Source organism: Melozone crissalis, unplaced genomic scaffold (genome assembly GCF_028551555.1).
Source record: "Melozone crissalis strain CALT ecotype California unplaced genomic scaffold, PUWL_Pcris_2 ptg000068l_1, whole genome shotgun sequence".
Lineage (NCBI taxonomy): Eukaryota > Metazoa > Chordata > Aves > Passeriformes > Passerellidae > Melozone > Melozone crissalis.
Genome location: NW_026535846.1, coordinates 10,852,161 through 10,924,249, shown reverse-complemented (window position 1 = coordinate 10,924,249; position 72,089 = coordinate 10,852,161). Strand labels below are relative to the sequence as shown.

The window sequence follows — 72,089 nt, the reverse complement described above, 5'->3', positions numbered from 1 at the left end:
GCAAACAAACAGATGTGTTCAGCCAAAGACAGAACAAACCCCATGCCCTGTACTTCAGGACTACAAACAGAAAAACCCCCACTATATAAAAGGCTTACTTCTGTTTTTTTAGCAGAGGATTCTCCAGCACAATGTGCAGATGCAAAGTATGCAGCATTTCAACATGCAGGAATTAATATAAAGAAATAGAACATTATTGCCTATGCTCTCTTCCCACAGACTAAACCCCATCAGCTTTCATAAGACTGGGAGCAGGTCCTGCATCTGCAATAATTGTAAACAAAATGTGGCTCGTAGTCATTCAGGACATTCTGGTGTCCATGAATCACTGGCAGACACCCTGTGCAGTGGACAAATGCATAGGGGCTGTAGCTTTAGGACAGACATAAAACTCTTATGTAAGCCATAATCCTCTCACAGACTCCTTATTCAGTGATTTTAAGAACGGCGCCGTAGAAGCCTGCTGGCATTCCAGGGGCTTTTAAGCAATTTGAAAATGGGGAGACTCCTGTCCCACCCCCTCCCTGACCCCAGTGCTGCTGCTGGTACCCAGACCTACCTTGCAGGGTGTGGGGGCACAGAGCATTGCTGTTCACCAATGTTTGGGTCCGGCGCAGAGCTGCTGCTGCTGCTCTCTGTGCTGAGTGAATCACTGGGATTAATCTCCTGCAGAGTTCACTGAGGCTAATGATAATCAAGTTAAATTTACACTATATGATCAGAGTTTAATTAGGTACTGTTATACAAGTCCTATTAATTACAGTGGTAATACCCTTATGAAATGCAGATGAGAGGGTGGGGCTGTGGTCAGAGGGGGCTTGGCTTCAGATGAATTCAGGAAAAAGCCCATTAAAATGCTCTGTGTGTCCCTTCAGTTACCTGCTTGCCTCTGTCAGTTCTCAAGATAAAACAAAAAGCTTTAAAAAATTATAATCCTACAAAATATAACAAATCTAGAAGACTAAAGACCACCTACATGCTACACTATCACTTCCTATTTACACCAAGAAGCAAGAATTCCATTTTAAACCCCAACAAGACTCAGTCATTATTAGCTTGCTCTGCTCAAAATCCTACACAGAGAAGTCCCAGGTGATAGAAGTAATCTATTTTGCATGGATATAAAGATAGGCAGGTCTTCCTAATGTTAAAAAAGTAAGTTTCTCTTTTCCTTCCCTACTCTCCTCCTCTGGATGACCTGTTGGGTCAGAGCAGATGCCAGCTCATGCTTGGCATTTGCTGTGTACAATCACAGCCTCCCCTGGGACACAGACCCACATGCCCAGGTGCCTCCTCTCTGTGCCCCTGCAGGGCATCAGAAGGGTGTGGGGAGAGGCAGCTGATCTGAACCTCTCTGTGAGCTACATCACCTGGAAACTGGGATGCCTGTGCCAAGGTGCAGCCAGGGACACTCTGGATCTCAAGCGCAGGAGCAGACTCCAGGTTTCAGCAGGCAGTAGTAGCTCCATTAGGAGACATTGCACAGTGTGACATTCCAACCCCACAACACATCTTCACTTCTGCTAAATCTTCTCTGAGGTATTCCATAGAAAGAGCAAAGCTTGTGCCATATGGCTTCCATTGGCATTTGCTACAAATTCTGTTGGATAGCTTTAGTGAAACCTGCCAGAGACCCTGTGCTGATATTGCTACTCACTGGAAACACCAAATCCCTGCACCCACGTGGGCACAGACACAGGTGAAGGTCTTTTCTTCATTAACTAAATCAGCAACACAGAGTGAGGCTTGTTAGCCAGAACAGATGCTGTTCTTGAGCACAGACACCTGTGTGAGCCTCCCGTGCCCAGGTTCCCTCTCTGCAAAGTGCTTGCTCAGTCACAGGAGAAGCCCTGGCACCTTGCCATTTCTGCCACTGCAGTTAATTTAATTAAAACCCCAAAAGCTGGGAGGCACATTTCCTTCTTCCTGTAGGATTTGTCACCCTCTCCCTGTCAGACAGCAGCAAACGAGCGCACCTCAGCACTCCCAGTTTGCACAAAACACACAGCATGTTACAGTAGGCTGTACTAGACATTAATTACCAAGGCCTCCAGCTATAATTATCTCAATGAGTTTTGGCTATAGACACTATATTGGCCCTTTACAAAGAAGCCTGGAGGATACAGCCACACAGGATCCAAAAGGAGAGTCCTTTTCTGGAGTGTACTCTGGGTCCCACCCCACCACTGCAGACATCCAAACTGTACATGGAGTTATTCTGATGAAATGGCAATTTCAAAGCAGCCTGCATGGTCCTGGAGTTATTTAGATGAAATGAAAATTTCAAAGCAGCCTCTATGGTCCTGTATATGTATCCAAATCCCCCTCTGTGTCCCTTAAGTGTCCCTTAATGGACAGTTCTTCTGGGGACACACAGGAGCCGAGGCAGGAGAGGGAGATGATGGTTCCTGGACAGCTCCTTGCTCTGCAGGCAGATTGAGGTCCATACATTTCCCTCACAGTCCAGATGTCTGGACTCACAGTACAGTCTCCTCTGGAAGAGCCTTAGTCTCTCCCGCACCTGGCAGTTTGGCCAAGACTATGAAAGGACCTCTGGAAGGACAGGGCTGGCAGAACACCTCAGATCCCTTGCTGGGATTTTTGCTTGATTTAAGCACCAAGGACTCGCTACTCCCCCTCATTCCTCATGCATTCCTGGCTACAAGGTATAGCTGGGGCCAGGACATCCCCCAAAAGCCACACCTTGAGGACCTCCACATCCTCATTTCAGCACAGCAGCGCTCTGAGGACATGGGCACCAGGCTTTGGCCAAAGCCTTCAGCCTTTTTTCTGTAGTTGTGACACTTTTTGGTCCCTCACTGCTGAGAACAGCGTTTGTGACACACTAATGGGAGCACAGCAGTGCTCCTGCAGCAAGGCTTTGATTTAGGAAGCAGAGCTGCTCAGCCCACTCTGCTCTTGCTGATGTAGTGACCTGGTTTTGTCAAGACTGTTTTTCTCCTTTTGTCTTTGATGTCATTTTGGAAGGCAAGTCATGAGAATTTCATGGAAGCATTGACTCAAAAGTTGGGCTAAAACAAAGCCAATCACAATACCATTATAAATGAATGAGGTGCAATTTCCCCTTAGAGGATTATTACACTATTTAGGGTTCTAACACATTTATTTCCATAGTTTAGTAATCACTTTCATGCCTCTCATCGAAATATAATCCATTTATATTTTAATATAACAAGTTACAAGGATTATCAGCTCATAATAAATATCCTCATCCCCTAAAGCATTTAAACAGCCCCTACACTTTCTGAAGAAGATCTTACTTAATGAGCAGACACCTACAAATGAACAAGGAAACTAATACCGTGTTGTATGGAAACTATCAAACTGCAAAATACATGCTGCTTAAATTACTTTTCTGTGAAATTAAATATTTTTCAGCACACAGATTTTTACTTTGAAATTACTTTCATCATGAGAAGAATCTGGAAGTCTTTGAGACTGCCTTTTGCATTGGGAATTTGTTTACCTTGCAGCCAAATTTGGAATATTACATTCAGCTCATGCATAGGACTATGTCAAATCAACACATCACTCATGAAAATCAAATTAAGGAAATCTGTCAATAACAGCCAAGAGAAATCCACCCAAAAGAAAACCCTGCCTGACTTGAACATACGTCAGTCCTAGTGTTGAAGTGCCCATGAAACCACATCCATCAAAGCCAACAGAAATCCACTCTGTCAGAGAAATGTAACAATCTCTCTTGGCCTACTGGCCTGCAGTGAGTCACAGTAGGTTTCTCTTGCAGTTGTCTGGAGATGGGATGGGAGAAAGTAAATATTATCTGTCTAACTAAAGACATTCCTTGCCTATTCACAGAACTGCCCAACATCTTTCTGGCAGAATTCTCTTGTAAGCTTCTGGTTCTCACTGCACTTGCAGCCATAATTCTGACTGAGCTGTAAGGCAGGAGTATGAATTACCCTCTGGAGCCTTCAATCTCTGTGCTCCAACACATAGTCCAACTTCCCACTTCTGCCAGTGGTGGTGTTTTTCTTCTTTTTTTCACATGCTGGAAGCTGAAAGTGTTTTTCTCCATAAGAAAATGTGAAATTAATGGTCTAGGCTGCTTTCATCTTCCAGTTTTGCAGATGTATGTTTTCTTAACCCTTTGTTGTACAGGTCAGGGTCACTTGCAGTTCTGCAGGTTCACCTATCAAGAACTCCATTCACAGAAGCACGCTTGCTTTGGAGAGTTCCAGGAAAACAGAAGTGCTGCAAAATCTCAAAAATCCTTTTAATGGGAATCCATAGCTAGCCTGGCCTTAGGGTTATACAGAAAGAGGCTTTTAGCTCTGGCTAGCAAAGAGAATAGACAAGTCTATTGTGCAGCCTCTGCAAATACAGGCCATCCCTAGGGAAAGGTGAAGGGAGGAGATAATTATGTGTGAAGTTTTTATTGTTCCTAGAAAATCAATCTCATGAGTCTTTTCTTACTTAAGTATCAGTTATCCCAATATCTGCAAGGCAGTGTTTTGTGAGCTGTGTCCAAACAGGAACAAGCTGATGTACAGGATATAAATTCATTTTTTGAAAGCTTTTCTTGCAATCCTCTCCAGATTTCACCAAAATGAAGTACTTGGATATCCAGAAGACTTTGCTCAGTTAAAAAGCCCAATGCAAAATCCACAGCTTTGCAGAGAAATTAGTTATTTTTCATGCATGAACTGTACAGATCAGGGTCTATTTCCTCCCAGCTAAACCCCCATGGTCCATCCACACTGTGGAGTTGCAAGCCCATACCTCATTTTAGCTTCTCTGCATTAATGTGCAGCCAGCTCCAGCTCAGGGGCTCCAGCAGGCACACTGGCTACAAGTGCCTGCCATCATTCACACTCCCTTCTTGTTAGACCAGCACAACCATTGCAGGGCTGTGTCAGAATGAAAACAGAGGGTGTTTTTATCCTAGATCAGTGCAGAATCTTACATCCTGATGCTCTCCATCTGCAGGACTAACAGGCCCAAAGACAAAGCATTACAGATCTCTGCCTTCTGTAATCTCCTCATGTATCAGCACCACAAACCTTCTGGCATCCTGGTGAAGTGCACACCAGACCAGGGTCACTGTAAGTGTGAGCAATGAATTAAATCTGATGCTGTTTCTTCACTTCAGGAGTGAACTTTGCAAACCTCCTTAATGCCCAATGAAGCAGTTTTACTGTGGCAAGGAATTTTCCTCTTGTGAACTCCATGTTCAAACAAGCTCCCTGGCGAGGTATGCACAGGCTGGCTTTTAATTCAAACACAAAACTTACATTTAACTTATTAGTTGGGGGAGGAATACAGATGAGGGTTGGATGAATCTCATGAGTCATTGTTTCTGTAGGATAAAAGCAAGCTTGTCTCAAACAAAATAAATTCGTTTCTATTGTGTATTGCAGATAGAAGTGCTTAAATAATAGAAAGATTAATAGAAACACTTCAACCAATTGTTCTAGAAAAATAAAAAATAGCTTTTGCATTATGAAAGAATATTCTTTAAATACGGAGAAATAAAACATTTCAAATGAAACAATGTTTTGGGAGAGGGAGACAAATGCAGATTAGTCATGCTTGGATGTACTTTCCCAAACAATGCACTGCTTAGAGCTAACACTAAGACATGCACATACCCCAAGGCACACATGATAAAACAGGGAATGTATATTAGTGTAATTCCTTTATCATTTGCTCACTGCTGCATTTTCCTGTCTCATGCTAAGCCTTGCCCTGGATAGCACCATATGCATATTCTGCATCCTGACCACTGAACTCATTCCCAGCTGAACCTTGTACCACAATGAAGGGACATGCTCTTGAAGTGTGGAGCAGGGCAAAAGTCCAGCACTAACACCATGGAAAAGATAATGGAATGGCATTGTTCAAGTGCAGCACCATCCTCCAGCGGTGTGCAAATTTCAATGAGCCTTTTTAATTACTTTAATTTTTTAGATGTGGAAGGAAATGATGAGACGGGGAAAAGGTGTACCTGAAGGAAACCCAGAAAAGTCTAAAGCCAGCTGAACAAAGGCAAAACAATACTGAAACAGGGATTTAATGGAATATTCAGAACAACTGACAAGAGAGGAAAGCATGGCCTGCAATGTCTGTAGACCTCGATGACAGCATCAGGCTACACAAAATTAGGTAAAAGTCCAGGCATCCACTGATTCAAGTTCTCACCGGAAAAAATCTGTAATCCCTGTGGATGAGTGGTAGTAAATAGAATAGGATAGATAGGATATTGCTGGCAGTGGGTAAAAAATTCAAGTTCCAGTCTCTTCCCCCAGCTGCCCTCCAGTTCTGACCCTGTGATCTGCCACAGCCAGCAAAGTGAATCTCTTTACCTCTCCAAGGGTACCTGTGCCATAGCTCCAAGGCCAGGTCCAACAACTCCAGGAGCTATCCTGTGCTAACTGCACTGACACTTCCACCTGCACACATTTGCTGTGTTTGTTGGGAATCCCTTCAGCCAGACTGATCTTGCTGTGTGGTGACTTCTTTGGGACAGAGCTCTCCTGTATGCTCATACAGAGGAGTGCAGCTGGATCCTGCCTTGTTCTTTGGAAATAGCTGCAAGAAGAGCATGCACATGCAAGGCAAGTGGTACCTGGATACTGTACAACATGCCATATACAGTATTCTATAATATTCACCTTTGTTTTTAGCACAAAAGAAATATGCAGTCTATTCTGGAGAGGAAAACCCATCAACAACAGCAGTTTTATCCAAAAGCTCTTTTTTTTGGCTAAAGCAGCTTAAATTTGTAGCAAGTCTCAAAAGCCTAGTTTAAAGCACAATTTTTTTCCTGAGGAAATGTTACAGACAGATTGTGTTTTTCAAAGACTGTTAAGAGCAAATGATGGCTTTATACTGATTTCCCAGTGCTAGGAATGCAAATGAGAAAAAGAAGAGTCAGTTGACATTCTGTTACTGATGGATAAGTCTTATCCACCCAAACCACAGCAGTCCTGGCACAGTTACCTCCAGTACCTCATTTTCTGCATTTCTATTATAATCTGATTCAGGACCAGTCCTTGTCAATTCTCCAAAACCCAGGATTGCAGGCAAGGGGACTTCCCTTACAATGCAAAGCCTCACCTGCTTTTCACAGGAATCTGGAGCACACTGGCTTCTACAAACACACCAATTCCTCTCACTGGTCAATCAGCCTGTACATGAATCTCTGAGATGAGCAAACTGCTGAGTTTGAACTGAAGGAAAACTTGTCACAAATCAAGGAGACAACACAAAATAAATTACTCTGGTCTGCTTTACTCATCAACGAGTTCATGAATTATATCCACACACAGATATGATCAACTGAGTTCATGCTTATGTAATCAGACACATTACTCCATTGCTTCATCTGTAACTGAATAGAACTGCAGCAAATTAGTTCTGGTGCTCTGCAGAATTACCTGCTGAGATTAATTACTTGTTCACTTTTTGAACAAAGTCCATAAAGCACACAAAAATCATTTATCCCATCAAATAGCAATCTGGACCATGCAGTTAGAGCACAGCTGAGCTGAGGTAGAAAGTTCACAAGTCACTCAGCTCTTCCTCCAAATGAATCCCTTGCACAAGCTTGATGTAAAGCAAACACAGCATTTTGGCATGGGAAGGTATCCTGAAGAGCTGCATCCATCACATATTCCTGAGGGGATCTATAAGAATTCCTGACCTAAAGGCTCAATGTAGTTTTCTTTTAGGGCTGGAGAAATGAAAGCAGCCTGGATCCCACTGCCAGTGCTATTCAGTGTACTTAAATATTCTTGAGTCTTGTAATATTCTAAAATAAAACTACATTTGACCACAGAGTTTGAACCACTGTTTGAGCACTGTTCTGAACCTAGTAAGTATCTGACAACACAGAAAAATGCTGCTAGTTTGGTGTTGTTAATAACTCCTCCCAAAGGCCCATGACAAATAGATAACTGATACAGGAATTGTCTATAAAACTGGAAATTTTTTCCTCTGAAATCACTGTTTTCATGTGTTAAGTATCAGAGGTGATAGAAAAAACAATTCTAAAAATACATGGGTAGGTAAGCAAAATACCTACCAAGTGTTATAAAAGCCTCATCTTGCCCTACAAAGCTCAACCTTATCTTAACTGGGGATCACAAGAGATATCTCACTACAGGCCATATCTGCTTCCATGGAAAGCACTTAGTAAGGAAAGGTGAAGAGGGAGAAGTACTAAAAGGAGTGAGTGACTTGCGGCTGTTTGCAGAACTGTAAAAGGTTAAAAATAAATCCCAGATAGGAATAAAGGAACTGGCTTAATGATGAGTCAGTCATTACCATATAGAAAGAGGCCATCACAATTCAAATATAAAACCCAAGGCTCCATTTTCACTAAGTAAACCTGAGAGCTGGGTTGGAGCCCCTAAGCATTAAGGCCAGCAGAGGAATTTCTATGAAATACAGGATTTGGTGCCTACCCAAGTCTCAGGGATACTGGGCAAAACCTGCAGATGATGAGCTACAGCCACTCTACATTTGAACAGGCAGCTGCACCTCATACAGCCATCAAAATAGTTTCAACACCCAGAACATCATAATCACCTGTGGTTTGAATTTTTTGGTGAGGGCATACTTGACTCTGGAGAAAAAAGCATTGCATTGCAGATATAACACAAGCTTGTAAAGGAAACTCTATGCTCTATCATAGTGCTTCACATTAAGAATCACCCAACACTTGCTAATTCTGTAAAAATTATTCTAGGAATGGGCTCAAAGTGTGACATGGTTTGAGGGCAAAGTGGGTTTTTCTGTGTTCTCAGTCAGACACAAAACCAGCTACACATCAAAGACTCATTCCCTGAAATGAGCAGCATTCCAGTTGATCTCTAACATTAGCAGAGCCACATTAATGACTTAAGCATGGTAAGAAAAACTGCATCTTGAGGATGAAGAATGCAAAGGTATTAAACATCTCCTCCATGGTGCCTGCAGCATGGGCCCACACCCACAGAAGTGTTTGTTCTTAATCTCCGACTGCTGTTACTCTCACTCATAAATCCTTCTTCAATTACAAACAGTTTTAATTAATAACATACCCCCTGTGCCTATGCCCTGAGCTATTTCCACTTAAACTATTAAACCAGAGTGTCTCATGTGGCAACTAAAAGCAGCAACAGATTTTTTTGCAGGCCTGTGAGCAGTCTGTACTGTGTTCAGACCACAGCTGCAGGTAAGCACCTGATCACCCCTCCAAACAGTGGGAATCATCTCAGCAAGAACCATCCACAGCTGGTAGGACAAAAGGGTTGTGAAGCATGACAGCAAACCTGCACTAAAAAAATCTCCATCCCAGGCATTCAGCCAGCCAGTCCCCAAATTAACTACTCAACTTTCCTTGCTCTTCACCCTGGGCATCCTTCCCCACAAAACTTCCCAGTCTGTATCCTTGCCTTTTGAAACAGGACCTCAATTGGCTCTGTCTCATGGTTTCAGAACTAAGACACCAGCACCTAAAAAAGCTGCTTTCTACAGGAATCCACATGCATCTTCTCCATCCTTTTTCTTACTGCCTTAGGTTCAAACAGAGCTCAAGTCCCAAGAGCTTACCTCCATTTCCTCTTTTACAACTACAGCTCAGCATTGTTACACAACACTGCTTCTCCTAACAAAGAGAATCAAGCTCTATGCCAACAGCTCAGAAATTCAGACACTGGTGTACCTTCAGATAAGAGAATGACTGTGGGGGCCCTGAATCACACAGCAATTTCTTCTTGCAAGACCCATTCAAGCACCTGAGGGCCTCCTCTTACAGGGACACAAGAAGCTCTGCTTTCTGTCACCTTCAAACAAGCAGCTTCTGTATTACTCTTAAACTGACAGTTGATTGGAGCTAATGGAACATTAGAGTGGCAGTTGCTCTTTGGTATTTTTAAAGAAATATTTACACTCCAAGGGTTTGACCATGCCCTATGAGATGACTCAGAGCCAGTAACAATGCAGGTTTGTACAAGACAAAGTAAATAAATGTGTCCCAGATCTCACATAGCAAAGCTGTCAACCGATGAACAACTTTAGTTGGAAGTTTAAAATGGAATTAGCTTACTATTTTGTATTATTTACATTCAATATTACAGACCAATGGTTATGCACAATCCCTTGAAAAACAGTGGAATAAACATTTCAAAACAAAACACTTGGTGCCTCTGCTGTCATATATCAAGCCATGCTAGCACATTCCAGCCCTCACCCCTCCTCCCCAAATCACTCCTTTGGGCTGCACCCGCCCTACATGTGCCATACCCAAAAGATGGTATTTTGGAATACCACAAAGTATGGCTCAGTTGGTTATTTAAGGGCCCTTTGCTGTCTCATCTCTCACCTTGACTGGTACAACCACAGCCCTGCCTGATGCTCTCAGTGCACCCTGTCCAGCTGCCAGGGCTGTCAGAAGCCTCAGCACATTTTGTTGAAGTACAGTAGTCACAGCAGGCAAACCCCACCAAACTTGCAGTAACATAAAACATTTTATTGTTCACCAACGCACGAGGTGAGAAGAGAATTTCTCAGTGAGCACCACACCCTCCCCTGGCCCATCAGTGATCAGGCAGCACAGCCTGCCCTCTGCCTGAGGATGAAAATAGCACAGGAGCTTGGGCCTTTGGAGGGCAGGGCTGGTTTTGTGTTTGGCTGTTTCTTGGGGTTTTGTTTTGTTTTTTTAATGTTGAATGTTATTACTAGGACCTTTCTTACAATGCAAGAAACAGGTAGGCAGTGTTTTGTTTCAAATATACTATAAAGACTGTTTCAAGTTCATATACCTTAATCAGTGATAATTCCTGTTAGCAGCATGATCACCAGCACCACCATTTGCTCTGGACACTTCTTACTCAGTGCTGGCAGTTAATAAGGAGTTTAGTCAGGCATCCCTAAGCACAAACCAAAGCTGCTCACTCACCTGCACAGTCACAGCCTGGGTACCTACCACCACAGTGTCCTGCAGGCATTTGAAAAAACAGAGATATTAAGTATAGAAGACAAAAACTAATGAAAAATCACTCATTTTCCACTTCCCAATTCACTGCTATTCACTCTTAGAAAATGTTCTGGAAAATTTCTGTTAAAATCTGTCTCGAGGTATTTGCTCACAGTGAGACACAACTGCTTGCTTTAGCTAAATTAATTGTCAACCTATGCAAACACAGGATAGACCATTGAGTGAGAGAGAACTGTGAAGTACAGAAGGACTTATGTAGACAGTTTCCCCAGTTGTCTTTTTAAGAATTGTCTCAAATCCATTCCTAGTAGTAAAATTAACAAGCTTATAGCACCACTTTAGAATACCACACTGTTAAAAAGTTTACATCACCAGTCTATAGAAAATAAAAAAATCGAACCAAGAAGAATTCTGATCTCTCCACAACTTTTATCAGTTTAAATGTGGTAGGTTGACCTTGGCTGGGCACCAAATGCCCATCAAAATCCTGGTAACACTCCCCTTTCTAGCTGGATGGGGACAGAAAATGTAACAAAAGGCTCCCGTGTTGAGAAAAGCACAGGGAAGTAATTTACTAATTACAGTCATGGGAAAAACAGACCCAGTTTGAGGAAATTAATTTATTACCCATCAAATCAGAACAGGGTGATGTTAAATAAAACCCCCTTCCCCCAGCACTTCCTTCTTCCCAGGTTCAACTTTACTCCCAAGTTCTCTACCTCCCCCACAGTGGCAGAGGGGGACAGGGAATGGGTGTTGTGGTCAGCTCTTCACACAGTTCCTGCCCTCCTTGCTCCCCAGGACAGTCCCTCACAAACTGCTGAGTGTGGGTTCCTCCCACAGGGTGCATCCTTCAGGAGCAGAGCGCTCCAGAGTGGCTCTCCACTGCTGGCAAGGAGGAGGGGACACAATGCTCCCCATGGAGCTCCCTGGGCTCCACAGGGACATCCCTTCACGGGCTGTTTTCATTGCAGCCCTTCCCTGAGGGATTGTTCCCACTCAGAAGCACAGGCAGCATCAAACCAGCACCTGGCTCTGGCTGTGCAGACTAAGACAGTGCCTCTTTTCTCACCAGGAACGTTGTGGTGGATCAAAGCATTACCTTCAAAGATCTTCCAATAGATGGATTAATGCTCAGCTCATTACCCCCAGCTGCTGAGACATTACAGTGCCTGCATGTACAGCAGAGGCCAAACTTGTCAGATTTTTGAAACTCAACAGTTATAATAATAAGGAATTATTTTCCTGTTATCTCTAGGAAATTAACTTGGTGTCTAGGGATTCTGCTACATGAAACATAAAATAGACACAGCGCTGGACCCAGCTAATAGAGCATAGCAGGTGTGCTCCCCTTGAAGTCAACATCTTAGGCTTCTGTAACATTCATTTTTTCTGCAAGTCTTTTCTAGCACCAAATAAACATCTTTATTTCGTAAGTGTAACTCTTAATTTATTCTCCACTGTGAATAAGTTATATATTTGCTTTAAGCTGTACTCTACACGTGGAATATTAAAGACATTATTCAAAAAGAGTTCAGCACATGTTGTTCACTGGATCTCGTATTGCAGGGTAGGTCTTTATTAAAAGGCAATATTTGTTCCACAAGGTACACATCAGACACTGGAGAACATGAAGCCAATTGCCCATGTACAAACTAACTTTGCACTTCAAGTACTCTGAGAAGATTCTCCAGTTTGCCAGCAGCAACCTGACAAGGGGGCTCTGGATGAGGAAAGGTAACAGAGCAGAAACAAAGAGTAAAAACTGATTTGCATTAGTGTGCCATGGTGCATATGCTTGTGCACACCTGGGACTGGGGTGGACAGGACAGGAATGAGGCTTGGGGACATAATTCTCAAGCCACTGGGCACAGATAATCAATTTTTGCCTCATTTATACCTAGGTTTTACCACAGACACATGCAGCACCAAAACCACGCCAAGCCCTGTATTAAGCAAAAAACTTCCAAGAAAGGCTAAACTAATACAATAAACTGGAGAATTCAAATTAATAGAATGACCTCAAGCACAGCAGCTTAGCAGCCATCATTAGGGTTAAGAAAATTTGCTTTGCTGGAACTTTAGGAAAAATGTTTTAGCCAGAGATTAAAAAGCTTGCTAACAACAGCACAACAGTGGAATGAAATTCATGTTATCTTACAGCACAAAAATCTCACTAAGGTTTGGCTACAGAAGTTCTACACAAAACCAAGGAAAAAAGAAAACAATCAACATATTGTACCATTTCACAGTGTACAAGTAAGTAGTTATGAAGAGAAGTCAATTTTCCATGTGGTCATTTTCTGTCCTCTGCTTCAAAAAGAACACCATTTGCAGACAACTACAGCTTGTTTTCTCTTGCTCCTTCCCCTACCAGCCATTACAGCAGCTTATAACTGCTACTGACACTGCTTTACCACAGGAAATCCAAGTGCACACTTCAGCAAATATCAAGGAGATACATACCTGTCCAAAGACCTACAAAAAATATGCTATGCCCTTTCCTTTGCATTACCAGGATAAACTAGAAAAGGAGAAAGATGAGCAATGTGTAATACCAGTCCTCCCAAAAGGAAATTAAAGATTGAATTTTACACTGCAATAAAAATGTATTTGAAAAAAAAAAAATTGTACTTCACATTAGAAAGACATCACCTGAGTTTCTAAACAATTCTGGTTTTGAAATTACTTCTAAATACAGAAATACATTAATTATGCCTATCCCACTGTGTTGGTTTGTGCTGGGATAGAGGTAGTTTTCTTCATAATAGCTACTATGGGGCTATGGTTTGAATTTGTACTGAAAACTAGCAAACTTACATGTGCAGCTTTTGTTTTACTTATTAAACTATCTTTATCTTGACCCATGAGTTTTCTCACTTTGCTTTCCTGATTCCCCCACTCATCCCATTGAGGGGTCACAGTGAGTGAGCAGCATGCTGGCTGGAGTTAAACCACAACACATATAAATCAGGAAACTATTCACAGCAAAGTGAAATTCCATCTTTTACACTGTAGCTGCATAGTAAGTAGTGTAGCTTTTTTAAACAGCAGTTTAATTCCTTGAAAATGTAATGCTTGCTTCATGCCAATATTATTTTCAGAGCAAGCCAGAAAAATACTAGGCATGGCAAAAGTAGCTACAGGAGTTTTCAAAAGAATATAATTATTCCACTTTAATTGCAAGTTAAGGCCTCCTCTGCTCAACACAGTAGAAGCTGGCTAAAGAACAACTTCCATCACCATTACAGAAGACACCAGTACACAGTCAAGATGGGCACAAATCTTATTTTAACCACAACTGAGGCACCAGCCTCCTCTTAGTGCATGTGTATTACACATTTGGAAGAATGCTTTTCCTTCAGCTCACAAAAAATCTGCTTTACAGTCTGTGGACACCAGACACGGAGGATCTTCACTTCAGTCCTGTTTGCCCTCGCGCCACTGCCGCGAGCCCTCGTTCCAGGCCACATAAACAAAGAGAGCAAGCACCACATGGACAGTGACCACAGCTACTATGGCAGCATAGAAATAGCTGTCCCTGTCAGACATCCCCAAGGAACCTGAGAAAACAAAGAAAGAACATTAGTTATGAGCTAGAAACTCTGACATGGCAAGTCACAACTCTCCCTAAAGACCAAATTTACATTTGCTCCTATATCAAAAGCCTGAGCTCAAAATGATTCACAGGAAACAAATCATTGGGACAGTTAAAGGCCTTGAAAACATTTCTGGAGGGAGCAAAGCATCACTGCAGTATTCAATATTTAAGATAAAATAACCTAGATTTGACATCACCAGCTTAGAGGTCTATAACATTCACTTTTACTGATAGTACCTTCCAGCACCAAACAAACCTCAACATCCTGTTTTCCTAAATGTAACTCTCTTTGTGGGAGGGAGGTGGGAGGAAGAAGGGGGAGAAATCTGTAATAATTTGCCACTAAAACAGGAGAAAACAGTAGAACAATTAAATTTAGAAGAGTATTACCTTCTGTATTTAGACTGTAAAACAGTAATGGCCCACCAGTTAAGATACATGAATGCATCTCATATAAAATAAGCTTTCAAATATCTAAAGACCAAACACTGAAATATTGTTTCCCTTAATTAATTTAAAAAACCCAACAAAGTCTCCCCAAAAGCAAACAAAACCTACACATTACAGCACTCCAAAACCATCACCCTGCAAAGGCAACCCTTTCAGTGCCAACAGATCTTGCCATTAACTGACACAGCAAAGTTAAAGCTCAGCTTGCTGCACCTCAAATTAAGAAAAAAAAGCTAAAAAGGATCTTGAAAGTTACTTAACTACCTTTGAGCCTTCATGTACTACATACAGCAGTACACACCAAAGGAGAATCATCTCAGAACAACTGGGTTACACACTCATAAACTGCTCATAAAGCAGCTGCTTTCTCCCTTCCTCCTCCCCACCTCTGAAGGAGAACTTTCTAGAACTGCAGGAGGTGAGTATTAAAGCCTTGCAGAATCAGGACTACAACATGGCTGATTGTTCAAACAAACAGCCATAATCTCTCTTCCTTTTTTTTTTAATTGAGAGAAAGCTCCAGAAGCAACCACATTCAATATTTGAAATTGCATATAACTTGTTTACATGCACACGTTTCAAAAAGCAAAATATAAACCTCAGAAACATTATACTGTCTCAAACACATGCTTAGTTTGCAATACCTGCAGGAAACATAACTCTGATGATTCTGATCTGCAGATTCTTCTGCACAGTAGTGTTAAACACCCTTTAGGTAAGGGGAATAATGCACTTCTATGCAATATAAATCATTGTATAATAAACAGCAAATTTTGGATTGCAGACCACAATGCAGGGGAAGATACATTGACCATTTATATAATTTTCTGTTCTAATTAAGACATTACAGGACTTTTTGTATATATATGGAAACAAATATTCAAAACAGGAAGAACAAAGATGCTATTAGAGGACTGTGCTTCTCCAGTATTTTTGTAATAATAATGTTAATTGGCAGAAACAAAATTACCTTCAAATACATAAGCCTTTGATGAAAAATATAGCCCAACAGGTAATGTAATCATTAGAGCTGTGAAGAATAGAAGTGTTCTTAAAGTTGATGTTAATGAACCCTCATTTCTGAAATAAATAAGAGAAGTTATAGACAAAAGAAAATCACAATATATACGCCTGAAACAGGACAAGAACTTGTTCCAAACAGAAGCTGATTACTTTTCAAGAACTGAGCAAGTGTATTGTTTGGAAGCAATAAAGACTGAAGTAAGCATTTGTTGGCTGCAATAAAAATGAGAGTATTCAAAACAATGTAATGATTCTGCCAGTCTAAGCTCACAAAAAAATAAAAACTAAAATGAAAAATTAAATCTTTAGACTTTTCCCTGGTACTGTTTTGCAAGCATTATAACATATGGGGGTTATGTTAATATGTTTATCAGTGCATTACTATGTAATTATTAAATATCTAATATTAGCTACACATGCACATGTCATATGACAGTATCCTGCATCAAAACTTGCCAAGTTCCTTTTTTTCTGTAAAGTAACTACAAGTCCAGGAAAATGACAAATCCTATAGGCTGGGATAGATAGGGAAGTACACTGAATGAATTTAACAGCTTACTACTCCAAGTTCCTTTTTATTAGGTCTTCTTCCTCTATTTAAAAATAATTTCTCAGCTTTTAACTAAGAAACTGGAATAAGTGTAGTTACAGTCACAACACAGACCCACTACACCAAAACTTTGCCTTCACAGACCTAAACCTGGAAGACCTTTGACAAGAGAGGGCTTATAAAATTTTATGTACTTGGTAGGGTCTTCTTGAACTTGACCTGCTAGAACAGGTGTTGTGTTTACAAAACACCACACACAGCCTGGTTCTGTGTGTTTCCACCAGTTCTCACTCACTCTGCCTGGCTGACTGCAGTATTTTATGATTAAGTAAACATGTAACCCAGGCAATACCCTTCTGACTTTCAAAGATTGCCTCGTTCAAAGACATGAGTACTTAGGGCGTTGAAACACAAATATATGTGTTTTTCTTTGAAAAAAGAATTGGAAATGGGGAAAAAATGGTTTTATCCTCTAACAGCTATGTGCAGCCATGCACAGCTTCTACACTGCAGCCAACAGCCCTGCTGGCTCCTCATGTACTGCCATACATTTAGACAGCTTTAAAAGAGAAAAACATCTGAATTCTTTTCCTTTATCAGTGTTTGCCTGAAGGACTGTCAGGGTGGAGGACAAAACCGCATTCAAAATCTCCCTGGGGAAATTAGAAACCATTCTATCAACACTTACCCACAGAAGAGTAAGATGACCTCCAGCTTATTAGCAAAGTTAAAAACTCCACTGCTGACAAATACTGTCCTTACACTGACATACTCTCATCGCTTCCCTACGCGGCAAAAACAAACATTCGTGTATAAGCTCAGCCGAGCTCGGCACGTGTCCCCACGGCCGGCAGCCGCCACGCTCGGCATTGGGGGTGGCCCGGGGTTACACAGCGTGACCCAGGCCAACCGGGGCCCTCCTCATCCTCATCTTCCTCCTCCCGCTCCGGCTCCTCCGGGCCCGAGCCCCGCTCCCTCCCGCTCCTCCCCGGGGCTGCAGCCCCAGCGAGGGCTGATGGAGCCGGGCGCGCTGCCCTCCCCGCGCCCACCGCCGCGCCCTCCCGCTCCCGAGCCCTTCTCCCGGCCGCCCCGGGACTCACGGCCTGAACTCGGCCACGGGCACGGCGCTGACGGAGCCCGGCCCGTACCGCTCCATCGCCGCCCGCCGCCGCCGCCGCCTCGGCCCGCCGGAAACACCGGCTATGGGCGCGCATGCGCGCGGAGCGCCGCCGCCGTCGCCATAGCAACCATGGGGCTGGCGCGGCCTAGCGGTGGGAGGTGAGTACTGCAGCGGGACCGAGGGATAGAGAGTGAGGGATGGAGGGACAGAGAGTGAGAGTGAGGGATAGAGGGACAGAGGGACAGAGAGTGAGGGATGGAGGGACGGAGAGACTGAGGGATGGAGGGAGAGAGGGACGGAGAGACTGAGGGATGGAGGGACAGAGGGACAGAGAGAGTGAGGGATGGAGGGACAGAGGGGTGAAGGGAAGAAGGGACAAGGAGGATGGAAGGAAGGAGGGACAAGACAGATAGAGGGATGGAGAGACTGAGGGATGGAGGGAAGGAGAAATGGAGAAACTGAGGGATGGAGGGAAGGAAGGATGAAGGGACAAGAAGGATGGAAGGATGGAGGAACAGAGGGATGGAGAGACTGAGGGATGGAGGGACAGAGGGAAGAAGGGAAGGAGAGATGGAGAAACAGAAGGATGGAGGGAATGAGGAATGAAGGGACAAGAAGGATGGAAAGATGGAGGGACCAAGGGAAGGAGAGACAGAGGGACTGAGGGGTAGAGGGACAGAGGGATGGAGTTATGGAAGGCCAGAGAGATGTGACAATGGAGGGCAGCCTGGGACCTGGACCGGAGCAGTGGCTTCAGCTGGGCTTGAGCAAAGTCATCATCACTACAGGGAAACTGCCCTGAGCAGGTCCACTGCCAGCTTGGAATAGTGGTGCCATCTGTGCTGCTTACAGGTGCTTTCCTTGAGGGATATGGAGAGTGTTTGTGTATGGCAAAACTGCTGTCAGATGTTTGGGGTGAAGGCTGAGGCTTTCCAGGAAATGGCTGTGGTCTCAGAGCCAACAAAACCTGTGGTATTGATGTTTTGATGAACTCATCAGTACGAAACACTTCAAATGAAATAACACAGGGCCAAGGCGTTCTCTGAAAGGGACACTGCAAATTGTCTCTATGTCATCCTTTTAGGAGGGGGGCTTGTTCACTTAAAGGTTTTCTGCTCTCCTGCCACTAAATTGAAATTCCTTCTCCAGCCAGAGAAAAAAAATCTGATCAAAATCTGAAAGAAACCATCCCCATCATAACTAACAGGCTCTGCAAATGAGAGTCCAAGGACTCCTGCAGAGTTCACTCTCCTCCAGCCTGATGAGCACTAAGCATTTCCAAGGTTATGCTCTGTCCAAGCTATTCATTCACATTCCTGCTGAAGCTACTCTGCTTAAATACTCACCAAAGGATGGACTTGAACCCAGCTTTCCAACAGAAGCCCAGAATGTTACAGTCTCTGCTGTGCAATCAGTCTCATTTGCAGGGGAAATAATTGTTGACACTCAATGAACTGCTTTTGCAGGAAATAAAGCCTTGCAAGCTTCCAAACAAACGCTCTGGAAGCTGTTTAATTGATGTTGCCATTTAATTGAATCTCATATACCACAGTAATTACATATTTGCCCCTTTTATGGTAAAATCATGTTGATATCTTGCCACAGCCACACCAAACCTTAACTGTGTGAGTCACTAACTCCACACGACTCCTTCCTCACCTTTTCCTGCAGGGTGCAGCCTTCCAGCATTCCTGCAGCCTCTGCCCTGCTCCTGGCTGCAGTGCCAAACAGCACATGGCATGGCACAGTGGCCTCTTCCTTCCCTCCTGAGCCACCTTGGCACCCTGCTACCCTGGAAGAGAAGAAATGTGAGATGGTTCCTTTCCTTGCTGTCAGTAAGATCAGGAAATAAGCACTTTGGTTTTGGTAGCTCCTGCTGTGATATTGCCTCTCAGAGTTTACTCAGAGTTTGAGTTTCCTTCACCTGGGCTGGAGGACACTACATGGGCACCAGCAGCTGTAGTGCAAGGCAAGGAGCAGCACTGTCTGCAGCACTGATTTTCTACACTCTGGTTACAAATCCTGAGGCCTTTTATTTTGTTTTCTCCAACATGCGTGAGAAAGAAGGTGAATTTTGTTAAAAGCACTTTTCCCCTCCTCAGCAATGAACACAGTTCAGCTGGCAGCTCCCTTGTGTTTGTTAAGATGCAGCACAGTTCAAGCTGTTCAGCACTTATGGGGTTGGGTCTGGCTCTTGGGGTCATGCTTTCACTGTAAACCAACCGATTTTATGTTCTTTTAAAACAGAAGAGCCCTCCTCATCTTAGAATCCACTGCTACCTGAGCAGCAAAGTGACAGCTTGCATGAGGGGGGCAGCAGGGGCTGGCATGGACCAGGGAGGGCCTTTGCAGCCCCTACACAGCAAGGAAGGTTTGCTGTGTGATTCAAGCTTAAAACTGCCAAAGAGTTCTTCAAAACACCCAATAAAATTTCAGCTAGCCAATCCCAACATTCAACCTAAATGTGGGAACAGGTTTTGTTTACTTATAAACAATTTAAGCAATTACAAATCATTTTAGGAAACCAATGACGTTAATTTAGAGTGTTGATTTAAGACAGAAAGTTTATTTAAGGTAGAAATTGGATTGCTGAAAAATTATGAATGTGGGTACAGAGAACATCTAATGACTAGAGGATGTTCTTTCCACTTTTGGTTTGACTTTCTTGATAGTTTCCTCAGTAGAGAAAGCAATGACATAAGAAAGTTTAATAACAGAACAACAAAACAAGGAAATATAAAAGTGGAATAAGTCTCACGTCATATAAACTTACCATAAAGATGCATATCAAGGATTAGGAAATAACAAATAATTTAGACTGAACAGTCCAAGTCATTAACTTTTAATATAAAGTTACTTCATATCTCACTACAGTGATGTTTTTATCTCCTTGAATAATAACAATTTTGCTGAATGACTTCCTGCATATTAGCTGCTTTTCTTTTGTGAGCACATAAAGGAAATACAAAACTTGGAAAAATTTTACAATTGTGAAAGAAAAAGAAGCCTTTTATTTGCATTTTTGTATTAGCTAAAAGACTTGGAGGATACAAAGTTTTGTCTGTTTGCTTCAGATTTTATACATCAGGTATTCTGAAATTTCAGGATGAACAAAGACCTTTCTTACCTTCTGGATTATAGAGCAAATATAAAACTTGTCCTTAAGCAGAAACTGAGCTGCAAGCACAAGAAGCTGCCAGCTGTGGGACTAAATATCTGCTATTCTGTGTCCTCAGCATTTGCTAGGAGATGCCTGAAGAACATTAAAAACACAGGCAGCCCCTGCTTTTCTGGGGTCTGTGTCTCAAGGGTGCACAAGAGGCAGGAAGGTGCCTGTTAAAGCAATACCATCTAGTGGCAGATGCAGAAAGAGAATCCAATCCCCCAACAGGAGCAGAGCTGGAAAGGTGAAAGTTGAAAAGATAATATTTGAAAACAAACCCACTTGCTTGAGAGTATTTTTTTTGATTACTTGTTTCCATGGTAATGTATCAAAAAGGATGATACACAAATAAATATTTATCTGTTCTGTGAACCTCTACACCCCAGAAAAGATGTTTCAAGAAAGATGAGATGATGGATTGGCTAACTCTGGAATTCTCCATGATAGTCCAGGTTGAAAGCCCAACAACCACAGAGCATGTTACACAGCTGGCCACCCATCTTCTGTGGGAATAGAACCACAGAGACATCAATGCTTGGGTTGGCAAAGAGAGCATTTATCTGGGCATTATAGGGCTGTACTCCCTGTTACTGCACAGCCCAAGATAAGTTAGAGCAAAGAGCTCAGACACCCCTATTAGCTAATGAAACTTGGAAGTATCACAGAGTAATTTTCACCTCTCTCTAATATTGCTGTCATTTTGCAATGAAAACATAGAGCTTTCATGGCTGCCTTCCATGTGCATTGTGTAACACCTGTGGCACCTTCATAAACAGAGTGGGAAAGGCTTCATTCCCACAGCTGATACAAGTCCACCAATACTTACCAATTTCAGGTGAAACTCCACATACTGAGGGAAACAGATGCTTTTTCTGTAGAGGCAAAAGTAAACAAAGTCTTACAAGTTATATGCAGTTTGACCAGTACGAGACATTCTATACCCCTGCCCAGACTACAAAGTGGGTAGCGTCAAATTTTTTTGCAGGTTTGGAGGAGTACTTTTCCAAAAACTAGTGTGTGTTAGCACAAATGCATGGAAAACATATCCCCTTCTCAGTGCTATTTGGGCTGTAGTCAGCTGCAGAAAATGCAGAAGGTTTTTGTGAGGATGGGGGTGGTGTTTATGGGGGTGGTGTTTCTGATGGCCTCATCCTCAACCAGTGATGGGTTCATTTTGTTGCCAGGTGACATTGACTTTGTCTGACAAAGGGGAGGCTTCTGGTGTCTTCACCAAAGCCTTGCCACAAACCCCAATACAGTACAGAATTATTTAAACTCCAATACAGTGGCCATTAAACAATTTAAAAACAGTCATGACAATCAGCTTTGACATTAGCAGGAATATCCAATACATGAAAGGAAAACTCACAGCCTAAAGGAGACCACAACAAAGCTCCTGAAACAGAAGAAATCTTAGTATTGGTAAGGCATGACAGGAGTTTCAGTGGGGTCTTTAACTAATGGATTCTTTACATTGCATGGCTACAATTTCTGTTTTTGAGCTCTCTAGACATGACCTCATTCCACTAGTTCATGGGCTGTTTTCATTGCATCCTTTCCCTGAGGGATTGTTTCCATCTAAGCGCAAAAACATCAAACCAGCACCTGGCTCTGGCTGTGCAGAGACTCAGGTGGTGCCTCTTTTCTCACCAAGAATGTTGTTATGGATCAAAGTATTCTCTTCAAGGATCTTCCAATGGATGGACTAAGGCTCAGCTCATTACTCTCAGCTTCTGGCTATATTTATCCTTTTGCCATAAATGCAACTGTCTTTGTGGGGCAGAAAAAGGGGGTGGGTGGACTGTGGATAATTCTCTAACTTATTTGACACCATAGCAGGATAGAAGAGTGCAATGACAAATAAATCTAGAGAAATTCTACCTGTTCATTTACTGAAAGTGTGTTCCTTGATTGCAAGTTGATCACATGGGCAAAAATGTCACATCTGACTAATTTCACACTAGATGATTAGATAAAATTTCACATTATTGTTTTAGTTGAGGCAGACCACAAACACTTTCCACCTTAGCCAAAAGGGTCACAAAAGGGAGATTGTTTTCTAGTTTACAACAGAAACTTTGTAAGAAAAAAAAAATTCAATGAAGACAGAACATTGGACTGCCCTTAGAGGAAAACCATAAAAACCTGGGGATGCTTCTACTTTTCTATACCAACACAGAAGCACTAAACTGTTCATCTAGGGTTATGTGGTGTCTTCTGCATTTATTCTATGTTTGGTATTTATTTTCCTTATCTGACTCTCTAAGGATTAGTACCTGAACCTAAATTAGAAAACCAATTAGGGTTGAGGCACAGGCATGAGCTCTACCTGCCACCCTGCCCATTCCCCCTTTTCTGGCTTGCTCCTGGAGTGGATTTGTCCTGTGGCAGCCAGGGCTCTGCAGGCTCTGAGTGGGGACAGCTGGGCAGCACCAGGCCCCAGCAGGAGACAGAGAAAAATCCCTGTTCTCTTTCTGAGCTCACAGGCACCACTGGAAACAAGAGAGTGGCTAGAGCAAATGCAACAAGGCAATAACTTGGGTCACCAGACCAGGTTTTGGGGTTGGCACATTAACCTCTAGACCAGGGAGGGTTCAGTGCACTGGGAGTAGCAGGGGAAGAGCAATCCCTCAGCCAGAGTAGCAGGGGATTGTGCAACAAACATTGAATGCATTCCTCAGCTCCACCCATACAAATAAACTGGAAAAGCTGTTGTTCCCTGGACAGATCTAAAGACACATTTTACAGAGTACAGAAACATCCATGGATTTTATGGCTTGCATACTCTCAGCTCATAAAAGGATGCTGTTCAATGCAATGGGAACTGTAATACTTTATGCCTGCTGGCTCTGGGCTGACAGCCCTTTTCCTTCAAAAGATGCCCTCAGCAGCAGAATTGTCCTCAGCAGCAGGATTGCCTTTAGCTGTTCATTGCTTGCAGGTGAGAAGAAGCACAAAGAAACTTGGGTCTCCAATAAGTTCTTCAGTAGGGCCTGGAGTGAAGCATTCCCCTTTGACTTTCAGATCAATATTTGTGGAGAATAGGAGGGAAAGAGTCCTTTGCAGAGGCAGGGTCATAGCCATGCCCATGTGGCTTTCCTTTTGTTGTAGAGGAAAATTCCTGGCAGTCAGGTTGACCAAATGGTTACATTACCAACTTCCTCAGCACTTGGGGTCAGATGAAAACAGGGTGATGCTGTTTGCAGACAGAAAGCAGGAAGTTTTGGTTTAGAAGGAAGATTGATAGATATGAACACATACATACACATGTACTTTAAACCAGCAATAAGAAAGACAGTGCTTGGGAGTAAATAATACTATAGTATAACAATTAGTGATACTACTATATGACTGCATTGTGTGGGAGGATTTAAAAACCTGTCATTTCATTGTTGAAACAGCCCTAAAAGTAAAGAATTTCTGATGAGCTTCATAACATCAGTTACATGAAAATTGCTTCCCCTTCCCACTGCTACTGAAAATCTCTATTTTATTTTCATTGCAGCTGACACAAAAAATAGTCCCTGTTCATCCTGTGTCCTGGAAAGCATTGCAGAGATCCAGCACATTGGGCCATCCACACAACAAAATTTATACTTTTATAAAATTATCAGCTTTTCCACCATCCTGTTACAAAGAAGCCATCCATCAGTATTACAGTGATGTCATTTGCATTCCCCAGTAAAATGAATGGTAATATGCTTATAGCCATACACGATACCAGCAGCTTAGTATGTAAGCCAGACTTAATTAATAGAGTACCTAATTTTTAACTGACATTGTGGCTTCAGTTTTGTTCTTTGCATTTGGCATCTTCACTAACTAATAAAATTCTCCAAGGTCAGCTAAAGTGACAAGAGTTGTTTGGATCCAGTACTCATCCAAAAGACATCTGAATCCAGCCAGAGCCTTAGTTTGGCTTTGGGGTGAATGAACACTGCTCAAAGGACACTATGAATATACAGATTTAATTTACTGAGTAGCATGCTTCATATTTTCTCCACCAAGAAGGATGGAGAGCTGCAAGTCAGGCTTTTCTCTTTGCCCAGCTTTCCCATAGGCACAAGGAGGAGAAAGTCACCAGGAGATGCTGCAGAGCGAATCAACAGAACATCCTCACTCAGGGAAGGCTCTCAGTGAAGAGCTTTGCTTTATCCAAAGCACCATGGCAGCTTTGCTCTGGGAAAATGGGCAGTGCAGCACGTGTCACTGAGCAGCAGTTGCTGTTCAACTGTGTAATCAAATATCTATGAGGATGGTTCATTTCTACGCCTTAAAAATGCAAATAGAGATCTGTTTTGTCTTTACCTACAGGAAGGATATGGAATATGAAAATCTGGAGCTTTGGAGATTTTCACATCTGAAGATATCAAAAAGATTGGAGAAAGTCACCAGCTCCTCTGCAGAGCAAAACTGGTGATCCTCTTCTTAGGCATATGGAAACCCTGCCTGAAGCTGCTCCGAGACCCCACCAGGGCCACAAGTTACAGCCTTTAAAACCCACATGGGTAAACAGCTGAGGCTTTTGAAGGTTTTCAGGACTTAGGCTTATTTTTTTTCTGATTTTTTGCATAAGCTAGCAACAAAGAGACAAAAAACTCAAGCCTGCTACCAAAGACCCCTTGGTGAACATAAGTACAGATATGGATTCTTGTAGGGCTCTCTGGCAGGCAGTGAAGAACCCAGCTTCACAGACCCTGGCTGGATGGGATGCAGCCACAGGGAGACATGAAGGGTGCAAAGCCCCCTGTGAGCTGCAGAAACCAGTGTTTCTCGGCCTTTCCTTTTGACAGGGTGGCCCCTCCTTTCAGACTTCTTATTACCTCCAGTCTTTCCAGGAAAACACATCAGTGCTGCTCTAATTAGTCTGCATGTAGGTACTTGTGTGTTGTGAGAAGCTGCTGGAGAACAGAGAGCCTTGGAGGATCTGAAGGTGCAGAAGTCTGGGCAAGGTTCTACTTCTTTCCATTGTCATAACTTTCCATTACCTCATGTCTCTGCCCCATGACTGCTCTCCCCACACATGCACACATTCCTGTTCGCTGTGTGAAAATGAGAAAACACCACTTTCCCTCTGTCAGGCTTTTCACCATTGCACCAAAGGATTGCATCCCCTTCTTCTCCCTCACCCAGAGCTGAACTGGCTGCTTCAGCAGCAGTGGCAGGCCCACAGCAGTTATCCATTTGGTGCTGTGTGAAAGGTCTCTGCTCTATCATCCCCTCATGGTGAAATTTATAGGCAATTACTAAAGCTGCTAATTAAGCATGTTAGAAAATATAAAACACTAAAAGCTCTGCTTCAAGACTGCAGCAAATGTCATACACTGATGACATGGAGGACAGCACATAAGCATGGGAGCATTAGCTCCAGGCCAGGTGACAGATGTTCCTGTTTTACTGGCATCCACCAATGATATGGCAATCACTCTTTAAATAAATAATATTCACATTTCATTGAATCTTGCTGCGTCTTTATTGCCAGAAGATGTTTCATTTGCTGGTCTTCCCTTTGCTTGTTACTGTTTCTGCTGAGGTTAGTAGAAATTTGGCCTTTAATGAAATGTCATGTTAAGACACGTTGACTGTTGAATACAGAGCAGGAAAAGTCTGGTTTTGTGGCCAATTCTTCTTCAGCTTAGAAGGACCCCCCTCAAAATGATTCTGATATATTAGAAAATGGCTAAGTATGATGTAACTGTGATTACCTGTAAACTCAGTTAATGATTAGGGTGTTCTTTTCACTGCTGTGGCAAAACTGTGATCTTTCCCCTGGGATCATTAACTAGCAAATACTTATGAGTCTTGACTTTACGTGCTGACTCTCTCTACTGCTGATCTGCTTCTGAATATGCATCAGACGGAGCCAGCAGGTTCTCTGTCAGCTGGCCTGGAGCTGGTTTTCCTCTTATTTGAAGGCAATTAGTGTTTGATCATATATTACCACTCATCAGATCCCCAGCAAGCCTGGAGCAGAGCACCTTCACTCACGGTTTGAGCTCCCCTGTCCTTTCCCTATGTTAGGCATTCAGAATCTGCATGCTTTTAGGTTTACCTCTTCTGTACAGGATAATGCATAATGCCACAGGGTCAGCCTTCTTTTTTTACCCTCCTTCATGTCACATGTGAAGGCTGCAATGCCTGACTTCTTCCCAGAGCACAACATTGTTCATGTGCTTTCCTCCTACCTGAGGGGCTTCATAGGACATGAGCCATGCAGATCCTCCTGAGGAGCTGGAAAACAAGGTCCTCCTCAGAGAACCTCACCAAAGTCCTTTCTGTGTAGCTCAACACAGAAAACCATCCCAGAAACTTGCCCTGTCAGCATCCCAAGCCTTATTAACTGTAGATCCCATCCCATCTGATTAACTGTAGGTCACTACTGTTTGCAGAGAGGTGGCCCAGAAGACAGCAGAGCTCCCTCTCATCCTGAGCTCCCAGAGGCGTGGTGGTGCCTGGCTGCTGTGCTCTCCCAGCCCAGCTGCTGCTCTTCCCTTCCTCCCTGTCAGCAATGCCTCCACTGAGGGGGAACTGCAAGGGTCCTGAGCCTGCTCCCAGCCCTGGAGTTCACAGCACCTTTCACCACAGGGATGAGGATCAGTGAACCAGAGTGAATTGCACCAAATTGGCCTTAAATCGAGGTAAGCCTGAGTTAATTCAGAATTGCAGAATCATTAAGGTTGAAAGAACCCTCTGAGTCCAGCAAGTCCAACCATTAACCCAACACTGCCAGGTCCTTGAGTAAACCATGTCCCCACACACCACATCTGCAGGTTTTTTAACTTCCAGGCATGGTGATTCCATTACTTTCCTGGCCAGCCTCTTCCAATGTTTGACCACCCTTTCACTGAAGAAATGTAATCAGATTAAGCTCGAGAAGGCACCCGATGAAAAGTAGATGTTTCCAAGAGCCTCGTGTCCAGTGCCATCGCAAAGAGGACTCACCTCTGCCTGCCCAAAGCACCAAATCCTTTTTGCACTGACCAGGCTCAGTCCCTGCTGGTCCAGGACTTCTCCGGAGCTGCCCTCAGCCCTGCTGGGCAGCGGTGGGACAGATGGCACAGGCTGGGGCTCCTGCATCCCCGGCACGTCCCTGCTGGGATCAGCCCATTTCCCGGGATCCTGCCCGGCGATGCGCGGCTCCGGCTGCTCCCGGGCAGGAGCAGCCCCTAGATGGAGCTGCACAGCAGGGAATGGGCACCGGCACCATCCAGCACCATCCCACCCACCCTGCCCGCGACCCCCGGCTGCGGGCTCCGCGTTCAGCATCTCTGTGCTGAGCCCCACATCTGCCTGGGGGTGCTGGGAAAGCTCAGCCAACCCCACAGCCCTGGAAGGATGGCTGGCTCTGGGGGTTTTTAAACTCTGTTTCATTAAATCCCATGTTCTAAGCCTTTTCTAGAAGCTGGCTGCACTTTTCTGAAATTATTTCAGTATAGAAGGAATCATAGCTAAGCCCTCATCAAAGAAGTTTATTTCTGGCTGTTAAAGGGGGCTGTTGGTTTACTTGCATAATATTTTATAACTCAACATCTATTTCTCATTTCCAGACTGCAGCTTTGTAGTCTTTACTTGCTCTGCTCATCAGTGAGCTGTGAGATACCTGAACAGAGGCTCAAACCATACCAGCACCTGTGAGGAGCCAGCAGCAGCAGAACTCCCAGCACATGGCTGTCCTTGCACTGGGACCCCCGGTGCACATCACAGCCCTTTCTGCGGGCCCAGGGGTGCAACAAAAGGCTGGACATGAGTTCAGAAAGAGCAGGAGCTGGTGATGCTCACACCAATCCAACCCTCACTATAGGTAATTACCCTAAAATTATATCTAAATTATAACTTTTATTATGTGTTTTGCTGGGATACAAATACTTTTCTTTCTTTAAGAAGTCAAGGGTATATAGCAGAAATCACAGACTGAGCTCTGGAGAATCCACATTAGCACTTTTTGTCAGGCCAGAGTCTGACCTAAAGGCTATGGAAGCAGAGAAAACTGCTGTAGCCTTGGGGGAACACTGGCAGGTTGCTACAACTACACTGCAGGGAAAAATTGTGCTCTGCATTAGCTGTGTGAGGGCAGCCACCCTGAAGGTGACAATTTCCCAAGACAGAACATCTCATCTACCCAGAGGCTGGGTCAGGTGTAAACACCCTTCTCCTTTGATACACAAAAACATAATTACAGCTCCTGAAACTGCTCTGTGAAGAACACTGGTAACTTTTCCCTGCTAAGAAAATTAATCTCACAGGAATGTCTTTTTCTTCTCCCTTTCATCCATAAAATGATGGCCAGGAACTCCCTCAGATATGTATTTTTTCACTCAGCACATGCCACTTCTGATCAGTTGGGCTAGATCCATCCACAAAAGATGCTGAACAGTTGGTGTTTAGCCCACACAAAATCCCATCCATATCCACAAAACAAGGTTTTCCTTCACTTTTCTCACCTACAGCACTTGATTCAGCTGGTATTTTCAGAGCATGCAGAGCCAGAGAAGCAACTATTGTCCTCAGCCCACTTACCCAGTTTCAGTGGTTGTGTAGTCATCCCAGACTGAGGAGAAATGGGCTTTACTTCTGGGTAAATGGGCTTTACTAAAGGTGCATTTAAAGTTTAATCCAGGTCTGCCTCCCAGGGGACTGCCCCCAACTATCTAGCATCAAATGAGTCTGGCATGGTTACTTTCTTAGTCTGTTGACTTTACACAATGAAGTCTTTATTGCTTTCCAACTTTTAGCATATCACAAAACCCAAACTAATCTCCAACACACTCAAAGATTTTTTTGAGAAATAACATTATTCTTACAAGTGTGAATGTCTAAACATCACCCAGAATGCAGAAACCTCTTCTCAGCCCTGCTTGGTGTCACAGGCGCCCCAGCCCTCTGTAGCCAGCTTCAAGATGAGATCACAGCAGGGAGTTGTAGGGGATGGTAGCACATCTGGATGGAACACAGTGGAAACCACTCCTGAAAATTCAAAAAGCAGGATGTGTTATCTGCTAGTGAGGGAAATGAACTTTCCCCCCCCCACTGTACGGTGGTTGTGAATTTTCACAATCACAAGTAAACAAGGTGGTGTTATGCCTCACTCCATACACCATGTCCCAAAATACCTTGGATTGCTCCTCTCACAGCAGGCAAAACCCCACAGTGCTCTGCAACTTGGGCTTTAATTCTGCAGCCTTGTATCCCTGTACAAGTCTGGGCTGGTTTTATGAATTCTGATGTGTTGCAGCCTAATGTGGCAGCGTGATAGATGCAGACTGAAGAAAGGGAAGGGGGGATTTAATAACTCTGGCCTGGGCACTGAGCTGGTAATGAAGAAGGGTTGTTATTAGTCATTTGCATAACATAAAAGGAGATCCAGATCGAGGCTTAATAAATTCTTCCTCATATAGAATAACACAGTTATAGCCATTTCTATAAAAATGTCAAAGCCTTTATGTGAAGTAAGTATTCCTTCAGAGCATAAAATACAGTCCTACAACTCAATAAAATCACTTGTATCACTACACTGATTTCTTTGAAGTGTCACTAAGAAGGGCAGGGTTATGAACTGAAGCATCATTCTTCTTCTCACCTGGTATGTGACGGCACAATGAAAAGGAGAACTCAGGTTAGGGTGCAAGAGCTAAACTGGGGACACTGAGGAGTAAGTATAGAGAAACAAGGCCCTGGGTGTACATCTACTCTAAAATCACACTGTCTTTTCTGTTCAGGTGATGTTTTGACCCTAAGAAACTCATCACCCCAAATTAGGAGGTAACAATTGGCTCAGACGTGGGTCAAACCCCCAGGCAATGCCAGGTGGATGGCTGGGCAGCAAACAGCAAGCCAGCACTGTGCAGTTTGTTTTGGTACCAGGCACAACTTGCAGAAGGCAGATTCAGGTTCTCAGAGAGAACTGGTGATGCTCCATGTGGAAAAAAATTACTGCAGCAGTGGGGAAGGTGCAGCTGTGAGCACCTGACTGTGGGGAGATGGAGGTGGGGTTGCAGGAGCCTCAGCCACTTGCTCCATGTATTTTCCTAACTGGCTTTGTCCCCTGGGAGAGCTGCACGTGCCCCATGCCTGGATCAGTGCCTGAGTTGGTACATAATGCTCTGATCCCTCCAAGCACTGCAATATGGAATCATTTATGGATGTGCAGAGACATGCAGTAAAACATGAATTTACTGCTCCACACAGTCCTGAGTGGAGAACAAGCCTTTCATCCTTACAGAGCAGTGCCTCAGGGCTGTTTGCTTGAAAGCCCTAAACTTGGACTGGTCTAAGAGAGACAGGCTTATTGAAAAGCAGTGTCTAGTAAATTCCTTTCACAACTGTGTGTGTTAGATTCGTGTTCCAGGCAGCCTAAAAAGCATCTGTGCACCTTCATTTTTAAAATTGTGACAGCTCATACCAAGCAAAGGAGTTTTCAGGGCTCACACTGACGACACTGCACCTCTACAGCCTGGAAGCACTCTGAACTCAACATGTCTGCAGAGAAACATTTGAGGTATCAACTTTACACCCTCAGCTCTTCCAGTCAGCATTTTCCCCTGAGGGCATCTTCTAAAACCCATGGAGCTTCTGGGTAATAAGCATCCATATTCATTAAAACAATCTTTTATTAACTTTGCTAGAAAAAACTTTTACCAACGGGAAAAATATACTACCTATAATTTTAAAATTAATTTTCTCTAGTCCCATCAGTTATTCTCAGAGGTACGAATACTCCAATAGCAACAAGATTCTCCTGCACTACTACAGAGCCTTTCCTCCCCAAGTGCTTTTAAACCTGTTTCACCCTTCTCTGTCCCCCAGAATTTCAGTAGTTTTGGGCCACACAAGGGGAACATGGTTATCTCATCCAGCTCACAGCCAAGACCATGGCTAGGATGTGACCAAAAAGTCATGATTTGTTTGGAAAGGGGCAGACTGAGCCCAGCTGTTTGCCTTGCACAGAGACCTGTTACTACATTCACAAATATTCAGACATCATAGGGGATTTGGGTTGTAGTTCTGCAAGATGTGAGAAATTTGTTTTTAGACTCAGAGCACTCGATCAAAAACATCACAGTCACAAAACCCAGCCAGAGTCAGGTACCAACCCAAGCAATCAACTCAGATCTGCTCCAGGCTTCCCAAGGAGTGACTTTGGGGCAGAAACTTCCACCCCAGATGGAACACCTGATGTGCTCCTGCAGCCAGCATAAAGCACACAAGCCAGCACACTCTAGCATGGCTGTGCCTGTGTGCAGACGTTTGACCCATTCAGGCAGATGGAATCACATGGATCCAATGCTTAATTAACTGAAATGGTCCAACATTCTCAGTTCTGCTCCTATGTGCCACAGAGGGTATCCTGCATTGCTGTCCGCTCATCTGGTTGAGTTTAGGCAACCTGAGGAGTAACAGTCCTCAGGATATTTGACACAAATAATCCCATTCTACAAAATGCTGTGAGTCAACGTGAAGATTTTCAGGCTATCCCAAAGCTTGGAAAAACTTCAAATTGTATGGCTCTGCTGAGATACACACTCCTGATTTGACTGAAGGATGGTGAACCAGCAATCCTCTCTCTTGCCTTTTTAGAAAGAATATGCTTAAAACCACGCAAACACATGCATGTAACATACAGCTGTAATTAGCAGCACAGTGATTAGCAGAGATTCTTTGCAAGAAAAGAGCAGAATAGAGCCAGTTACATACACACCAACTTCCACATGCATATAAGACATTCTCCTTGAAGGGGAAATTATGGTACATGGGGTGAATAAATCATCCCAGGCATATTTGGGGATGTCCCACACTCCCTCACCACTCCCTCAGGAAACAGAATGTGGAGAAGCTAAAATAAATTGGAGAGATGAGCAGTAATTTATTTTCCCGTCTGGAAAAGATAATTTAACTACTCAATTAAACATTGCCTAAAGCCATACTATTAGAGTTGCATATCCCATCTGTAATACAGATGGATTTTGCTCTCTTATTACTGGTCTTCATGCTGTCTGGTACTTAAAAATTCTGGTTTAATTAGATGACACCTTCCACAAATGCTGAGCTATTGGCACATAATTCAAGCAGTATCTAGGAATTTTTGCCATCCAAGAAACCTTCTGTAGGAGTCTTATGTTCTTATATCTCTGGTACAAAAGAGCAGGTTGCAGGCAATACTGATATATTATTTCTTACTTTGTGTTATTTTGAAGCACAGGGCTTCAGTCTGGGCTCTTTCATTTTTCAGTAGTTGTCACCTAAGACCATCCACAAATCAGATGGTTTTACAATCTATTTTTCATTGATTTTTCTTAAATGTTGATTCAATATTGAAACAGATCATTTTAATACTGAATTAAGAAGTGACTAACCTCATTATGAAGAGATTTCATTCATTGCTTCCCTCTGGGCACTGCTACAAGTGGAGCATTTCAGGAGCCTGGAAATGCCTCCAATCTCCCTGTCATCCCCTCACCCCATCTGAGCCCACAGGCAGTTTCTCTGCAGCAATTCAAAACCTGCAAGTTTAAGGGGCTCAAAGACACAAAGGCGCTCAGTGATTCCAGCTGAGAGTGGAAAAAACAAAGATCCACACACTTTGCATGGGAAACTGAGGGACAGGGTGTGTTGGTGAGCAAGGCAGTGCTGGATTATCAGCTGAACTTGATCATCTTAGAGCTCTTTTCCAGCCTAATTGATTCTGTGATTCTGTGACTTCTGCCTTAAAAGTTCTGGGGAATTTACATGTGATTGAGAATTTTGCACCACAAGTTCAACTGAATGAGCTGCATTGTTTTGCTTCCTCATGAAGAGCTCTCTGTGTCCAGAAGCACTTTGTGTCTCAGACCCCTATGGCATCCTTCTAGCTCAGGGGGGAACTAGACAAATACCACTTTGTTACCCCATATATGGTATTTTCCAAAATCCTTTTCGTCTAACAACTTTTTCCAGGATGGGAGATTCCTTAATTTACTTCACTTCTCTGCTGCTTGCTTGGCAGCAGTGGCTAATGGAAAAGTTTGGGACAACTCACTCAGCCTTCAGACATCCCTGGGGATGGAAGGAGTATTGGTAACTCTTCAACAAACAACTGTAAGCACCTTCTATGTTCTTTGGACCCTGCAAGTTCCATGAAATCCCACCAAGACAAAGCCAGGAGGCTGACTTCCTTCCAAGAGCCTTAGAGACAGTTTTAAAAAATGAATTTTAAAAAATTCCAAAAGATAATTTCTTCACTGTTAGATTTGTAACAGAAGCTCATCACATATATCAGATCCCTGGGTACATATGCAGATGTTTCAGCCATATGCAGCAGCATATGGCAGGTTTCTCTCAATAACTAGTCTTTTTTCCTGTGTAAGGCTATGAAAACAAACATGAAGTGTCTCAGCCAGCTTAGGACAGAGGGGGTGCCTCTGATGGCTTCATGTCCCCCTGTCAGGCCAATTTCCCTCCAGCCAAACACTGCTTCAACTTCCTCTTATTCTCAAGTCATCCTGGTACAAGTCAAGCTCTGCAGTCACCCCCAACCTGTACTGGGGGCTAGGGTTATTCCTCCCCAGATGCAGGACCTGCATTTCTCTTTGCTGAGCTTTGGACAGCTCTCTGCCATCTCTCCAGCCTGTTTGGGTCCCTTTGAAGGGCTGCCCAGCCCTCTGGGCTATTGGCCTCGCCTCCCAGCTCTGTGTGGTCAGCAAGGCTGTTGAGGAGGCATCTACCCTTCCTCCAATCTTTATCCACTGATGAACAACACCAGGCACAGTATTGAACCTTGGAGACACCAGCAGTGACAGGCCCCCAACCAGATCCTGTGCCACTGCCCCTCTGGGATCTGCCATTCAGCCTGCTCTCATTCCATCTCACTGTCCACTCACCCTGAAAACCAGGGGATTCTCCTTTGCCTTCTTCCCATGCCGTGTAGGGTGGGTTTCTCCACCACAATGAGCCCAGCCATGTTGTCAGCAAAGGAAATTAGAAGCAGGCACCTTTTATCTTGGCCCAAGAGCTGGTTTGGATCAAGGTATCTGTTGCCTGTGGTGGAAGATCAATAACAGCAAATTAAGTGCTGCTTAAGCTCAACTGATCAATCACCTCCCTGCCCCAGATGCTCCAGCAGCAGCAGAGGCTGGCTGCAAACACCATCTCCCCTCCTTCCTGCTGCCCTTTAACAGCAGTGCACATGTTGGGAGCCACCAGCTTAACGAGTCTCACCAAATGCCAGATGTTTCTCCTGACTGATTAGCAGCGAGTTTTTGCATTTGTGAAAGTTATTTGTAGGGTGAAGAGGTTTTTTTTTTCCTGGGTGCTGGAGGAGAAATTGCTAACTCAAATGGAATTCTGTGCAAGCACTTGAGATTGAAAAGGTCATGGCTGTTAGAGTGAGCAAAATTTATTTCTTCGTGGTTATAACAGCCACAAACAGGGAAGGAGAAGCTTGGCAGTTCCAGCCTGACTTGCAGTGAAATCAAAACACCCACCTGCAGGATATATTAAGTTAATAAGCAGAAAACCAGATCAGTGTGCTTGACGATATAGGATTACAGAGAGATTCTTCAAATAGTTACAAAATCCCCAAAACACATAAATTCAGAGCAGCTGCTGGGGTAGGGAAGGGCTGCATTCAGCATAACCCAAGTGGTGCACAGATCCCGTGTATCAGAGAGGATGGAGGACCTTACAGCCAAAAGCCTCTATCAGAAAGGTTCCTCCTCACTACAACAAAACCCTATGGTGAGTGCAGGAAGCTGCAGTTCCAGAAAGTTCTGGAACACAAGCCTGAGGAGGGGCAGCTAAGGGAGATGGAGGGCTCACAGGAACCTTATTTCAAAGGAGCTTGTAGCCAGGTGATGGTTGGCCTCTTCTCCCAAGTGACAAGCAATAGGACAAGAGGAAATGGCCTCTGGTTGTGCCATTGGAGGTTTAGATTGGACATTAGGGAAAATTTCTTCACCAAAAGGGTTGTAGAGCATTGGAACAGGCTGCCCAGGGCAGTGGTGGAGTCACCATCCCTGGAGGGATTTAAAAGATGTGTAGATGTGGCACTTGGGGATGAGTTAGTGGTGGGCTTGGCAGTGCTGGATCAGTGGTTGGACTCAACAATTTTAAAAGTCTTTTTTGACCTAAATGATTCCATAATTCTGAGCATGGGGCTTCAGTCAGGTAAAAGTGGGTGGATGTGCCAATCAAAAAGTGGGTTCCTTTGAAACTAGAACCTTTCTGGATATTGTGCTTCCCAAAACAGATAAATACTTTTACACTTTTCCCACCCCACAACACATATCAATTATCCTGTGCCAATTATCCATTGGTTTAGAGCTTCATTTCCTACTTTTCCTATGCAACTTGCAACATCAAAATTTCTCTTGCTACAGTCTGCCAACCCCTTAAACACAGAATTGTCATTTCCAGTAGAAATATGAATGCAGCATAAGTTCAGCAGTAAAAACACATGAATTTTTGGGAGTCTTAATCTTTGAAGAACTATTTCTTTCACTGTGAGAAGAAGGGGTGCTTTACTCACAGACAACTTGGTTTCCTCAATGCCTGTCTGAAGCAAGAATTATTCAAATAATGTGACTTTCTGGAGAGATATGGCTATTTCAGACCTCTGCTGGAAGTCTATTGAAGAAAATATTGGTGTTTACATGTAAAAGAGACTGTTTGTTTGTGAGAGAAAGGACAATATTTAGATATGAAAGGATAAAGCCTGTATATTTTCAGGTTCTACATCTAAGTTCCTGGTCTGAATAGAAATTCTGCAGCTCTAAAGGAACATGATTGTGAATCCTGAACCTCTGCTTTCTCTCTCTGACCCTGTGGGAGAAGGAACTGTGGAGGTCCTGGAGCTGTGAACAGTGCTCTGCTCATCTGAGAGCTGAGGAGGAGCACACTTGGAAACTGGGCCTGTCCAGCTGGTTCCCAACCCACCTGCCCCATCCACCACAGGATTCAGCCTGGAAGGAGCCCGTCCTGCTTGGCTGAGCCTTCCAGCTCCAGCCCTGTTTCCCACCACTCTTTTCAGGGGCCAATTCCTGCTCTGGGTGTTGGTTGGAGCAATGGAGCTCAGGGAGTGCTGGCTCCAGGGCGCACGCTGAGATCTCAGAAGCAGGGCTGCAATGCCAGCCCTGGGCCTGCCCTAAAAGGATAATTTCATTATTTAAACTATTTATTTTGTTTATGAACTAGAAGCTTAGCAATTTACTGTGCTAGATGAATAATGCCTTCTTGTATTAGAAAACAGAAAAAACCAACCCCCAAACCCATATATTTCACTTTTCTCCTGAGTCCCTCTTGGCAGCTCTACAGCTGCTGCCTTACTGAACGTATGTACTAGGGAAAATCAAGTTTATCTCCTTTTATTCTCCTCAGAAAAAATCTCCCTGGATTCTAGGCCCAAAGTCTGGCCACCTTGTGGGTACCAACTTGATGCAGGCCACCAAACCATCACCACCCTTCAGCCTGGGAGCCAGCATGCCATGGAGAAGAGGGCAATGAGAAGGGCAAAACAGGCTGACTGGCATCCAGGGAAAACATCCAGCCCTCCACAAGAGGATGATGGCAAACAGAGCAACAGCTGGCAAGAACAGACCAATAAAAATGTGGTGTTGGGGGATGAGACAGGAAAAGATGGATATAACAGTCTGTGTTTTCACAAGTTTGGCAGCTGAGCCACATACTTTGGAAAAGATAAGAATACATCCAGGCTTAAAATGTCTCTCTGGGGATCTTATACCTGATGGAATGACAGCAAAGAACACTCCATCATGGACTCTTCTGAGCACAGTGACAGGAAAAAATTGAAATACAGGCAAAAAGTAAAAGCTTTTTGTTTACTTTTTTTACTGTGAGGGTAGTCAAACACAAGAATGAGGTTGCCCAGAGAAGTTGTGGACTCTCTGTTCTTGGAGATAGTCAAAGCACAAAGCACTGGACAGCCTGTTCTGGCAGGTTCTGCTGCCAGCAGGGCTGGACTCTGATCTCCAGAGGTGCCTGCTACCCCTGCTGTCCCCTGACGATCAATTAGACAAGAACAGCCTGGTGTGTGTGTGCTGTACCACCTTTTGTCAGGGCATGGAGGGCACCCCTCACCTCAAAGAATAAGACAAAGAATAAACTTAGTGAAGGACATCATTTGCATACTAAAAAAGAAACCTTCCACATCTTCTGGGCATACTTTGTTCCTCTCAGTGAGAAAGGCTTCAGAATAACCAGAGCAATCAGGGACCTGATTTCTTCAAACAAAACAGCTCAAATGAGTCATCCCATATTCCTGGCACAAACTGCTGCTAGCTCTTGGGTGTTAAGTGAGATGGGCAGGATATACCAGGCAGTAGCCTGACTGTACACGAATTGAGAGCTAGATTTCATCATGCCAATTACTTTCAGAGATTAGCCTTTGCAAACACACTTTCTACACAAATCAATCCCTAGCTCTGTTCAGGCACCCTTGTTCTCTCACCTTCTCTGTCACCTACACCCTGCAGCAGAGCCAGGAGCCCCTCTGCATGCTGAACTAGTTCAGCTCTTCTCTCACCTGCAGTTTGGTTTCCACCTGTGTCTTTTTGCAAAACCAGTGCACAGCTAGTGCAGAGCTCCTATTTGCTTTTCCATGCTGCTTGCTATATTTCAATAAACTGAACCCAGAGCACAGAAGGGTGAAATTTTCATTCCAGGCAGGACAGAGAAATGACACATTTCTGTGCTTACCATCAACCTTGGCACACTGTTGGTGTAATAATCTGTCATTCTTGAACAAGAACAAAACAAGTCAATGACCCCTGTTTGACTCCAAATTGTTTTCTACATTGTCAAAACACACAGATTTAGAAAGACAATTACCCCAATACCTCTGGGTGACAAACTCAAATTAAACTACAAGAGCTCCATGCTCCATCTCTCTCTTTGCAGCTGAATTCACTCCAGATGAACACAAACCAGAAAGGAAGATAAGGAGAAAGGCTTTACAGGCCTTGTGCCTCTGCCTCTCCCTGCAGAGAGACCGGGCCAAGAAGTGCCCCATTCTCACGGGAGGGTGGGTGAGGAAGCCCCCAGAGCAGATTCAGCCTCCCCCAGCTCTGCAGAGCCCACCCACCACAATCAGCCCTGTGACAGAGCAGGGAGAGCAAAGCCAAAATGCAATCCCCTGCTAAGGCCATCTCCATCTGTGGAGGGGAGCTGATTTAACTAGGAGCAATGGGGAATTGGCTGGGTCCCAATTAGGCTAATTGGGGCAGTGGTGTGAGTCATGGAGGCAGTGAGGAAGAGCTGGCCAGTTGGAGTCATTTTGGGACCTATCAGGTCAACACTGATGTTGTAATTGAGCATTTGCTTGAAAATCTGTGTGTCTCACCAGTTCTGTCTTTCCCACAGGGATTTGGGCTGCCCACAGAACCCAACCCTTCCTATAAGAACACAGCACAGCTCTTACCATGCCTCTGGCAACACGTACTTGATCCTGCAGCGTCTTTCTGTCGAGTAAAGCCTCTTCAGAGTGGTTTCCACAGTGGGTTTTCACTGAGACCTGTTCATCCAATCATCCTTTTATCAGTGAGAAATTTCATTTGCCCTTGCACTGTCACATGTGGAGCCCAGCCTGCACACACTCTGCCACAGGGCGAGTGCAGGTCCCTGCCAGCCATGGATCCAGCCCAGCATGCCCAAAGCCATGCCCAGACTCCCACCTCCCTGTTTGCTGCACTGCCATGCATCTCACCTGCTGCCCCACTGAAAAGTGCTGAAATTCCAGGTGATAACCCTCCCATAGAACAGCTATCAGCCCCAAAAGCTGCACCTGACCTGGATTTCACAGATGTTCAGTGTCATGGTGCACTTTTAGCATAGGTATATAGTGATCTTCATTTTTTTTCTACTACAATTACAGAATAACTAAAAAATAATCCAAGTATGTTTTATTACATGTAAAAGCCAACAGTTATTAATATGAGCAGGTATGATATGTCTTTCAAGGCAAAGCTGATCTTAATTAAGTTTTTTTCCAAATCCAAAAATGTATTTAATTTTTTCTGGATCCATGTGGAAACCAATGTGATGTAGTCCTTCCTATTTATGTTCCTAGGTTTAACTTCCACTACTATAATATTAATGTAAGTTACTACTTAGCCAGGGCCAAGATTTAAGATGTTATTGTGCTCTCCTCAGGATGCTAATTCTTCCCTGAGTGCTCTTGCTGAGTACTGCACAAATCAGGTGGTTAATCACACCTCAGTTAACGGGTCTCAGAGCTCCTAAGGATGCAGCCACTTTTTTGTTGTTTTTGCTGTCATTCCTGTGCTCCTTTTTTATGGTTTAATGTAACATGGCAGAGTTGGAATGTGGGTTACTGCAGAGATAAACTCGGCAATTCACTGTTGGACATGCAGCTAGAGGGAGAACTACTGAAAACCAACATAATTAACCAGTGGCAATCTCTGGCATAAGATCTGAGACCAAAAGCCAATTCAGGATTTCAGAGAAGGAAGAAATATTTCTCTGACTAATGGGCACAACATTTGTCTGGGCTCTGAAAACATCTGAAGCCCTGTAAGCTTTATATTCCAAAAGAAGTATCTGCTCCCAGGTTGTGGAGCAGAAGAGGGCAGAAGGTGAGTCTGTCCCTCTGGTGAGCTGTGCTGGCAGGGCAGGCCATGGGGCAGAGGGGCACTGGAGGCCAGCAGCTCACTGACCCTTCACACACTGCACCATGTTTTGTAGTCAGAACATCACTGACATCAGTATTTCCCTGCTGCCCTTAGATAGATAAATAAAACTGTACCTTGCATTATTTTTCTTTGGGTTTTTTTGGCATCTCTTAGCTCAATATTTTTTTGGTGGTATACAGTGAAACTTTCTGCTTTCTTTCACTTGCCTTAAAATTGAATTACTTAAACCAGGGAAATGTTTTTGCTTCTCTGTTAAATAATTGGCTGTCTTTGAACCATGAGGCAATTCAAAAATGCCCTGTGGGGAGCACCAAGAGAGGACAGATCAGATGAAGGCAACAGGTTGTAGTTTTGAGATTTTTTTCCTGTGATTTGCCCCCCAACCTTATCTAAGAGATAAGGACACTGGAGAGACCACAGCTCCAGTATCACGTGGGGTTGAGGGACCTTAATGTCACCACCCTTGGAAGTGTTCAAAAACCATTTGGATTTGGCACTTTTGGACATGGTTGAGTGGTGAACATGGTGCTAGTGCTAGACTGATGGTTGGACTTGATGAATTTAAAGATCTTTTCCAACTTTAATGATTCTGTGATTAGGAATGAGATCCACTTACTCCTCTAGCAGTACCTACTGTACATGCCTTTGCTTTATTTTGTGCTCTAGTTATCTGCTTTGGTTTTACCAGTTGTGTTGGTGATGAGTGAAATAAATGTGTGATCATCGTGTTCAAATAAGCTGTCAGCAACTTAACCCTGATTTTAAGATGTCTGTGTTACAAAACCAGGCTATCACTGAACCAGCATCTCCTTCAGCTCTCAGAAACACAACCAGAAAGTGCCCAAACACAACTGCCCACAGAGAGCCCCTTACCAGCCCAGTAAGGACGAGCATCACCCCCTTGCCCTAGAGCCAGGCATTTAAGCAGTTACTGAACTGCAAATAAAATCCATAATGGCTTTTCAAATGTTGCTCCAATTAGTGCTCAATTATCTGCCCTCCTCTGGGAGGTCAGATCTTGTGTGTATTTAACTCATTCCTTCTGCAAGTCTTTGAATGGGCTGGCAGTCCAGGGTTAGTGGGAATTTTGATCTGAGAAAGGGAGGGAGCTGGAACAGGGGTGCCTGGGAGGGGGTGTCCCTCTGTGGCCAACAACCTCCTGGAGTGACTTGGAATCCTCTACTGGGGAGCCCTGGCCAGGTCTGCCAGGTCCAGCCCTGGTGCCACATCCAGGCACCACAGGATGGGGAAAGGGAGAAATTTCTCCTGTCTTTGCACCCCTGAGCTGCCTTTTCTGAGAGCTGTGCAGGGGAGGCTCCCTCAGGCCAGTGCTGGCCGTGTCCCCTTGCTGAGGGTGCTGGCCGTGTCCCCTTGCTGAGGGTGCTGGCCGTGTCCCTTGCTGAGGGTGCTGGCCGTGTCCCCTTGCTGAGGGTGCTGGCCGTGTCCCCTTGCTGAGGGTGCTGGCCGTGTCCCTTGCTGAGGGTGCTGGCCGTGTCCCCTTGCTGAGGGTGCTGGCCGTGTCCCTTGCTGAGGGTGCTGGCCGTGTCCCCTTGCTGAGGGTGCTGGCCGTGTCCCCTTGCTGAGGGTGCTGGCCGTGTCCCTTGCTGAGGGTGCTGGCCGTGTCCCTTGCTGAGGGTGCTGGCCATGTCCCCTTGCTGAGGGTGCTGGCCGTGTCCCTTGCTGAGGGTGCTGGCCGTGTCCCTTGCTGAGGGTGCTGGCCGTGTCCCTTGCTGAGGGTGTGGAAGAGCGTTCTCATGGTCTGCACTTAGCCATTCTCACACCTCCTGATCCTCAGCCAGACTCTTCCCCTCCTGGCACCTCTGGGGCTGCTGTGATTCACAGGCAAAGGCAGCAGCTCATCTCCTGGGGTGTCAGCAGAGCAGCCCATGCCTGGGGGACATTCCTTTTGAGGAATATTCTTGAGTTCACAGCACAAGTGAAGGAGCTGCAATGCTGTATTAAGCTTCTTGCACCTACCATCAATTCACATTAGATGTAGTCAAGCTATTGACTTAAAACCTCAGTTCCCCTCTTATGAAAGAATGAAGCTGGAATTGGAAGAGGAAAAGAAATTTGCATTTCCACGAGTCAGTGCCTTTGATTTTTCGGTGCGCAGATGAAAATTGAGAGGAATGCAGTGCAATAAACCAGGAGAGGAAAGAGCCCAGTCCTGAAGTTGTCACCAGGAAAACCTCAGGCACAAGTTGTGCAGCCTCTACAAATCTGCTGTTACCTCTCCAGTGAGAGGCAATTCAAAACAACCCATGAAAAGACATCAATGTGATGACACAGAATTAAAAATAAGCCAGAAAACTGAGCTAGCTGAGGAAAGAGACCTCATTGTTTCCGCTGCTGGTGTGTGCCCAGCACCCTGCTCCTGGCAGGGACTCTGCCTGCTCCTTGCCTGGCCTGGCTCTGCTGGGATCCTCTGAGCTCTGAGATGATGGAGTTTCCATGGATGCCAGGAACTGAATCCTTATTCCTCTTTTCTCCAGAATGTGGGTGGGAAGTGTTAGTAGTTGTGGCAGCATCTGGGGAATTAATCTTTGGGGAATTTTCACCCTGTAGCACTTGCAAAGTCCACCAGAACTACCCATTCACCTCAATAGATTAGTCCTTAAAAAACCCCTTTAACCTGTATTCCTGTTTTATGTTACACCTCTATTGATGTAGCTAAAGTGTCTGCAGAATAACTGCTATCATTATTCCACATACTGGTTATAGAACTTTATATTTGCTTAATATAAAACTAAAAAAGGTTCCAAGAAGAGCTAAGTGGAGATATATCTCCTAGCAAACTGAGGTGTGACTAAGATTTATTCAAATTGTATAAAGAAATAAAGTCAAGAAAGTAATCAGAAGCATATTTAGTGGACTCTCAGATGATTTAACCAACATGTTCATAGAGCCAAACCTCTGTATCTGCCTTTTTACTGGTTCATTAGTTTCTCTTGGCATGAACTAATTTAAAAACATCTAGATGACCTTGACATTTGAGAAAAGTGGATTCTGACAATTCCTTCATTTATATCAGGAAAAGCTTATTTGTCAGGAAGTAGTTTGAAACAGGGATTCAAATACTGTTGCTTTTCTCCATCTTGAACTAGGATTACAGAATAAAAGCATTACTGTCCTCTTACAGCACATGCTGTACCAAAAAAACAATTAAATTGCTGTGAATTAAAAGAACATTTAATGCAAGGGATTCAAATGGATTAATTTTATTTACTTGCAATGACTTGTTAATTCAGAACTACTTAAATATGAAACTTCACAGTCAGACACAGCACTGACTAAAGAACTCTGAAGAGCATGAGTAACTACTGCTCACCTACAAGCAAGCTCAGAACTTCTCACCTGAATTAATAAGAATGTTGATTGTACCCTGTGCTTGTGACTTACTGAAGTGGTATAATACTCATTCCTTGGCTGAATGACACTTGCTGCTGTTGCAACTTGATCTCTCTGTTACAATTTGAGCTCTCTTTTCAGCCACAGTGGTATAAAAATCCACCAGAAATTATGAACTTGAATTAAACCAATTTAACCCAGCCTTGCTCACCCCATTCTTGACATGCATAATCTGCAAACGCTCAGCAGATGAAGCTTCATGGGAATGAATCCAAGCAAAAATTGTGCTTGAATCCATCTCATATTCAATTTTGCCCTAGATCAAACCCTACCTCACAGAAAACAGAATATTGGGCAGTCTTGAGCAATGCTTAGTAACATTCTTCATGCTTAGGACTTAATGCAGGACAACCTCCCTACCAACAAAAGTGAGTTTTAAAGTGTTTCACAAAATTAGGACCTAAATCCTTCAGCTGTTCAGTTTCTGCTCTCATCACTTCACAGACCTGTCTGATCATCATTCCTTAAATCATCTTGGATTAGTTATATTACTTTGATAATATAAAATTATCTTCTATTAGTTTCTCATAAATATAAATTGCATTAAAAAGCCAACCCCTTCATTTCACTTAAGGTTCCCCTGTGATAGCATTACACTTCCCTATCTCATAATTTACAAAAATCCAGACACTTATGAGCAAGAAAATTAATAATTAAGGATATAATAAATCATATATGCCAACTTAATAAACACATTAAAAACTAGAAAGCACATTTCATCTCAGTAACAACCCAATTAAAATTTCAAGGGCAGTTTATGGTTGGAGGTGGCATTATTTCTACTCCAGAGTGTGAGTTACCCATGGCTGGGTGGCTGCATGGCCCCATCCAGCCCGGACATTGAGGGGCTTTTCCCCCTTGCCTCAAGGGGATGCAGAGAAAATGCAGGTGATGTGCAGGGAGTGAGAGGGGACAGTGGGGCTTGGTGCCTTTTCTGATAACAGCATCTCCCCCAGGGCCCTGTGGCAGCTGCCTCAGCCCCCAGCTGGCTGTAGGTGAGTCTTGGGGCAGATTTGGGCACAGAGGAGTCTTGGAGCAGATTTGGGCACAGAGGAGTCTTGGAGCAGATTTGGGCACAGAGGAGATTTGGGGCAGATCTGGGCACATGGAAGTCTTGGGGCAGATTTGGGCACAGAGGAGTCTTGGAGCAGACTTGGGCACAGAGGACCAGGCAAGGACAGAGCAGGGCAGGCTGGTTTGGGGCACAGAGCTCATTTCCCCTTCCAGGGAGACACAGCAGCTTTCCCAAGCAGTGGGAGATAAAAGCCTGGCAAGCTTACAAAAGGCCTGGGGCACTGTGAGAGAAGAAGTGTCTTGGTTTGGAGACAAATCAGGAGGAAACTTCCTGAAAGGGTGTCTCCTCTAAAGAAAGGTAGGTTTCAGCAGCCTCTCCCCCACAGTTTTGAAAATAATTTCTTGGAGGAAAGTAAAAAAACTGGATTATTTAGCAACCAGAGTGCACCCAGGAACAAAAAAAAAAAAAAAAAAAAAAAAAGAAAAAGAAAAAAAAAGAAAAAAAATAAAGTTAGATAATAACAAACCTCATCGTGGTGAAAACTGGTGGACTTTTGGAGTGCTGCTGGGCTTCTCCTGAGGTCCAGAGCCAGGATGCAGCGTGGGGCTCCCAGTGATGGTCTGGTGTTCTGTACAAGAGCAAAGCTGAACAGCTCCAGACGAAGCAGCCACAGTCCTGGGAAAAGAAGCTTCTTGCCTCAGCTAAAGAACAAGAAGCTAACTAAAAGCAAAGATGTACCCCCTCTGTCTGTGCCAGACAACCCAGCTCAGAGAGAACCAGGGGAGTCTGTGGGAACTGAACACAAATCTGGCACTGAGGAATTCCCCTGGCTGCCCCCTCTTTGAGCTTAAAGTTTCAGGACCTCTGAGCACAAAGGAGACAACAGGGGATACAGCATGATAAAGTCACCCCAAGACAAGATGGAATATTGCATTTGAAAGGCCACCAGAAACTGTTTTGAATGTACTGCAGTCCCTCATAAAGCCCATTGCTATTTTTGGACAAAAAATATGTTTCAGACCCTTAGAAGCAAAAATAGTGGCTGAAGAAGCTCCATTTTTTATTTGAGCTATTCCTAGAACTGCAAAATACATAAACTTACCCAGACAAAGCTTTAGGAACTATCATTGACTAACACTTGTTAGGTTTAGCTGAGTTTAATTAAGTCAGACTGGTCATTCACTGAGAGCAGGGAAGCAGGAATTCACAGGAGACCCCTCTGGTTTGAACACCCTGTATGAGTTACAGGACTGCAACACACTCACCCCACAGGCAAGTGAAAACACTCCTGCACACTGTGACACCAACTCTGCTGCAAGGACTGCACAGTTCCTCTCATAATCTGGGAGAGATTTGCACTTTAACAAGGGGCTGGGGCAGAAAGGCTCCCTCAGGCCAGCTTTGAATCCCCAACTGGGATTCATCCTGACTGGTGAGCACTCATGGACACTCAGAGGCAGCTGCCATAAATATGGCTAAAAATAAGTTGGCTTTTTGTCTCTCTGAGCCAAAACCACAGTTCCTGTTGGTCCCTGTGGGATTGGGATCTGGAGGACACAGCCAATATCTCTGTACCAGTCCAATGCCCTGCAAGAAGTAAGAGAGCAGAGGCTGTAGAAAATCTCTACGGGCTCCAAAAGTTAGATTCATGCAACAGACTTCTTTGTCACTGCCATAATAAATTACAGACTACATTCTCCTTGCTCTGATGAAGAGAGTTTCTTTTTTAATTTATTACTTTTGGACATTTTCATTTTACTGTAACAAATCACTCCAAGGCAGGCATGGTAAGGACAATCTGCTGGGCAATTTCTGCCTTTCACAGGACTGTTTGGGAAAGGTTTGCACAAGAGTTTCCAGTTTAGCATGATCAAGCATTCAGATCAAATTGAAAGATGAATTGTTTTGATATCACACTTAAGCCTTTTGAAGGAAGTTTGCTATAAAAAGATTGATTGATGTGATCACACCTAGGTAGCACTGCCGTGTTCCCACTTAACAGTACAGGTACAGTTCCAGTAGGCACAAGAAGGGATAGAAAATTAAATTTATGGGATAAACCTTGCTTTGCTACCTGTTCTCACCATGACAACTCTGCTGGCCTCCACCTCAAGCCCCCTTTGGAAAGGAACCGTGGCCATATATGCGTGCCAGGGTCTACTCCCTATTTCAGAAGCATTATTCTGGAAAACCCAACCAAAAAAGCCCAAAGAAAGCAAGATGGGAGCCCCACCTGATTGCACAGTCAGCCATCCTCAGCAGAATCTCCTGTGACACATTCATCTCCCATAAGCTCTTCTCATAAGGAGATGGAAAATGAGAAAGAAAGCAAAGTGTGGCTCTGACAGTACAAGAGCTTATTAGAAATGATGGGGAGGTTACAAGGAAAAACACCTTATTAAAAAGAAAGGACAAGTCCTTTTGGGAGCCTGGCACTGCTCCTAATTCATCAGCACATTTCCTCTCTCTAAAGCAAAGCTTCCCCAGTACTCCTCAATGGGACACAGTGAGCAGTGATGGCAAAATCTGCTGGACTCATTGCCTGAAGGTGGGGATGACTCTCATCCTGAGGCTGGCACTGCAAGGGCCATTGGTGAATGAATCTCTGGGTGAACTGCAGCCTGACCTAGGAGACACCTGCTCAGGGACCTGACAGCAGCACGCAGTGACAGAGGGGTGGGAAGGTCCCTGTGCCCTGTCCTCACTGACTGTGGCTGGGGAAGCACCGAGTCCAAACCCTCAGGCAGCCCCAGCAGCAGAAATGGGACCTACACAGCATCATGGCAGGCTGGAGGAAAAGTGCATAAACTGATTAGTAAAGTGCATAAACTCATTGATACTTCCCCACAGACAGAGCTTAGATTGCTAACATGATTTCCAGAACATTTTTGAGATGAGTCAAAGCACCTTACACGTGAGCAGGGTGAGAAAGAGGAATGCTCCTCAGCACCAAGCCAAGCCTGTCTATGCCTGGCTGCTGATCCCTTCCTCCTACCATCCCTCCATGCCTGGGATGCCCACATTGCTGATGGCAATCCTCAGACTTTCCAAATGAGACCTAGCCAAACACATTTCCACTGCCTGGCCACCAGTGAGGGCTCACTCTTCAGCCTTCATGGCCAAAATCCAACAATCCTGCCAAGCAATTTCTCACTTCCCAGAAATTTCAAAGCACTTTAATTAAATTCTGCAAAAAATTGCCTTGGAAATCCCTTGTGGTTCTCTTGAACAGGATCACTTTTAAAGGGCTGCTATTTTATCTCCTCATTTGCCTGTATTTTTGCTACCCTGAGCTGGGCACCTTCATTCAACATCTGCTTCCATCCAGATCTGGAATGGAGCAGCAGCCCAACAATTCAGCAGGGCTCTTGATTACTGCTGCTGGTGCTGTAACACCTCAACCATTTCATCAGCTGCTTTTCGATAATTGCTTTTCAATAACTTTTATCTTTTCCTCCTAAATCTACACTGGGTTTTATTACTTCTTTCTAGTCTCATAAGCTGCCACAGGCTAAACACCTTCCACTCAGAATCAGGCTGTAGATCACACAGCAGAGGCACCAGCAGTTATCAGCTGATGCTCTTGATCAGCTGAACACTGCTCCCACATATGCTCTGTGACAGATTAGCCACCATAAATTCCAATCACTTGGAATTACAATGCTGTGAGGTTGGCCTTGAGCTGTGGCTGTGCCCTGGGACGGGATGGCTCAAAGCACTGTTTGAATGCTGCTCATGTTTCAGGAGGGCCTTTTGGAAACACAGGAATTACAGCCTTTATCTAAACTCAGAGATGCAATTTCCCAGGTAGGGAGGGCAGGGGCAGGGAGAGGATTTTCCATATAAAATGCAGATTAGGCATGTCATGCAAGCTCAGCACAAAGCCCTGTGGTGCCAACCAGTCCTGTGGCACACACCAGCAAAGTGGTTGAGAGTTTTGTCTCATCCAGCCACAAGATTCAAGCCTGTTCCAAAACTAATTTACACCTTTTAATCAAAAGAAGAAGCTCCATTTCATTCAGTCCTTGCCTGAACCACTGCAGTAATTTAACACACTGGGTTTTTTAAAAAACAAATAATACATTCCAATTAAAGGGTACTTGGGATGGTTCCAGGGGCTTCTGTTGGGTGTTGTTCAGGTGAGGAATGTCTGTCAATACCAGAATAACATTGATCCTGAAGCCCCAGAACACAACAGTTGGGTCCCTGCCCAGGAACCAGGAGCTGACCCTCCCACAGCATCACTGCCAACAGGATCCTGAGAAGATCCATAGGTGTAGGCTGTGCAAATATTTCCAGCCCCTGTGCAGCTGCCAGAAGCAGCATTAGTCACCCTCTGGTTAAATTACAATATTGTTTTACCTCACAGTACTGTTTGAGAGCTCACAGGAACCTTTGGCAGATGGCCACTTTGCATTTCTTCAGTGTCCTAAAAATGAAATCCGCCTGTTTGCTCTTGCTGCAGGCATAATCTCAGCACTTTTAATCTCTGTTCCTCTCTCTGGCATTTACATAAACACACTTTCAAAAAACATCAGAGTTTAGTCTCAGAACATTATATTCAGAGCTTCCAACTCAGTAGGAAGCACTATAACTTCAAGAATATAGAGACCAGGAAACCTCTAAGGAGCCTATATCGCATTATTAACTGCTACAAAAACCTTACATTGGTCTCGAGTTACCTGAAAGCATCTTAAGGCTGGTGTCCTTTATGAAGTGTGCTCTGTCTTTTACTGACTGTGCCACAGCCAGTTGGATTACTGGGCCTTTCCCAGCCCAATAATCCTTCTGCCAGGGAATTCCCTTTCTGCCAGGAACACCTCCTGGCAAGGGAAAACAGAGCAATGGGCCCAGCAGGAGATGTCCAGGAGCAGCTCTGAGACAAGTAGGTTTCCATCCTGGGACACCTTGAACTCAGCCCCTGAGATAAGAGGTTGATCTTTCAGGCTTCCCTGGAGCTGCAGAGAGACAAGATTCCAGACTTGAGAGTAACCGGAGATGAGTCATTAGTCAAGTCTATAAAATGTCAGAATGCCCCAAACCTTCTTCAACAACAAAGGGCAAATTAAGCCCATTTCTGCAGAACAGCTGTGTGTGATTTTTATCTCTCTTCTCTCTGCATGTGCTTGGTCCAAGGGAAAATGTGGCAATCCTAGCACAGTATTGCTTGGTTAAGCATGAATAACAGATTTCTAGTGCAAATGGGGCTTAGAGAAGATTCAAGGAGACACAAGAAAAACAGCTCATAAGGCAGGGAAGGGCAGAAAGAGGAGCAGACCAGTGTGGGACACTGTGCTCATGTCCTGGGACATCTGGATGAGAGGCTCACCAGGAAGGGCTCCTGGTGCTGGGATGGTGCCCATGGTGGTGCCTGTGCAGGCACTGACAGGGCTCCAGCTGTGCTGGGGGAGCCTGGACCACATACAGTGGAGATCCCTAAAGTTTATGAAACCTAATAAAACTCTTAAAACCTTATAAATAATAAAGAATAAGAAATAATTAATATAATATAATATTATAGAACACAACACAACATAACATAATATGTATAGTATTATGTATAGTATAGTATATATTATATATTAATATTATATATTAATATTATATATTATATATCATTATATATATAATTATATAGTAATAATATAATGTATGATAACATATTATGTAATATATAACATTATATATTATTTATATAATTTTATATATGATAGATATAATTTTATATATTATGTGTTATATATTATATATAATATATATAATATATATTTTATATAATAATATAACTGTATAATTAATGTCATATAGTTATATAATATTATACAATTTAATAAAAAATAATAAAACCTATAAAACCTTATAAAGTTTATAAACCCTAAAGCTTATACCAGTTTGTGTGACCTGTTCCTGGGGTGGAAGCTCAGTTTCAGGTAGTGTGTTCTGGCTTTGCTGAAGCATTCCCCACAAGGTAGCAGAGCTGTTCATCTCCTCTGCTGGCCCCTGCAGATGCTGCATCACCTGGTGAGCAGGGGCTGCTTGCAGGCACCCTGTGCCAGTCTCAGACCTGCAGCCCCAGCTGTGGCAGGGCAATGACAGGCTGCTTGCTTTCTGCAGGATTTCAGTTCATTTCTGGTATCAGGCACCAAACCAAGGTGGCTCCAGCCCTGCAGCCATGCTGGGACTGACTACCAGCTGCACAGGTGCGTTTACAGTAAATAGAAAAGTGTGGCCCCATCTAGATGACATGCTACTTTCCATATTCAACTTTTTTAGGAAAACAGGATGAGGCAAAACAAGGATTTGCCAGATGAAAACCTGTGGCTTTCTTCACCCTGCCTGTTCTTTTGGTTGCTGCCATGGCCCTGCCTTGGTCAGTTCCTGGTGTGGCTCATTCCCAGCCTCTCCCTCTCCCCACAGCTCACCCACACTCTGCCCCACACTCACCTGCTGCCAGTCTCCATTCCAAGGCATAAATCACTGATAAAGTCAAATTCTTCCATGAGTTTGCCTGCAAGTGCTGAGCAGAGAGGCCCTGGGGAGGGCAGTGCTTTCAGGTATTTTTTTGAAGCAGATCCAAACCAGAGGGAGATTTAAATTCAGACCTTCTGTGCCCCAGAGGCACCACAGGGTTTCCAGCCAGCATGGGACAGTGTCACTGCGTCTCCTGCTCTTCCATCGAGCCCTCCACTATTTGGAGTGGTGGAAAAAGCATTTTCTAAGAGAAAGAATATGGAGATGCTGGTTTAGCAAAGCTCCTGTGCTCTGGCAGGGAGCCTGTGTCTTCACCCCCTTCCTTGGAGGTTTTACCAGGGCTGAGTGGAAAAGAGTTTTCCAATCATATTGCATTTGAGACTCGGAAAATGTTCCATAATCCAGCACCAAAGACAATCAGAAACTTCTGTGAACTGAAATGTCAAGAATCCTCCTGCAGATTGGGACTGATTCATTCAAACAGGAGCCCTAAAAAAATTATTCAACATTTTGACTTTGACCTTGAAATTATTCTTTTTTTTACTTCAAAAGTCAAAACATTATTATTTCCATTATTTCTGAACAATTCTTTTTAATTTAAAGAGCTTCCATTTTCCCCACCCACTGTCCCAACATCTGAATGATAAAGAAATTTAGGAAATGCCAATAGTCTGAATAGCTCACAAGTTTTATTTTTAGCTCAGAGAGATTAAACATCCTTCACCTTAATAAATATTCTATGTTTTACTTCAGTTCATATATTTTCCTCTCTTAGTGAATAACAGACCTCTCAGAAATCAACACATCTTGTTAGGAAAAAGACAAAATGCCTATTAAATTATCAAGTGCATTTCTCATCAGAGTGCAGTCATCATTGTCAGCAAAGAAGCACTGTACCTTAATTGACTTTCTAGAAAAAGCACTGTTTAGGCAGATGGTACTGAGAATCATCTGAGTGTCATTCTTTAAATTGCCTTGGTGAAGTGGTGGGGACCTTTGGGAGACAGGAGAAGGCAGGAGTGGGCACTGCAGCTTGGGGCTCACATCCCCCTCTGGCCACTGTGGGGGCACTGGCAACACAGCCAGGTTGGTTCCCCTGGCATCAGACCCAGATTGGGCACCACACCCAGATGGATCCCCTGGCACCACACCATGATTGGTTCCACCTGGCCCAACACCCATGTGGATCCCCCTGGCACCACACCCAGACTGATCCCCTGGCACCACAGCCAGATGGGTTCCCCTGGCACCACACCCAGATTGGTTCCCCCGGCACAGCCCCTGGCACAGCTGGCTGTAGGTCACTGCTTTGGGCAGTGGGTGTCACTTTGTGTCTGGGCTCAGTGCCCACAGAGTGGCACACACACAGCTGGGCAGAGAGCAGGAACTGCTGGGGGTGATGCAGGGGCAGCCAGGGCTTTGATTAAAAATGGTTGGTGAACCTTTCCAGAAAAGAGAGACAGTCCTGGAAATAAATACCCTTCCATTCAGCTATGAAATAATCTGTGAAAATAGGAGCCTATGGGTCCAAGGTGGTACAGAGCTGGCAAGCTGTAACTGAGCCAGGTGAGCACCCTGAGCACCTGCATGGCCAGCTTGGAGCAGGGCACTCAGGAGTTTGGGTGTTAGGGCAGGGACAGTGTTCCCTTGAGGATCTTGGGTGTCCCCCTGTCACCATGCAGAAATATCAGAAGCATTTCCCAGCAAAGAACAACCTCTTTACTGCTTGTTCACCTCAAAGCTGAACATGCTGCAGAGGCAAATTAAGCTTCAAAGCAGTAGAGTTAAAATAGAAATCCTATTACTGAACTTTCCAAGGCCCACTCCTAAAGTGAATATCAATACTCTGCTCATTAACAGGCTTCTATAGAAACAAAGTCATTTTGCTTAAATTCTTCTGAATTTCATTATCATTATTTTGCTTCTGCATTCAAATTATATATTAAGTAAAAATAAAAATAAATCCTGAACAGTTTTAGGCTTGTGACCTTTGGAGAAATGCTGATATTGATGATCATCTCTAGAACATTTTTCTATGATTAAAAGAATGGAAAATGTTCCTTCAAGTTACAAATCTATTAAGAAGCTTTTCAGAGCAGGAAAGATGCCTACCTATAAATGATTTAGACTTAGTCTTGCTGGGAAATTGAGCAGCAGAATCAATGGCAAGCACAGAGGAGCAAGAACATTTTAGGGTCACGGGCCATCCTGCCCTTTTCCAGCCATGTTTCACTGCTGAAGCTGCCAGCAGAGCCTGTCAAACAGCTAAGCACATTGCTCAGGACTGTCTCCCTGCAAAGCAGAGAGGAAATCCTGTAAATGGGATTTTAAGAGCAGTTGGAGTCAGACTGCAGCTGCTGAAGCATTTTTCTGGCAGTGACAGCTCCAGTGAGGAGATGCCCCCAGCCAGCACAGGGGCTAAGCTGGGAGCTGCTGCTGCAGGCCTGGCCACTGGGACAAGACAACTGGCTGCCAAAGCACCCAAGAGCTTTTATGATGTGCCAAACAAAGCTTATAGAGCTGCTCAGGGAGCAGAATGGAGAGGAACCTGTAAAAAACTTCACAAAACTTCCTTCCCAATGCAATCCCCAGCAGCTCTGGCTACTCTACAACAAGTCTGCTCAGGTGAAAGCCACATGTGCCTCTGCAGTACAAAAGCTCAGCCTGCCTGGCTTGCAAATTAAGGGCTCAGGGCAGATAATTTCAGGATAGATGTGCCCTCAGTGTTAATGTCTGGGAAACTGCAGCCAAGTCTGGTAGGTGGTGATGCCAAGGAGGAATAGCAGGGGCAAGGCAAGGCTGCCCTGGCTGGGTCCCATGGGCTCTGCTGGGATGGATGGACAGCACTGTGCACACAGCTCTGGGCCCTGCTGGGATGGATGGACAGGGCTGTGCACACAGCTCTGGGCCCTGCTGGGATGGAGGAACAGCACTGTGCACACAGCTCTGGGCCCTGCTGGGATGGATGGACAGCACTGTGCACACAGCTCTGGGCCCTGCTGGGATGGAGGAACAGCACTGTGCACACAGCTCTGGGCCCTGCTGGGATGGAGGAACAGCACTGTGCACACAGCTCTGGGCCCTGCTGGGATGGATGGACAGCACTGTGCACACAGCTCTGGGCCCTGCTGGGATGGAGGAACAGCACTGTGCACACAGCTCTGGGCCCTGCTGGGATGGAGGAACAGCACTGTGCACACAGCTCACACAGCTCTGGGCTCTGCTGGGATGGAGGAACAGCACTGTGCACACAGCTCACACAGCTCTGGGCTCTGCTGGGATGGAGGAACAGCACTGTGCACACAGCTCTGGTGGCACACACCCTGCCCTGCAGGTGGAGGGTGCACCATGGCAAGGAAGCACTGCAGAAGCTTCCACCACTGAGAAAGCCTCTCCCTCACTCTGTAAATCTGCCTGGGCTGGGGTGGAAGACCAGAGGTGTCAAAGAGAAGCACACAAGGTTCGTGGCACTTTCCTCTTAAGCCAGCTTTGCCCTGACCACTGGGGAGGCTTGCAGTGACCATGGGGTCCTGGATGGAGACTGCAGGACCTGACATCCAGGCTGCTCTCCTCATCCCAACCCCCAGCAGGTAGCACTTGCCAAGCAGGGCTTTCCTCAAGCAGGAGCTCTCCCATCTGTGACAGCAGTAACAAAACACAGGAGAAGCACCATCTGTTCATCTCATGGGTACCAGTGCTATCAATCCTCACCACAGCAGCTACAGACTTTAATAAATACATAGAAATAATTTTTTTCTAAACATGGGGAATTGGCCTAACCACAGAATTGCTATGCCAGCAGGGTTTATTGCTGTTTATATTGCACCACCAGCCTGCCTTTGTAACAAACACCCCAGGCTGGCACAACAGTGGCGAGTCCTGTAACAAATCCTTGGTGCTTGATGCCCATTCCTCACTCTGTGCCCAGGGAAAGTGGGAGTGTGGGATGTGGTGGAGGTGGCTCCTGCCCCAAACATCCCCAGCAGCAGCCTGGAGAGGAGACAGCTCTCTCCAGAACCCTTCCCCTGTGGCTGTACAGGCACAGCCTGGGGCTCATATGCACCCCATGTACCCCTGGCCCTGCATGCACAGCCTTCTCCAGCTCCACCTTCTTTCCTTGACCCCAGCACTCCCATCACAGAGAATTTGGATTGTCTTCTAGTTTTACAGTTGTCACAAGTGTCACCATTGTCACAATACAATCCCATCCCAAGCTCTCAGCATCCAGCCTCACAAGGTCTGTCCTTATTGCTGTCTGGAGTTTCCACTCACTGATTTTGACTCCATGGAGTTGGCTGTAAGACAAGCACTGTTTTAATGCAGCTTTTCCTGTCAATAGTCATCTGCTCTAAGCAGGGATGTGGGATTAAGAACCTTGCCTTGCTTCCTGAAAGGAAGAGAAACCACACACCAGAGGTGGGCTTGGGTGGCATGAAGAACATCAGGCAGGTTGAGAACGTCACCTCCAAGCATTCCATAGCTCAGATCAAGTGTGGAGCATTACTGAAAGGAACTTTGGGTCCCAGCACCCAAAGCCAGGAGCCATGGGACCAACTGTGCCTTCAGATCCTTCTATTTTCCTTGCTTTGCTAACAGATAGTCCCTTAGGCTCTCAAAATAAATAACATTTGTTGCCTAAGCTACAAATGCTGGCATGAGCTTTCAGGTGAAAAGAAAATACCCATGTACAGGCCTGTGTTCTGAGGATGCTTTTAAAGACATTGCAATTACCAGGGAAAAGAAGAGCTCTGTCACCATTCCACTGACAGCAGCAGGGATTGCTGAATCAGGCTCTCCATCCGACAAATGCTGAGCAGGGTTCCAGGAGCACATGGGGCTGTGCCACCCAGCCTGCTCACTAATGACAGACCCAGCAGAGCAGTGTGTGGGCACTGCCTCATTGCTGTTTTAGTCAATAAACCCCACTGGGTGAAATTACCAGCGTGTTTATTACAAATAATATTTGACAGGATGAAATTAGCACATAGATGCTCTTATGTTGGTTAATGAGCTCTGAAACCTAATCCTATAAATCATCAACAACTGCCAGCTGGTGACAAACAGATGAAGAGCAGAGAGGGTGGTTATCACATATCCACATCACTGCAGTGACAAGGGTGTAAAAGAGCAGCATACCTTTATGCAGGACAGCATGACTGGGAGAAGCTGGGTGTGTGCTCTGGTTGTAGGGTTTCCTTCCAAGCATCACCATGCTGGGGAGCTGGGGGCAGTTCAGGGCTGCTGAAGCAATCCAACCTTCCACTGCATCCAGGAGCAACTGCTGGGTCCTTCAGGCAGCTGTTGGGTGAGAAAGACGTTGTCATGTTGTCCCTCCAACAAAGTAGTTGTTGCATCTGAGTTTGCAGATCAAATGGAAGAAGTGTCTGTGTGCTGTCCAATCCTGGCTGGTAGCAGTCAAAATAAAGGCAAATCATGGCCAGTCTGAAACTGTTGAACATTTATAGGAAATGCATGCTCTAATTTGCAGTATTTATCATCCAACAGAATCCCAGATTCTCAGGATTTAGGAAGCAGTCAGGCTTTCTAAATGCACATCCATTCTTATTCAAGGTCTATAGCAGACAGAACAAGAGTGAGTAAATTACTTTATTACTGCAATTCACATTTACTGTCCAGCACTCTTTATTTAGGAAGTAAATCTCCTTGAAAGGCCACCACAAGTAGGAGGAGAACAGGAAGCAGGAGTGAGTGTGAGGCACCAGAAGCACTCCCACCCCCTGTGCACAGCTGAGGCACAGCTGCAAGCACATCCCTGCACTCAGCTCTCATAGCTGGGCTTATTAATGGGCACCCACAGCTCCTGCTTTAGTGCCCAATTCACAACATAGTCACTGTTGGAACAAATTCCAGGACTTTACTTATTCATTTATAACCTCCAGCCATTACCTGGGGGTGTAACTGACTGGTCCAGACAGCCCCTCCCCACCTGCCTCTCCTAGCAAGCATTGCAATCTTTGCATAAAGGGTAAATAAGCACCCAAAAATCCCAACCTGTTCTGAGACTAGGACAAGCACTTTCCAGAAAAGCAGAATATTCTTCCCTATAGGCTGAATTCTGGGAGAGAATATTGTAAGCATTTAATATATGACTAAACACTGTGCAAAAAATTATAGCCCTAAATATTTACTCACTGCTGCTTGCCCTGTGCTTTAAAATACCCAATGATGGAGTTATAAAATATCCATACATGTTTAAGCTTTCTCCTGTTTTGTAACCTACTACAATCTGCTGCATCACTGGTGGTTTCATTTCAATTTTAACAGCGCTCATTTGGTTTTCCCACCCATGCAAATGTGCTGCTAACACTTCACCTCACCCCTGTCATTTCAGTGTTTAGTAGCATCCTACAGCAGTGTAAGGGAGAGGGAGCTGGAGTTGTTTATCCTGGAGAAAAGGAGGCTTGGGGGGGACCCTCCTGCTCTCCACAAGTACCCAAAAGGATGGTGGGACAAGGTGGGGTCGGTAGCAAACAGTAGGGCAAGAGGAAATAGCCTCAAGCTGTGGCAGGGCAGGTTTGGGTTGGATATTAGGAAGAAATTCTTCACATGAAAGGTTATCCAGCACTGGAACAGGCTGCTCAGGGCACGGGTGGGGTCACCATCCCTGGAGGGGTTTAAAGCACATTGGATGTTGTGCTTGGGGACAACAAGTGGTTTAGTGGTGGCCTTGGCAGTGCTGATGTTTGAACTCAATGATCATTTCCAGTCTAAATGAGTCTATGAGTTTTGACAGCAACAACTGCAATATTTACATATTTCTTATCTCTTTTCCTCAGTTCTTTGGTATTTCAAGTCATGTCAGCCTCCCACTGGGGATCAGACCCTCTAAGCTGGATGCTGCAAGTATTTCCCTTAGAATCAAACAGGAAATGTAGCAGAATATGTGTGAATTACTCATATTCACCAAGGAAATAACTGTGCTCTGAAAATTTGCGATGAAGAAATACCTCATCTAATAAACAATATTCATTTCTGAAAAAAAGAATAGCTCACTGATGCATTGCATAATTTTAGCATAAGGTTACATATGCTATCCCCAGTTTATGAGAAAGAACATAATTTTGAATTTCCAAGAACCAGCACATTACAGTGACACCTGTGAATATTCCTCCTACTCTGTGAACAGGGAATTAGCTCAGAAGGAAACCAAACTGCACTGCATGTGTTAGAGACTTGGCCTGTGCTCTGGGTAAGTTTTGGAGCATCTTTTCTTGCACACTGCTCACTGGAAAGATTTGTGCATGACTATTATATTGCAGGGGAAAATGAGGTTTGTGGAAAACCAGTATGAGAACCTGGAAGTAGTCAATGGCAACATGAGAGGCAAAGCAGGAAGCTCCATTTCTTGTCATTAATAGGAATAAAGAAACTGAATTAGTACCAGCAGTTACAGTGATCCTCAGAGGCTCTGACCCTGGAGCTGATCTGAGGATGAGGATGCCAGGAAATGCCTGGGCTCCTCATGGCAAATGAACTGTCAGCAGTAACAGAAAACAACTTTGAAAAGCTGGGCACTAATTCCAAGAATGAGGCACAGAGCAAAGAATGATCTGGTTGCATGGCTTTTTATGTTTTGATATCAAACTGCCTTCCAACCCACAAACAACAATAGGTTTTGCTCAGTTGCTTGCTCTGCTGATAGAGCCTTATCTCTCCCAACACAAAAAGTGCAGTGATGGCTTTGCTGCTGCAGTCACCCTCCTTTACAGCCACACTCACCTGCTGTCACACAGAGGTGAAACCTGACAAACATGTAAACATGGCCAGAGAGAAAAATTTTGATGAACATCTGCACTGGCCATTACCAACCAATGGAATGAATTACAAGGAGCTGCTGAGCAATTGGAATTAAACATGGTGCCCTCTGATAACCATATAAATATAATAATCACATAAATAAAAATATAAATAATCATCTAAACAATCATATATATATAAGCTGTCTGTAATAAAGATTCTGCTTTTGCCATTTGAACTTTTGAGTGTTGTGTCCATCTTTGGCCATTCCCACAGTGACAATATGCTGTAAGATTAATCTGCAAACGTCCATTGTGAATCTCTTAGTGCAAATAACCCACTTTTTGCAGTCATTCCATGAAAGAGATTACATTTGCAGAAGGATACAGGGCTTTAAAACAATGTCACATCTTGCAGTCTATGAATGCAATGCATTTCTAAGTCTGCCTTGTCATAGGAAGCAGACCATTCAAAAAACACCATTCAAAAAACATCATTCAAAAAACACCATTCAAAAAACCAGCAGCCTGCCTCTCTTAGTTTTAGAGGTAACAAAAACAGAACTTTCCTTGAATGTCAGACTGGGGAGGAGCACAATTCTGCTCAAACACTGTTACTGTGCACACAGCAATGCTGATGAATGGCAATAAATAATAAATAAAGGTGTACCCTGACTTACCAAGCAGAGCCCTGCAGTGATCACCTGGCTCACACAGGGAGGGTCCTTGCTTGGCATGAGGAATGTGGGAGAGGACTCAACTCCCACCCTGCAGAGGCAGCCCTGGGGATGTGGCAGGCACAGCCTCGGTTGTGGGGACACCACTCTGCAGCAGGGGCTGTGGCTCAGGGATCCCCTCTCCCACCCAGGGTTTGGGAGGGGCTCTGACATCCCTGCTCCCTGCAGAAATCCAGGACTCAATTCCTCCTTCTGGCCTTCACTGGCCTTTCTGTGGGCTCCATCCCCCAGAGCTGACACTGCTGCTCTGCAAGAGCCACACCTTGAAGTATTTGATCACCTACCCTTAAAACAGCCTCAAGACCCCAGCAATGCTCAAAGCTGCAATGACTGCCTCTGCTGGCAGTGAAAAAGCAATTACTCAAACCCACTGATGAAAGAATATTCAAGCTGAATATTTAAGGAATTTCAGAAGCTTATCAGCGATCTCAATTTTGTGACTTGATTTCAAATTTCCTCTGTAAGTCATGTGTCAGAAAAAGAATGCAAATAAACAATGAAAAAAGATATTGAAAATATTATTTCAGACAGCATTAAAATGAAACAATGCAATGGAAGATTATTTTCTCCTCTGCACGTGCTGAGTGATGACACAAATTCTCATTTCAAAAGATGCAAAAGGCATTGTGCCCCAAAACACAGAGCATGATTACAAGCTTAATGGGTTGTTTAATTTGATAAAGTGCCAGTTTCTAAATAAAAACTGTGCTTTAAATATTTAATCAAATTTTGAGCAGTCTTCCATTTTTTTTCCTTCTCTAAAAAAAGACACCAAAAAATTACATTTTTCTTTTAGCATCCAAAAATATTGACAGAGAAATTAAGCTGAAGAAGGAAGATTTAGGTAAATTTGAAACTATTTAGGTTCCTTCTAATCAAAGCAGCGAAGCTTCAGTGCAGATCCCAGCTCCCTGTCAAACACATCACCCAACAGAGATCTGCCTGTGCATTTTCCAATGGTTTACACAGCCACAAGTGGCACAAGGAGGGGAATTCTTCCCTTGCATGCCCATGGCTCCTCACACCAAGCAGTGTGGCACAATCACCACAGCCTGGAGTCCTCTCAGCAACATGCCCAGAGAACTGAGAGCCCTGGCATGATCCTGGCAAGAGAACAAACACACTGTGCATTCACCACAGGCACCCTCTGCCTCTCATCAAGCCTTCTGCACTGCTGCCCTCTCCCACCTGCTTTGGTCTCCCCCAAATATTGATGGAGCCCCTGAGCAGTTCAGGACACCCCCTGGTTGTCTTCCCTTCTGCCATGGACTTGAAAAACCTATAGATTTCCATCAAAAGATACAGCAAACATTTAAAAGAGCTAGAAAGGGGATGTCAAACAGTCCTGTTGGAACCCAGGCCAAGGCCATTGTCTGCTATTTTGCCACGTTGAATATGACAAGGCAAAAGAAGGTGTAAATCAGTTTATGGGGGCCCCTCTGAGCCAGAGGATCCCCAGCCTGCCCCTGAAGGAGCAGGGTGTGCCCAGACACTGTGGGAGCAGTGAGCTGGTGCCACAGCAGCCCTGGTGGCTTTAGCTTGGAGCCCAGCAGGGCTGGATCACCCACACCCAAGTGCCACACTCCCAATGTCACTGCTGTCCCCTGGCCAAGGACCAGAGCACATCACACAGCCCAGCTCCAAAACCCCAAGGGGCTTTTTCCTTTCCAAACACTCCCATGTGCCCTCTCCAGGTGTCACCTCCCATGAGAGAGAAAAGCTGCTGTCCTTTTTCTTGCTAAGGCCACAGCACTGGACTCTGAGAGAAGGAAATGTGTTTGTGGCCAGAGGTGTCACACCCCAGTGCCACACTGCTTCCTGAGTGCAGCAAGCCACTGTCACCTGGCTCCTGCTGGTGGAGCAGGGATGGAACAAGCCCTTCAGCAGGCACAGGGCTCAGCTCCTTGCAGAAATGGGTCTCAGGCAGCTGGGAACAAATTAACATTCAAGTGAGTCTGCTTGGATGGCAGAAAAAGCAGAATCTCTGCACGGCAAGTGCTCCCTTTTAGAGCAGCATTACAAGGCTGGCAGCTGTCCAGCTGGCACAGGAGCTCTCACATAGTGAGCACACACCATTTAGCTGGTGATGTGTAAAGGGCACCCCTCAACCATTTCTGCCTTGGAAACTGTCTTGTGAAATGTTTGAACTTGGGTTGTATTCAAGCACCACCCAAATCAGCTGAGTATCATTCAGCACAGCTCCTTGTTCCAGGCTCTAAACAAACCCAGCATCGGTGTCACTCACCAGCAGTAACAACTTTTTTCAATTTGCCCATTTTCCCTTGTTTCTTTTTTGGCACAGATGGTTGGGTGATGAAGTCATGGGTACTTCTTAAAGTGGCTGTTTTTACACCATTCATTGTTTTAGCTATCAGGGGCTCACTGTGTTTGGAGCTGTAAACCCACTGCACCCCCAGCTACAGCTTAAACTTCCCTGAGAGCTCCCTGTTTCACTGATGCCCTCACTGGATCAAACATCACAGGCAGCTGCCCAAGATGTGCTGCTCCTTTGTTTTACCACAGAATACTTTAGCCAAGCCACATGTTCCTCACAGCCCAGTCTGGCTTTTCTAGAAGGGACCTTTTGGGATCATGCCTCTCCTCCATTGAGTAGTGTTGGCACCAAGGGGCACATCCAGAAGGAAGAATCCTCACAGCAGCTGCCTGGAAGCATTTCTGCTTCCTCAGGTGCCAGAGCACTGCCCATGGCCCTGGAGAAGGGAGCAAACATCCATGTTGATGCAACCCCCAAGAGCCCCCTGCCATTTACAGAGGGATGAGAGAGAACTGATATGCACAGGCAGGGATATCACTCACCCACAGTCACAGGGAGCAGCTCTGGAGACTTCCAACCCCTGACATACTGACAGAGGGAATCACCATACTCAGAAAGGCTTCTGGAAGCCAAGGAACTCCAAACAATGAAACCAGAAGCATGTTCTTCTCTAGGTCAGCTCACACCCACCATACTCCCTTCATTGATACCAGCAAGGTTTCCTGCAGGATAAATTCATGATCAGCAGTGAGATAGAAAAAAATAAAATCTGCCCTTCATGGGGTTTTTGCCACTGTTTGTATTGCTGGGATTTTTTTTTTTTACTTCTGATCTCGTTATTTCTGTTCTGGAACTCATTACTTTCACTTGGTCTGAAGCTATCCTGACAACAGCCAATTTACAAGATTAAAAATTTAATGTTAAAAAAACCATCTCAAAACTAAAAACTAGCAATCTGATCAAAAAAGGTCTAATGAAGTAATTATATGCAAACCAGCAGATTGCATAGGTAGCTGACAGGGAGACAGAATATTAAGAAAAGAAGCAGTAATAGGAAAAGCTGCTTTGGTAACTTAGGTAGGAAAACAGAAAACTTTTTACCTGATATGTATTTAGAGGCCAGTGGGACAGGAGAGGTTTTGGAACATGAGGATTTTGCCACTGTCATGAGTGAGGCCCATAAGAAAACCCCACTTCAAGATCTGACTTTGTGAACACAATTTCTGCAGCAAATCCTCAATGTCCCTTGCTCAGTCTAAGTCACCAAGAGCTAGGTGAAGGGAGGGATGAGGGAGGGATGAGACTGCTCCAGTCAGCCTGGCCATACACCTCCCTTCAGCCCTGCAGCACACTGGGATGTTTCTGATGCCTCCTCCTGCCCAAAGTGTTTTTGAAGTGTTTGGTGCTTCCCAAAGCCACCTGCAGGGACTGAGCACAGCTCAGCTCAACACTGACTTACAGATGGTTTTCCCTTGGGACTGGATTCATGTTTGAATTTCACTAAAAGCAGGCAGTGGCTGGATAAATGTCTGAATTTCACTAAAAGCAGGCAGTGGCTGGATTAATGTCTGAATTTCACTAAAAGCAGGCAGTTCTGCACAGCCCTTTGTGGGACCAATGATCCCTTTGTGGGAATCACTGCCTCAAGCCAGTCTGGTCATCTCTGAGATGTTGAGTCCCCAGGGTCGTGGCTTTTCATGCCCTATCATTGCTGCATGCCACATTCACCACAAAAAGCAGCTGGGTTTGCAGAGTTCAGCCCCCCCACAGAACACAGGCTCAGCTAAAGCTGCAGCTTTTTCTGCAGGCCACCTTCCCCAGACAGACTGACAGACAGCAGCTGCTCAGCTCCATGCAGTAGGACCCTACTAAACTTTTACTCCTTCTTTCTGCCACGCTATTGCAGCAGTCCAGGTTTCCTTCCCAGACCCAAATGAGCTGGGCACATGCCAGTGCAGCAGCAGGTGAGTGTCTCACCTGCAGGACTCCTTTGGTTTTGCTCAGGAGGTGAAACATCAGAACCACCCCATTGTGCTGCCTGACCAAGGCTCACCAGAGCCTTTGAGAGCAGCCAGGGCCATTTGTGTTTGCAGCCATTCAAGCACAGGGGGAAAGTCTATTGCAAGGGTGTTTAGGAGTCCATTTAGAGCACAGGGGAGAGGGGACACCCAGGGTGGTGGCAGCAAGGGGACAGAAACGCAGACCTGCTGGTACACACGACCAATGTAGAAGCCACTCTGCTGGCCTGGGGAAGACTGGGCTGCCTGCACAGCATGATCCCAAGCTGCACCACCTCCCAGAGCTGCATTTTCTCCTGGGAGCATATTTGAGCTTATTTAGCATCAAAAGTAAAAAATAATAGAGAAAACCATCAAGAAATGCAAGACAAAATTAGCTAGGATAAAACCTGTGTGATGGGTGGCATTATAAATGCCTAGGAATAATCACAGCCCACCCAAGATTATTTTCAAAGGAAAGTAGCTCAGCTTTGATGCCTTTGGACTCCAAGGACTTTGGCTTTTTGCTTAAACTCCTTGCATTGTGTTTCATGTTTTCTCAGGGGAAAACACAGGCATCAGAAAAACACCCTTAAGTAGGCTGCAGCTGAAGAAATGGCTTCATTTCTTGTGAAGAGATAAGAAGTGCTTTGCTTTTCAAGAGGTTGAAGTAAACAAAAATCAGCAATCAAGGGAATCAAAGTGCCCAAAGAGTCTTTGCTCACTGCTTCTCAGTGCTGAACAAGTTTTATTAAAACAAAAAATCCAAACCAAGCCACAACCCCAGAATCAAAACAGATGTTCAGGCACTCACACTTCCCTGCCTGGCTACAAGAGGAAGAAGTGACATAGCAAGAAGAGATGCTGAAGTGTACTTTCCTCCAGGGAAACAAAAATAAAAGCTCTGTGAGAGACACATTCAAGACCTGCACCCTTTGCAGCACAGCAGGGGCATTGCTTGTCCCATGTGATGATGCACCAGGAGCCCCAGGGCTTTGCCTCCTGCTCTGAGGGCTGATGTTTGCCTCCCTCCCCATGCAGCCCTGCTCCCTCTGCCTCCTGCAGCACCCCTGGCAGCAGAGACATTGCTCAGCCCTCTGCCTTCCTCTCCAGGTGGTGGTGATGGAGTCCTGCCCCAGCCTTCCAGCATCATTGTGCTCTCCCAGACCCTCTGATCACCCCCACAGCCCAGCCAGGGCATGGCACAGCCAGCAGGGCCACAGGTGCCACCCTGCCTTGGAAGGCCCCATGGAACACTTGGACAATTCCCTGCAGCCCTCCCAGAACTACTGGAATTGGGTTGGGGGGCCATGCATGTGAGGGGACAGGGTGGTGGCACTCCAGGGCTGAGTGGCAGCACTCAAACACCCAGGCAAGGAGCAGATGGCGTCTCAGAAAGCTCCTCATGCACCTGGCCAGGAGCCAGAGGCACACACTGGCCACCACACCAACTTAGCAGCAGCAGCCACCCCAGCAACCAGCCTGCAGACAAGTTCTGATTAATCCAAGAGCCTCAGACAGGGAGGAACCCCATCCACAGAGCCCAGGGCAGGGAAATGCTGTTTGCTGGGCAGGGCTGGGGTGCTGACAGCAGCACAGCCCCAGGAGCAGCAGGGCAGAGCAGGAGGAGGAGGCATCCCAGAGCCTGCTTGTCCCTTCTGCTGCTGGCACACATGGAACTCTGCCTGCTGGAGTCCAGCATTCCTGTTTTAGCTTGGGATTTTCCTTAGGCTGGCCTTGTTCTTGTTTCCCTCATGAAAACACAGCTCCAAGGTTTGTCCCACATCCCCACAGTTCTTCCACATCCCAAACAACTTCATTATCCCCCATGCAGCCCTCGGCCACTGCTGCAGACTGAGTCACTGTGCCCAGCTGCTCCTGGAAGGCAGCACAGGGGTACAAACCCTCACTGCTGGAGCAGAAAGGCTGCTCAACAGGACAAGCCCAACCTCATTGCCCACCACAGGATCTACCTCCCCATCTTCAGACAATGTGGATTTCCGGTTTCTGCAATAGTCAGATGGACTTGGATGCTTTTTATGATCAAATATATGTGTCAAGCAGGGCCCTTCTAGATAAAGTGGTTTCAATGAAAATATCTTTTTTGAGTCCTGTAAATGATGACATTTTTTGAAACAGGAAAGTTGTTAGCAAGCCCTTGCCAATCAGCATTTAATGAACCAGAATATGAGAAAACTGCTACCATAATTATCTGCCATGGTAATTTAACATTTTCTTTTATTAAGTGAATGAAAAATAAAGTGATCACAATTATCTGAGATTCCTAGTGAAGCCTCCCAGTCCATTTGACTGTGTGACACTATAGTGGTTCCTCCAACTGCACAGATGTAAGGTGAGGCCACCCTGGGGTGCAGCACCATGTGCAATGTATACATGCAAAAACAAAAGAGAGGCAGTTTTACCTACCACAGGATGAGGATGCAGCTACTTCATAGGCAAGGACCAGATCTTGTCATCACCAACATCAGTGAGCCCCAGTGAAGTGCCATCAGGCCAAACCTGGTGTCAGCCAGAAGAAAAGGAGCAGTTCATGAGTTACAGGTGCTCAATGCCAGTCCCTGGGTGGCTCAGAAACACTGGAACGCCCCCCAAAACCCCAGAGGAACAAGGACATCCCCTTCCAGCATCCTGCCACTCTGCTAAGCTGGGAAAGGGTCAGTGAAGGGCATCTCCTGCTGGAGTGTGGTGCCTGTGATGTGACACAAATGAGAGGTGACCCTGCCGCTGCCTCCACCATGGCCACCAAGGCTGTGCTGCTGCAGCCAGGAGGGCACTGGAGCACTCCAGACTCCTGCTCTGCAGTGAACCCAGTGACAGGACACTGCCTGACAGGCAGGGGAGGAGACACCCAGCACATTGGAGCTGTTAGCAAGGGCCAGGGACAACAAACAGTGTCGTGCTAGGAAATTAAATTGAAACGCAGTAGAACTCTCACACGGGAAAATATGCAGATCATCCTGAACTTTGTCACTTTGCTGAATTCCAGCACATTTGGTGACAGGGATTGCTTTTCAACTGGAAAGTAACAGATTTTCTTCTCTCTGATCATGCTGAAATCTGGACATAAAAAGCAGTTTTCTCAGGAAGTGACAGCAGAAATACAATAGAACTTCTAGAGGATGTTGCTTCCTTTCATCCAAAGGGATATCGGTTTTAAGGAGAATTGAAGTTTTAATCAAAGATCTTTCTCATGTTTGTCAAAAGCAGGGGAAAATGACAACTGCTTGTTGGCTGCTGGCTCGTGCTGAGCCAACCCTTTGAATATTATTCCAGTTGATTAAATTTGCATTGCTAATAGGGGAGAAGCCATATGCCTTGCACACCTGTAGAATACAGCTCTGGGTTTTGAAAGGTTGTTAATGCACCATTGTGTTGTGGGGTGGGAGGATGTGATCAGAGCAGGGTGGGGAGCTGCTGGGGGTGCACAGGGTCCCCTGCCACTGCTCCCCTCCATGCTGAGCCTGTGCTCCCTGCACAGCTCACCCAGGGCTGGTACACAAGGTTAGCCCCAGGGGAGGGGAGAAACCTGCCTCTTCCTAAGCAAAAACCCTTCAGATTTAGCAGGGAATTATCTATCGGGGCAGCATGAAATCTCACTTAGAAAAGAAAAAAAAAGAGCATGAAAGAGATTTAAATCTTACAGAGTGGCTTATAAAGATAGTGGAATTGGTGTTCTCTGTATGCCTTCAGCTGAATTTTAAATGTCTTGGGTAAAACTGAAAGGTTTCTTTTTCCTGTTGTCCAGTTAAGAAATCTGTCATCACTAGAGATTGCTGAAATTATTGCTTTCTCCTTCAGGTCATATTAAAAAAATTAAACAGACTACTCCTACTCCCCCTTAAGACTTTGTAGAGGGATTTTATCCTGATTAAAGCATTAAAAATTAATGCCACTCAGAACAAGTCCCTTTGGATTCTGCAGACTGCAGCTACTGCCTGTCTCCTCCAGGTATTTCAGCTGACATTATCTGTAATTAACACTACGTGTCTTAGCCAGTGGCTTTTTGACAGAGAATGTTCAGCAGTGTAAATGGGAGCCAGCTCTGCCTGCTGTGAGAACCTGCCTCAAACGCCAGACAGATCCAGTCTTGTCCTCTGCCTGGCATGCAGCAGTGAAACAAACACCACATTGAGACAATTTAGTGTGCATTTAACTCTCCAGGCTGAGGATCCTGGCAGGAATCACTTCCCAGCCCTCACCCCCACCCCTGCCACACTCAGGCTCTGACACCATTTTGCTTTTTCCATTTAAAAGCTCTGTGTGGGGAGAGGACAATGCATTCAGGCAACTCAGCTGAGCTCACTCTGGGCTTGATGCAGGTGGGAAAGTGTTTGGAGTCAGGATGAAAAATGACTGCCAGGAACTCCCATCACCACCAAAAGAGCCCTGTGCAAGCATCACTGTCACCAGTTACCAACCCCATTAACCCAGCCTCAGTATCTGGGAATCACAAGTCTCACTCTCCTCTGAATTTCCAAAACTTTATTGACTAATTGAGAGTCCTTGAAGGACGGTGAGAGAGAAGTTCTGCACAGCAGTGGTGCAGAGAGTGTGATAAAGGGATAGAAACATGGGCTGGTATTTGTCAGAAACTTTTGTTTGGATTCATTAGCAATTTGCCCTTTTTAATTGCAAATCATTTAAATTTGATAAAACTTGTTGTCAGTTTCCCAGAAACGTCTGGAGTGATAATGGCCATTTTAAAAATATTCTTCAGAAGAACTTTCATTTAAATTTTTCATATTATGAGATGTTTTTAAGACCAGCAACTCCTTTTTTTTTTTTTTAAGTTTTCAAACAAAAAATATCTGGTATAACAGATAGAATGAAGGAGGCAGTGGTGGCATGAAATTACTTCAAAAATTTCATGTTCTTGACCTTACACAAGGCAGAAATGTCAAACCCTGAGAACTGGGTTTGACAAGAAATCAAACCACCCACAGGAACCTGTGCTGATGCCTTAATGACCATGCAGGGCTCGCTGTAACATCAGCCATGGCCAGGATGCTGCTGTTGAAAATCTGCTTTACCCAAAGTTCCAGTGACTGCACTCCAGCACAAACAGGGTGCCCTCTCTGTGACAGCCCCCCCAGCAGCCAGCAGGGCTCTGGAGCCTGGCATGGATGCACAAACTGTTCCTGCTGCCTTTCCAGAGCTGTGAAAGGGCCCCTGTGGCTGGACAAGGCTGGCTCCAGCAAGGGCAGCTCTGCTCAGCTCTGAGAAGGGCACAGAGCACAGATTCCTGTGGCAGGCTTTCTCTAAGCTTCCAGTGCTCACTCCTTCCCAGACAAGAGAACAACAACCAAGGAAAGCAACAACTGCCACATAATTGCAATATTCTGAAAATAATCCCCTCCCTTTGATAAAGGAGCATGTTACTAACAAACATACAGGGGGAAGATTGAAATTAAGCTGCAAGGTAATGAAAAATGTGCAAGGACTCGAAATAATTCCCAGCAGAAGAACCCAGCTCTGCCAGGCTCAGCAGTGCCATCCCACAGCTCACTGAAAACACCCTCGGTGCAGACAGAGCCTGGCCAGGGATGGAGCAGGGATGGAGCAGGAGCCATGGGAACAGGAGACGTCACAGCCCTGTCCAGGGTGAGCTGATGGGGAATGAGCTGAACCACGGGCACAGCCAGCCTTAGGAGACAGCCAACAAGGCACAAACACATCCTTGCAGAACAAAGCCAGCCCTCCCCAGCCACGCTGTGTGCTCAGCCCAAGGACGTGGTGTGTCAGCACACAGAGCTCCACTCTCCAGCCTGCAAAGGGCCCTGAATGCTCTGCTGAAATTTAATTTATAGACAAGAAACCCAAAGTTTCTTCAAAGAGCATATCAATAAATTAGCATCACATTTTGCTGCCTTGTCAAGGATTAGCGGTTTTAATCCATTTCAAGTATGAATTGGGAATTAGAAAATAGTGCTGAGATATTAATAACAAGTAGTTCAGTGTGTGCCCTTAATTCCCCTAAATTTAAAAGGGCTGGCAGGAATTTTAATGCAGTGGGGATAGAGCTGAACAGATAGAATAAAAATGTCTTAATAGCACAACATACCGAGAGTTTGAGGCTAAAGCTCTGTTTTTCTATTGCTTTCTTCACCAGGTATTTTCTGGCTGTCTGAGGTCTTCTGCTAAATCCTCCTGTCACTGATGGTTGCTGTCTCCAGCCATTCACCTCCTCTTTCCACCAGCAGCTGGGAAGGCAACTGAAGATGAGCTTGAAGAAGCAGAAGTTGCCTATTAGAGCCTGTAGCTGGGAATAATGTCAGAGTCAGGCCATGCTCACACCCTCCCATCGTCTCTGGACACAGTACCTGCTCACCCTGGAGCCTCCAGCCAAAGTGCTGCCCTTCCAAAAGCAGAACAGAGGGGGATAAAGAAGGTAAGATACACCAAAGGGATTTTTAACTGTTTGTCAGCACCTCAGGGATAAAATTTACATACCCCAAGGTGTTTGGAGAAAGCCTCCTCTCCAGCACAGCCCCATAAATCATCAATTTAATGGGTGTTAATGGGCTGGTGCCTTCAAAGGGTTGCAGTCAGCACAGATGTTTCTTCTTTGACAAACCACTTTGATCATTTATGCTACTAGTAATTTTTAATTCAGAAAATGTCATATTAATTGTTTGAAATGTGCTGTACAGCAGGCCATGGTATTGCTGATTGCCTCCCCTAAACTCCTGCAAAACAAATAGCAAAAGTTTGGTCCAGGCACGTAAGAAGTAAATGCAATTAATATAAATTGAGCTGTAAGCTAAGGTTCTGTTTCTCCTCCCAGATAACAGCAGATGCCGTTAGGATAAGTTGTGCAAAGAAGTTGAGACAAGACTGTGATATTTTGGTTATAAATCACAGTGTCTTGACATAATCTCACTTAAAAAATGCCTCTCACTTGCATGGCCCTTGCCACTACACAGGAAAAGAGAGGTGCTCCAAAACCAAGAAGAGATTGCAGAACTGAAGTGAAGAGAGCAGAGACCATGCTCACCAATAGTTACATTCCAGTAGCAGAAAACAGTCCTGAGGCAGAATGACAGCAGTAGAAATCTCATGTCACACAGTCACTGTACATCACATCTCTAATCTCGTCTGTCCAAGGTTTTCCAACAGCTCAGTGCATTTTCCCCTGCAGAAGAACTGCTGTATCTGGAGCATAACAAGCAGGGTGACAAAAGCCCCAAAGCTAAACCCAACAGCTGTGGATCAGCCAAACCACTGGCACTGGTGACACATCCATGCAGAGGGGACAGATGTCCTGCCAGGTGCCCCATCAGCAGCACTGAATGCTGGTCAGGAGATGAGGTCCCACCATGGCATGAGCAGCACTGCTGACTGGTTCCAAATGGTTTGCACTTACTGAACTGTTCCTAAATAAAATTTTCCTGATAACATGAGAAATTTTTTTTTTCTGATAAAATTTAAGCTATTTAGTAGTATTTCCTATCAACCACTCCATAACTTTTGCTAGGATCTCCTAAGCTAAGGTGAAGGAAATCACAAAAACACTAAGAAACAGAAAGAAAATGGCTAAGATGGTATTTGTCCTAAGTTTGACCTTATTTTGGAACAGGCCATAACAAAATGAAAGTAAATCTTTCAAAACAGAGGTACAGGTTTAAATTGTTCCTAATTAAAAAATAGCTGTAAACAATCTAAGGGAGGAGGTGCATCCCACCTCCTCCCTTCATTTGAAACAGACCAAATCAGCTTTCTGCACTTCCAGGTTGTTGACAGTATTCCAGAAGTAATCATGTTGCTGTCTAGCCAGGGAAGATTGATGCCTATCTGTGCTGACATACCTGCTGATGCCTCTCCTCCTCAGGTTTCCATGATTATGGTTTGACAGTCAATTTAAAAGTTCTCTCTTCCCTGACAAACTGTTGGGCTCC

At 44.8% G+C, this 72,089-nt stretch overlaps 1 protein-coding gene and 1 long non-coding RNA gene across 2 annotated transcripts; both read right to left on the bottom strand.

The window, feature by feature from the left end:
* Window positions 1-12,522: 12,522 nt before the first annotated feature.
* VMA21 (vacuolar ATPase assembly factor VMA21) lies at window positions 12,523-17,804 on the bottom strand. The gene is given in 4 exon segments (XM_054289558.1): window positions 12,523-14,529; window positions 15,988-16,097; window positions 17,691-17,761; window positions 17,763-17,804. Coding segments are annotated over 4 exon segments (366 nt in total). The 3' UTR covers window positions 12,523-14,386.
* Window positions 17,805-21,829: 4,025 nt separating this feature from the next.
* LOC128945870 (uncharacterized) lies at window positions 21,830-56,681 on the bottom strand. The gene is made up of 3 exons (XR_008483898.1): window positions 56,544-56,681; window positions 29,675-29,837; window positions 21,830-24,069 (listed from the first exon to the last, which is right to left on the bottom strand). It is a non-coding gene; the product is annotated as an uncharacterized LOC128945870 (long non-coding RNA).
* Window positions 56,682-72,089: the final 15,408 nt, after the last annotated feature.